This window comes from Podarcis tiliguerta (genome assembly GCF_965153285.1).
Source record: "Podarcis tiliguerta genome assembly, chromosome: Z".
NCBI lineage: Eukaryota > Metazoa > Chordata > Lepidosauria > Squamata > Lacertidae > Podarcis > Podarcis tiliguerta.
Window position 1 is genome coordinate 2,219,061 of NC_139553.1, and position 71,411 is coordinate 2,290,471.

A 71,411-nucleotide genomic window follows, 5' to 3' on the forward strand; every position below is an offset into this window, starting at 1 on the left:
GTTTAGTCGGAATTTACTATCATTTGAACCCATTGGTCCAAGCCCTCCCCACAGGAGCAGGAGAAAAATAGCTTGCTCCACCCTCCATGTGACAGCCCTTCGATATTTGAAGATGGTCTCACATCATCTCTCAGGCTCCTTTTCTCCAGGCTGAACACACCCAACTTTCTCCACTGTTCCTCACAAGGCTTGTTTATCCAGCAGCAGCAAGTGCCGGCAATCTTGCTTTGAATAGTGCAGAGATCCCTCCCCGCCTGTTTGCCATTGAGGGATGGAAGGTTCTGTCAATTACAGCTCTCTCTGTTTCTCATTTTCCAGTCTTAAACTCAGTGGCTCTCTGCGTTTGTTAAATAAAACAAATCCTCAGAAAAATTCAGCATTTTTGTGTGAATTTCTCCTGGTTACCACATTTTTGTCCACAGTCTAGGCAAATGTGAGTTTATCCCCCACAAGCAATTTCTTCTAATGGAATTTCTTTCTGCATGTTACCTTCACTGGTGTATTCATTTTTATGTACAATTTCCCTCCGTGTGTTCATCTCCCCACCTAAAGTTGTTTGGTTGGAAAATTGCATCACAAAATTCAGATGAGTGAGAATTCCAAAGGACAACCGGGTTTTGGATCTCACGTTGTTTTAAAGGTAAAGGGACCCCTGACCATTAGGTCCAGTCGTGACCAACTCTGGGGTTGTGGCACTCATCTCGCTTTACTGACCAAGGGAGCCAGCGTACAGCTTCCGGGTCATGTGGCCAGCATGACTAAGCCACTTCTGGCGAACCAGACTAGCACATGAAAACACCGTTTACCTTCCTGCCGGAGCGGTACCTATTTATCTACTTGCACTTTGATGTGCTTTCAAACTGCTAGGTTAGCAGGAGCAGGGACCGAGCAACGGGAGCTCACCCCGTCGCGGGGATTCGAACCGCTGACCTTCTGATCGGCAAGTCCTAGGCTCTGTGGTTTAACCCACAGCGCCACCCACGTCCCTCATGTCGTTTTAGGAAAGTGCAAATTTGGTAAGTTTGGTTTAAAGTGTAAACCACATCAGATTTCTCTCACCAACCCCCACCCCCCCACCCCCCACATTGCTGGGAATGTCATCTCTTTGGACCACCTTATACAAGGCTAACTTGTGGCTGGAGGGGAGGGGACACAAAACTTTTGTTCTGCTTTTTTACCCTGAGTCTGACAGAAGTCAGGTCGTATACACACAGCAGCAGTTTTATGCTGGCCATGGCTCCATCTGGGAATGGGGGGGGGGGCAGATTACTTGTTCTGCATGCAGAAGGTTCAAGGTTAAATCCCCAGTCCACTTAAAAGGATTACGTCACAGATGTGATGAGGAAGACCCCTCTCTGCCCTTGGAGAGCTGCTGCCAGCCAGAGGAGGCATTGCTGGCTTAGCTGGGTAAGTAGACTGAACCCCAATATGAGGCAGCATATAGAATCATTGAATCGTAGAATTGGAAGGGACCCCAGGGGTCATCTAGTCCAACCCATTGCAATGCAGGAAACACAGCTAAACCACCCATGACAGGTGGCCATCCGCCCACTGCTTTAAAACCTCCAATGAAGGCAAGTCCACAGCTTCCAAGAGAGTCCATTCCCTGTCGTACAACCCTTACTGTCAGAAAAATCTTTTTGATGTTTAGTTGGAATGTCCTTTCTTTTAACTTGAAGCCATGGGTTCGAGTCCTACCCTCCACCAGCAGGAGAAAACAAGCTAGTTCCACCCTCCATGTGACAACCCTTTAGATATTGGAAGATGGCTGTCATCTCTCCTCTCAGTCTCGTCTTTTCCAGTCTACACATACCCAGCTCCTTCAACAGCTCCTCATAAGGCTTGGCTTCCAGACTCTTGATCACCCTAGTTGCCCTCCTCTGCACACCTTCCAGCTTGTCAACATCTTTCCTAAATTGTGGCACCCAGAGAAGAGAAGAGATAACTTCTACTGAGCCACTGAACCCCACCGCTCCTGAAGGGTAACCGGTTTGTCTCACCTGATTTAGAGAGCGGTGAAAATGCTTGGGGAACCTTTACCTCCTTCACAGAACTACAGTTCAAATGAGCCCCTTGTTTGGGAGATTGAGCAGACCAGGAATGAAGGGAGTTCACTGCTATTGCACACACAAACACGAGGGGGGAGGCTGTGATCTTACAGGGAATCCTGTGTCTGCTAATTTGCCTCTAATGCCCAGGTCAGAAGATTCGGGACAGATAAAATAAAGTCCTTCAAGCAGTGCAGATTTGAAACGGTGGAACTTGCTTCAAAGGACAAGGGCTCCAAAACACTGGTGTGCTAAAAAAACCCCGTGATCTCAAGATACTGTGCTTGCCAGGTGCCGGATAAATTAGAGCAGGGCTGCCCTCTTCTGGTCTGATTATGGAGTGATCTGAAAAATTCCCAATGTTCACTACAGTATTAGATGGATATTAGCTAGCCAGGTTGTGTGTTTGTGTGTAGTCCTTTAATGAACCCAGGAGCCTCAAGTCCAACTCCCCACAATTTTAGCCAAATCATGTCTGTCTCTGTCCTTCTGAAAACGTTAGCTGAAGGGGTTGTATCACAAAGCGGGGTGGGGGGTGGGGGACCTGTCCCCTGCAAGAATGTGAACCAAATCTTTGAAGGGTGGGGGGTATATTTAGTATCCCTTTTGAGCCCACCTTGTATGCTGGCCCATTCAGCGGAGGCAAGGAATCAAATATTTGCAAGCTGCATAAAAAAGTAACTCACTCCAGACAGAGGCACTTGTCAAGTAAAGAGGAATTGGGTTCTGATCCTGCTTAGAGGAAATCAGTGGACTTAAGGGTGCCCAGATATTGGCATGGAAGTGGACTTTTGGTCTGTGTGAATGCTGGAGATTCCATAAAAAGATAAGAACCTGTGCACAGCATGAAGAAATACTTTATCTATCTTTAGTCTCCCACTGTTCGCTGCATTGGATGTTCACAAGTCCCTGTGTTATGAGAGGAGAAAAACATTTCTCTATCTACTATCTCCACGCTGTGATCCACATGAATTCTGGAGATGCCATTGTCTAGATTCCATAAAGTATGTGGCACAGGTTCATGTCAAAGTGCGAGTGTGGATTTGCACAGGCCACAGCTGGCTCAAACAGACCTCCCGTGCAGCCTGCTACAGATGTCCAAGCTAACAACAACATCCCCTTCCTTGCTGCTAAATTTTGCTGATTTGACCTCCCTGCATCCCACTAAACCGCTGTTTGGTGCATTGAAGACAAGCAGAATTTCAGTGGGAAGGAAGTTTCAGTGGGAGAGTCATCTTTGTGGGCTGGGAAACAGCTTTTGCATAGCAAGTTTCCCCCCAGCAGGGAAAGGTTTGGAATGCCAGGACTGTGTGGTCCCCAGCAGCATCACTACATTCAAAGCCTGTGTCTGTGTGCAACCAATCCATAACCCTGGCATGCCCATCCATCTCTGAATATTGATTGATTGATTGATTGATTGATTGATTGAATTTATATACTGCCCTATACCCAGAGGTCTCAGTGCAGTTCACAGAACAAAATCAAAATATAAAACCACAATATATATAATCAAAATATGGCCCTTGAGGAAAACAGAGGCAGCCCAAACAGGTGATCATAGCACTGTAGCATGCCCCCCCTATACAACCCAGGCATAGGCTTGGCGGGGGGGGGCGGTTTCACAGCACCTGCACCCCTGCAGACCTTGCTTCTCCATTAGGTTTTCAGAGGGACCCCAAGTCACAGCTTTGGGGTTCAGCACAGAGCAAGACATACCTCTGTCTCCCCAGGTTCCAGTATCAGCCAAAACATTTCTCACCTCCCTCAGGGGCCTATTGTTCTCCCGTAAGGTGGGAAAATTATCATGATGGGAACCTCTTTCGGCATGTAGAGGACTGTACTTAACTGGCCAGCCTTAACAAAGGAACTTATCTGATCTTCTACTAGATTCTAAGCTTCCTTGATATAGAATCACAGGCCTGGAAGTGAGCCACCAGCATCATCCAGGCTGAATTCCCAATTCTATAACACCTGGGACAGCTCAGTTGATTGAGCATGAGACTCTTAATCTTAGGTTTATAGGTTTGAGCCCCACACTCAGCAAAAGATTCCTGCATTGCAGAGGGTTGGACTAGATGGCCCTCGTGGTCCCTTCCAGCTCAACAATTCTATGATTCTCTCTCTCTCTTTCTGTACAATGGTTAGCCAAAAGAACCCCAGGAACCTAGAACACAGTAGTGCCCATGAAGGGCTCTTGCTTTGCCAAATTGCATGCACACACATAAAACTGTAACACAAGAACTCATGGCAAAAATATCTTTCAGCTTCCTGTTTTTTCTGTGTAATTGTGCAAACGTGATCTTGATCACAACAGTTCACAGCCATGTTTTTCCCAGAGCAGACTCATTTAAATTAATGGGTCTAAGTTACCTATGCCCATTTAAAGTTGCATGGGATCAATTCCAACCTGTTACCTCCGAAGATGTGGACAGGCTGCTTGGATGAATGAAACCAACCACCTGTCTCCTTGATCCTTGCCCATCCTGGCTTATGAAAGCTAGCCGGGAAGGGCTGGGCGATGGGCTCTGCGGGGTGGTGAATGCTTCTCTCTGTGAGGGAGCCTTCCCAGACCTGCTGAAAGAGGCGGTCATTAAACAGCTTCTTAAAAAAACATCTCTAGATCCGGCCAATATGGTCAACTATCGCCCACTCTCAAATCTTCCATTCTTGGGCAAGGTGACTGAGCGAGTGGTTGCTGAACAACTCCAGGCACGCCTGGAAGAAGCGGACCATTTGGATCCCTTCCAGTCGGGATTCAGGCCTCATCATGGGACTGAAACTGCCTTGATCTCACTGGTTGATGATCTCTGGGAGGCTAGGGACAAAGGTGAGAGCTGTTTCCTAGTTCTGCTGGATCTCTCAGCGGCTTTTGAAACCATCAACCATAACATCCTTCTGGACCGTCTTGAGGGGCTGGGAGCTGGGGGCACTGTCATACAGTGGTTCCGCTCCTTCCTCCTGGGCCTTGTTCAGAAAGTGGTGTTGGGGGATGAGTGTTCAGACCCCTGGGCTCTCACTTGTGGGGTGCTTCAGGGTTCTGTCCTCTCCCCCATGCTTTTCAACATCTACATGCAGCCGCTGGGAGAGATCATCAGGGGGTTTGGGCTGGGTGTTCATCAGTATGTGGATGATACCCAGCTCTACCTCTCTTTCAAATCAGAACCACTGAAGGCGGTGAAGGTCCTGTGTGAGTGTCTGGAGGTGGCTGGAGGATGGATGGCAGCTAACAGATTGAGGTTGAATCCTGACAAGACAGAAGTACAGTGGTACCTCAGGTTGCGAACGGGATCTGTTCCAGAGCCCTGTTCTCAACCTGAACAGAACACAACCCGCGTCTGCGCACGTACGTGTCATGATTCGCCGCTTCTGCACATGCGCATGATGTCATTTTGCACGTCTGCGCATGTGTGAGCAGTGAAACCCGGAAGTAATCCTAATCCAGAATGTGGCAGCTAGACTGGTGACTGGGAGTGGCTGCTGAGACCACATAACACTGGTCTTGAAATATCAACATTGGCTCCCAGTACGTTTCCGAGCACAATTCAAAGTGTTGGTGGTGACCTAAGGCCCTAAATGGCCTCGGTCCAGTATACCTGAAGGAGTGTCTCCACCCCCATCATTCTGCCCAGACACTGAGGTCCAGCGCCAAGGGCCTTCTGCCGGTTCCCTCACTGCGAGAAGCCAAGTTACAGGGAACCAGGCAGAGGGCCTTCTAAGTAGTGGCACCCACCCTGTGCAACACCCTTCCATCAGATGTCAAAGAGAAGAACAACTACCAGACTTTTAGAAGACATCTGAAGGCAGCCCTATTTAGGGAAACTTTTAATGTTTAACATACCACTATATTTTAATATTTTGTTGGGAGCCGCCCAGAGTGGCAGGGGAAACCCAGCCAGATGGGCGCGATATAAATAATAAAATTATTATTATTATTATTATTATTATTATTATTATTATTATTATTATTTTCAATGGGTCTGCCTGGTATAGAGCTAGCACTGGATACAACCCCGCTCTGAAATAACAAAAGAAGAGATTGGGAGCCTGTGGCCCTGCATATGCTTGGCCCCCAAATCCTGTCAGGGAGTTCTTAGAATCACAGAAGTGATCCATCAAAAATATCCATACACTGTATTGTGCTGTCCAGCACAGGCTCAGCATCTTAAAGAATGTGAAATATTCCAAAGAGACCTAGAAGCAGAGAGATCTTCCTACTACAGCCCACTTTCCAGCCTCCATTGGCCTTAGGCTGTTTCCTCTCAGGAGGGCTTCATTTTCAACCTCACTCCGTGGAGTTTGGGAGACAAAGACTCAAAGGCTACTCCCTTCAAAATGGAGATTGGCAACCCAATACCTTCATCCCATGATCTAAGGTTACAACACTCACGTGTTAGCTACTAGAGATCAACAACGGGTTAATTATCAGCTCAGCAAGAACTCAGAGTGCTCTCCTTGGCTTTAATATAGCCCATGGAAAATCCGTGTTAAAACTTCTGCAATATACCTTTAGCCATTTTCCATTTTAAACCTTCATTAATACACATAGATTTTCATTTCTGTGTCAATTAAACGGATTATACCTAGACTCCCTTGTGCCCTTGGCAAGATGTTGGCTGCCCAGAACAACAGAAGAGCAGGCGTTCTTCTAGCCACTGCAAGCCAGAATGGAGAGAGGTGACTTTTGCACATACCCAAGGCCTGCGCCCTTGGTGGGGGCGAACCTATCCAACCAGTAGGTATGCCCCAGCTTAAAAGTCAGCAAGGTGGCAATGTTAAATTAATTATGGCCACCAGAGGGCACAATAGGCCTGTACTGCGCAGGCATGTTGAGCTTCCATCAGAAATCCTAGTGTTTGCAGGGTAGAGATTGTGGGCAAGAGTTAATCCGGAGGCCCTGAAGAAGGCAGAGGCATTCATCCGCCAGCAGCCTGGTGCCCCTCCAGTTCTGGACTACAGAGCCAGCATGGTGTAATGGTTAAACTGCCAAGTGCAGAATGAGGAAGGTGGGAGCCGTACTCCAACCACATCTAAGCTGCACTCTCACACATTTTAACTCACTCTACGTGGGGCTGCCCTTGAGACTGACCCAGAAACTCCAGCAGGTGCAGAATGCCGCGGTGAGGCTCCTTACGGGGTCCTCTCTGCAGGATCACATTCACCCAGTGCTATACCAACTGCGCTGGCTCCCGGTGGAGTACAGGGTCAGGTTTAAGGTGCTGGTTTTAACCTTTAAAGCCCTATGCGGCATAGGACCCTCGTATTATGGGACCGCCTCTCTTGGTATTCCCCACGGAGGACCTTACGGTCCGCAAATAATATCTTGGAGGTCCTGGGCCACAGGGAGGTTAGGCTGGCCTCAACCAGAGCCAGGGCCTTTTCAGCTGTGGCCCCGATCTGGTGGAACGCTCTGTCACAAGAGACTAGGGCCCTGCGGAACTTGATATCTATCCGCAGGGCCTGCAAGACAGAGCTGTTCCACCAGGCCTTTGGCCAAGGCGCAGTCTGACCCCCCCCCTCTCCTTCTGAAATCCTCATAGAACTCTAGCCCAATGGTTGCCATTAATTTGATTGTGAATTGATTCTAGAATGTATTTTAATTAATTGTGATTTTATGCAAACTGTGTTATTTTTACTATTGTTAGCTGCTCTGAGCCCGGCTTCAGCTGGGGAGGGTGGGATATAAATAATAATAATAATAATAATAATAATAATAATAATAATAATAATAATTTTCTAGATGCTAGAGAGAGAAAATGTACCAAATCAAGGAAGACTTGCTTTTTTGAAGTGTACTTATCTTTGACTTGCACCATTTTCGAAAAGAAGACTTCTTAAACCACCCCAGCACTGCTGAACCTGTTGCATGAGGCTGGCTTAATGGATTTTCAGTATCCCTCCTAGAATATTATTCATGAAATCATTTTTAAAACGTGTTTTGAGCTGATGTTCAGCCTCTGGAACAGGTTTTTGGGAACCAGACCCGAGACTCTTCTGTCCGTACAATCATGTAGCCTCCAAAGCAGATTGAGCTCTGTTGTGGTGTAGTGGTTAGGGCATGCTGGAATAGGGTCTGGGGGACCCGGGTTCAAATCTTGCCTTGGCCATGTAGCCCACTAGGTTGACCTTGAGGGCCAGTCACTGCCCTTCATCACAGGGTTGTCGTGAAGATTAATTGAGGGGGGAGGACCATGTCTGCCACCTTGAGCTCCCTGGAGGGAAAAGGTAGAGCATATATGTAATAAATAAATAAAATAATAGGGGAGATGACGAAACACTCCAACTGGATTTTATGATGGGGGGGGGGCACATTGGACGAATGACAGAACATGGATTTTGTTTTGTTTTTTGAGAAATTAATGCATCAGGAACCAAAGTGACCCCCCCCTTCTACCCCCACGAGAGAGAAAACTTAAATATGTCAATTGCCTTGTTGAGATGAAGAACGTGTGAAATAGGTAGAAAACAGGCAAAAACCACCTCTCCCCCCCACCCTCACTGCACCGGAAAGAACACGCTGACAAACTGTAAGGAGACAGAAATCTGTAATTATACTCATGGTCCCAACAACATTGAACGCTTTACACAATAAATTCAAACTTTCTCTCTCTCTCGAAGTCTTCAACAACAATTTACAGGATAACACTTGGAATTAAAACGAACCTCGACTCCTCTGCTCTCAAGTAGTCTTTAAATTATGACACAATTTCTGTCCCCCCACCCACAGAAAAGCCCCTGACTCAAACCTCTGGCCCAGCATTTTGCCCCTGGCAAGAAAACTCTGGCAGAACATTCAAGCTGGCGGCTCCGGCACTCTGCACATGCTTCTGCAACCTCCCCTGTGCGGGTTGTTCCAGAGATTTTTATTTCAAGTGAAGCTTGGCTGTTTGAATGAAGCGAGGATTCCAGTGTGAACTGGGAAATGTAAGCAGTAAAGAACAAACGTTTTGTGCGGAGGAGACTATAAGATACATCCTACATTAGTCTTTCTTAACCTGGTAGCCTCCAGATGTCCTGGACCACAGCTCCCAGGTTGCAAAAGAGAGTCCTGCATTTTGCAGAAATCCTGATTATTTCAAACAGGTGGTTTGTTTGCTTTTAACCACTGGGTTTCCATCTTCTGTGCTAACTTGGAAATAGCTTTGAGAGAATGTGGTTTTTGGCTCAGAGGCTCCTATAGATGATAAAAGAAAGCAAGATATGGGCACCTTCCTCTCCTCCCACCTGGTTGAGGTGCGTGTGTGTCAGCTGTTTAGTTTCCCACTATGCAACACTGTGATAAAAGAAATCAGCACCATCAGTGAAACTTCAGCCTGCCTTGCAGCAGATTCTCACTCAGCGCATTGCACATGGCCAGAAATATCCAGGTATGGAACACACACGTGGTCCCATCGATTGTTAAGGGCACACACAAACACATGACAAGTCAGCGGTTCAAATCCCTGCGACAGGGTGAGCTCCCATTGCTAGGTCCCAGCTCCTGCCAACCTAGCAGTTCGAAAGCATGTCAAAGTGCAAGTAGATAAATAGGTGCCGCTCTGGTGGGAAGGTAAACAGCGTTTCCGTGCGCTGCTCTGGTTCGCCAGAAGCGGCTTAGTCCTGCTGGCCACATGACCCAGAAGCTGTACGCCTGCTCCCTCGGCCACTAAAGCGAGATGAGCGCCAAAACCCCGCAGTCAGCCACGACTGGACCTAATGGTCAGGAGTCCCTTTACCTTTACCTGCAGGAGACAGGATTCTCACTCTGTCACCCTGCTGAATACTCAACTGGCTAAACGTGGCTGTGCCTTTTTTGAAAGCAGCCTGATCAGCACATGCGTTGACAAGCAAGTGTTAAATTCTCTGTGCTGCCAAGATTTCTGCATGTGTGAAAAAAATGTAGACAAGAGCATTCCCACCCTCCAACCAGGGTGGTCAGGGACTCTAATTGCCCTTTGAACTTGCCCCTTGAAGACTTGTTTAGTGGTAGCTGATGGGCAACGGCCACAATTTCCAGTGGTGCCCTGCTCTGGTGCCCACCCTGGGCTACTTGGCCTCTGCGGGGCTGTTCTACCTGTGCAGAGGGTTGCTAGGCAACCCAGACATGGATGGCCATTGTGTCTCTCTTTCTCTCTCCCCCCTGAATTGCTACCAACAATACATCCCTTCACCCCAAATCAACCTTCTAAGCACATTCCTAACCTGCCTTGTTTATCTGTGCATTGGCCCCCAAAGGAGGTGCACTACATACCCCTCCCCTCTGGGTCCCCCCCCCCCAGGTAAGGGACACACCTTTTGGATGGCATCCTGGGATAAAAGCCCACAAGGCGCTCCATCCACACCCCCATTCCCTTTCCTTTCCAGATCCCTTTTGAAATACGGCTCCTCTGCTTGTGTGAACCAACCTGCAAGGCCCTCGTGCCAGGTGTGAGAATCACAAACTGGGGGTGCCTTTGTTCACTAGTGGGTGGCAGCTCTGAGGGTCCTGAAAGTTTGGAGGTGGCGATAAAATGCCCCTGATATGGTGAAAGCCACCTCCCCATTACCACCTGAGCTTGCTTGGCTGACGTGCTTCACCCTGGCTCCCGTGACACGTGCTCACCTGGGGCGGCCTTCAGTGGCTGATCCACTGGCATCATGACACCCCCCTGAGCATTCAGGCCTCCCGACTCTTCCTGAGCCCACCTCTTGCAATTGGCTTGCTGAACAGTTCTCCTGACTGCATTCCCACCTGGCCCCAAATTTAACTCTCCCTCCTCTCAAATGCATCCTTTCAGCAACCTACTCCTGGTCCTCCTCCACGCTTCCTCTCTCTGTCACCAGACATTACAGTTTCCATCCTCTCTTGCATGGCTGATGAGTTTTGTTTACCTGAAACAAAAACAACCCATTTTCACCCTTCTGAGCATCCACTGAGGGGAGGAGACAGCTGTGCCCCCTCCTCTGGATGACCCACAACCCCCAATTTCCAGCTTTCGCTTCAAAAGAAAGACTAGGTTTGCAGCATTCACAGAACCTGATGGATGAGGTAAAATGTACAGGCATTTCTCTATTTTTTCTCTTTTGGAGAAACCAGCCTGGTCCCCAATTCCAGTGTTTTACTTTGCACAGATGGCCTGGGGGGGGGGGGGAATCTCCTTCGACGCCCCTGTGAGCGTGCAATATGATGAGTGGCAACAGTGAGGCCCTCTGGGGATGGGTCTACTCGGAGTAAAACTTCGCTGTCCACCACTCAAGCATGCCCTGGAATTGGCTTTCTGCACTCTCTCACTCTTGTGCCTCCAACTTAGCACAAAACTGTTTGGATTTCACCAATTTTAATAATAATTTATTATTTATACCCCACCCATCTGGCTGGGTTTCCCCAGCCACTCTGGGCGGCTCCCAACCAAATTAATAATAATAATAATAATAATAATAATAATAATAATAATAATAATAATAAAGTGATAAAACATTAGACATTAAAAGCTTCCCTAAACAGGGCTGCCTTCAGGTGTCTTCTAAAAGTCAGATAGCTGTTTATCTCCTTGACATCTGATGGGAGGGCGTTCCGCAGGGTGGGTGCCACTACCGAGAAGGAATAGGAAAACAGAAATGATAATAACTACCTCAGGGTCTAGGAAACACCAATATGCTTAATTTCTCCAGCCCCTGAATAAAATAAAACCGAAAGGAGCATCTGTGCCACTAAACTCCTGCTGAAGGAAGGGATAGTCTGCAGGAGGGAGAAATGGGGGGGGGGGATCTGAAGGGTGGCTCTCCTTCATTCAGGTGCAAACTTCCTGCACCTTCAGCATCCCACCCCCCGGAGGTTAGAGGTAAGGTCTTTGGAAGGCACCACCACAGCCCCTCTCTGGCCTAACAGCCGACGCCTGGTCTGGAAATGGCAGCCAATATGCCCTCGCACTGGTTCCCACAGGGGCGTCCAAGATGGGGCTTCTTGACCTTTTCGACCAGGAAGGGGGCTGGGCTTCTAATATCAAGTGACTTCAAAATACTGGACTAATCTCACCTGTGTGCATCCCTCTCCTTCCAGGGGAGACTACTTCTGGAAGTGACCATTGGAATAACCACCACCCACTCTGCTCTGGTGCTAACCTTGCCTCACAACGCCACCCACGACCTCCCTCTCCCTACCTCTTTTGCCCCCTCCCCAAAACTGCAAGCAGCTATTCTTGGCTGGGGGGACAATCTGTGGCACACAGTCTAGATTTCAGCCAGTTGTGCTGAGCTCTTTCCCAGGGGCACAGAGACTGAGGACCTTGCGCCTGGTTGTTTACTGGTGCTTGTACCCTGGGTGACATGAGGTCCTTAGATGTTCCTCCATGCCTGGTCAGCCAGTTTGTCAAGGCTTCTGGTCATTTCCTGGTGTCTGTTGAGGACCTCTGCTTGTGTGGAAGACAAAGGCAGGAGACCCTCCCAGCTCGCTTCTTTTGGAGACCACACGGCTTCTGGCTCAAAGTCTCCCACTTTTGCTCTTACGGAACTGCCAGCCTCCACTGGTGGCCATTTCAGAGACTCTCCTCTGGCGCCGCAGCACCCTACAAGCCACCTCTAACCCCCACAATCTGTGCCTGGCAACCAGTGCAAACTAATAGCCTGCTCCCCAAGTGCATGGTTTATGCACGAGCAACGCAGGCCCCTGATGTGTCCAACTCGTCCTCCGAAAGACTGATGCGTAAACAGGTTTCATTGCCAGCCGAGGAGAGGAAAGGACGCCGGAGAGACAAGCTGCCATCCAGATCCCTAGAGGGGCCTTTCTCAGGTCGTCCCAAGGCCCCTTTTGCGGGGGGTGCCTGTCCACCCTCCCCAGCCCGCTCCTGGCTTAGGGCCACCTGGTTTTCGGCACGGCCGCAAGTGTGACCTCTTCCCAGCGTCCTGGGCTCAGACTCCAAGCTGGCCAGGGAGAAGATGGTGATGCTGGTGAGTGTGGAGGTGCCGTGGCCGGGCCCAGAGGTGGTGGTGCTGGTGGCTGCTGCTGTGGTGTCCGTCTCTGCTTCTAGGCTGGGCGAGGTGGTTTTGCTTGACCTCCTCCTCAGGGTTGGAGGGGGTGGGTTCAGCTTGGGGATGAGGGGCTGCAACCTGTCAAACGGAGAAGGGATGGGTGGCTTTGGGTGGCTTTCAAAGGCTTCTCGTGACTTTGCACACTGCCCTGATGTTCGGCAGAGAAACAATTCTACAAATAAATAACTCTATGTTGTGAACGACCCTGTGATCTTTGGATAAAGGGCATTGTACAAACCTAATAAGGAATAAAATAGAATAAAAATAATATATACCGTATTTTTCCATGTATAAGATGCCCCCATGTATAAGACGCCCCCTTTTGGGGGGGCCTCCAAATTAAGAAAACACCCACTCAACACTACCTGTGTATAAGACGAGCCCCAATTTTAAACCCTAGTCTTATACATGGAAAAATACGGTATATTTTATTTGTATTCCCCTATTCATTAAAAAAATATAGATATATCAGAGCAGTTCACAACAACTATAGATAAAATCATTCAATAAAATCCATGTAAGAATGCTAATATCAGAAATCAGCCAACTACTGTGGAAGGATGTATTCTTAATTAGCCCGACAGGCCAGGCAAAATGGAAAAATTTTCAGCAGGCATTTAAAAGTTGAAACAGAAAGCGCTTGCTGAATCTCTAGTGGCAGAGTGTTCCACAGGGCTGGGCTGATGGACACCAAAGGCCCTCCCACAGCGGACCATGTTTTGCATTCTCCATTATTAAACTGCCATTCAGTTTGATCACTTACTGCGTGCAATTAACTTGCACAACTTTAACCTTGCATGGTTGAAAGCCTGCCAGTCAAAACTGCACAAATTAACTGCACGCAAGGCAGAGAGCTTTAAAACTCTTTTTGCATTCTTTCCCCTGGTGAGGAAAGAGATTTTAAGCAAGATCTCACAAGAGCACCCAGAGCCTGAGCAGGACTTGACCGGTAAGCAAGGCAGAGAGCATAATTGTGCAAGAGAGCATAATTGTGCAAGATGTGATCGTCCTGTGTTGAGAAAGGGGTTTTTCCTGGCTGGGATGTGTCCTCAAATCAGGATGGTGCCTCTCACCTGCCTGGACAGGTAGAGAGATGGGGCAGGTGGGAGCATAGGAATCTCTGGCTGTGGTGAAGCTGCATTTGTAGGGTTCTGTGTGAAGGGGTCAGCCACATCCATGGCTCCACCCATTTCAGCCTCTGGCCATGTGGCCCCTTGAAAGCTGCTCAGGAGGAAACGTGGCCCTTGGGCTGAGAAAAGTCCCCCCCCCCCAGCCATCTGGAGCAAAACAGCTGACCACATACAGGTGAAACTCGAAAAATTAGAATATCATGGAAAAGTTCCTTGATTTCCGGAATTCAACTTAAAAGGTGAAACTAATATATCAGATAGACTCATGACATGCAAAGCGAAATATGTCAAGCCTTGATTTGTCATCATTGTGATGATCATGGCGTACAGCTGATGAAAACCCCAAATTAACCATCTCAGAAAATTAGAATGTTCAAGGAAATCAGCAAAACAAGGATTGCAAATCAAGCAAGACTGGACCTCTGAGAAGTAGAAGCAGATCTCGCTTTGAATGTCACGAGTCGATCTCATATATTAGTTTCACCTTTTAAGTTGAATTACTGAAAGAAATGAACTTTTCCACGATATTCTAATTTTTCGAGTTTCACTTGTAGATGACCTTGGAGATACCTCCAGTTCTGATTCTATGAGAGCAGACCAATGGGTGTGACAGTGTCAGTGGCGCTGGCACAACAGCTGCGAAGCTGCAAAAATCTGCATGTATGGCAGCCCACCCCCCTTTCCCACCACACGGTGCCAAGAACCAAGCTGTGCAATTTGCCTCGCATGGGCCCAGACGTGGGTTGATTATGAGCAACTCTCCGCCAAGACTCCCCTACCTCTCCTCCTGTGCCGGAGTGCCCAGGTTGCTGCTCTTCTGCCGGCCGGTTCTTCCCAGCACCGCACAGTCTGCGGCCTCAGACCCCTCCACGCTGCGGAGGCCGTCCGGCCCCTCCAGGACTGCCAGGTGCTCCTCGCTCTCTGCCCAGTGGCTCAGCTGGCTTCCCTTCTCCAGGTTGGACAGATTCAGGTAAGACTCGCAAGCACTGCCCATCTGTGCCACAGGGCTGCCCAGGACGCTGGCCGGTGTCGAGGTGGATGGCAGGTTGATTTCAAGGCTGTAGTGGTTCTTCAAGTTGAGGGAGAGCGACTGAGCTAGCGTCAGATTCTGCAGGGAACGGTCAACTAAAAGCAAGGGGGGGCGGGAATGATAGATAGGTAACAACACAAGGATGGAGCATCCGTGCCTGTTGTCTGATACCAAAGGCTTCCCACAGAGGTTCCTGGGAAGCCCCCAAGATGTGGGTGCAGGCCAACAGCCCTCCCTGGCCCTGTTTTATGCCCCCAGTATCGGGTATTCGAAGGGACGCGGGTGGCGCTGTGGGTTAAACCACAGAGCCTAGGACTTGCCGATCAGAAGGTTGGCGGTTTGAATCCCTGCAACAGGGTGAGCTCCCGTTGCTCGGTCCCTGCTCCTGCCAACCTAGCAGTTCAAAAGCACACTAGTGCAAGTAGATAAATAGGTACCACTCCCACGGGGAGGTAAACAGCCTTTCCGTGTGCTGCTCTGGTTCGCCAGAAGCGGCTTAGTCATGCTGGCCACATGACCCGGAAGCTGTACGCCGGCTCCCTTGGCCTATAGAGTGAAATGAGCACCGACAACTGGACCTAATGGTCAGGGGTCCCTTTACCTTTATCTGGTATTCAGTGTCAGACTGCCTCTGCGCCTGGAGGCTCCATCTATTCATCAGGATAAAGGTAAAGGGTAAGGGGACCCCTGACCATTAGGTCCAGTCGTGACCGACTCTGGGGTTGTGGCACTCATCTCGCTTTACTGGCCAAGGGAGCCGGCGTGCAGCTCACCCCGTACTGGGGATTCGAACCACCGACCTTCTGACCAGCAAATCCTGGGCTCTGGGGTTTAACCCACAGTGCCACCCATGTCCCATCTATCAGGATATAAAGCCATTTATTTGATAGACCACTGAGCACATCTGCTGCTCTAATTCTGCACTGCATTGCAGTAGTGCTGTGGCAAATTCAGAAGCTCAGGGTCCCTTCATGGCAGTTGCAGCCATGCCCTGCACAGCCACCCTCTTTCTCAGACTGTACAACTTTCTAAGGTTATACAACCATTTTATAGTAATTATAGAATGGCAATAATTGGGTATCTTCTGGTGTTGCGTGCAAACTTACTTTACAAACCGTTTTAATTTTACTGAGCCTAACCTACCTGGCAGGGTTGTTAGGAGGATAATGCAGAGAGAGGGAGGATCAGCTGCATCACTGGGCACCAGGAGAGGCCCTTGAGTGACCCTCCATGGAGACACGCCCCCTCCAGACTACTCCGGTCACTCACCTGGATGCCGCAGGTGCACCTTTATCTCTAGTTCCTTGAGCTGCCTCACTAGCAAGGAGACGTGCTGGAGGAGGTCGCGGTTGGTCATCAGGAGCTGCCGGACACGGACCTGAGCTTCAACGCGGGCTGTGGTTTCGGCTGACAGCTGGTCTTTCAGTAGCTGCACCTGCCGGGAGGTGGGGTGGGGATACGATGAGGGGGTCTCATGAGCTGAGGGGGCTGAATGAAGCCACCAGGGGCCCTGCTTGATCAGGCCAATGCACCCTTTGAGCACGACTCTCTGCTTCTAATGGTGGTCAGCTAGAGGTACCACTGGGCAACCCATATGCAGGCAGACGGCAGCCATTCTCTGCCGCTTTTGCCTCCAGTTCAGAGAAACACTGAACACAGAGTTTCCAACTAGGCATTGTGACAGCTATCAATAAAGTTCTCCTCCACAGTGGATTTGTCAGAGGCGCGTTGGTTTTGGTTTCCTTTCCTTTTGAGCCATCTATCATATTTATCCCCTTTAGTACATTATAAACATATGCATATATGCATACTCTCACACACACGAGCACTCACATGCTGTTGCAAGCAGAGTTTGCTTTCAAGCTTCCAAAACCCATTCTTCTGCACTGCTTTTATTCTACTGAGAGTTTAATTACTTTTTAACTATTTGCATTTTGCATGGTTTTAGCTTTTTACCTGAATTGCTTTAATTTGTGTGAGTCACCTGGCGAAAAGCCAGGATGTAAAACAGTAACAACATCCTATATGGGGCAATTAAGGGAAGTTAGTGGCTCTCTCTCTCTCTCTCATTCTCTCTCACACACACAGATACACACCCCACTGTAAAGCAGAAGAGGATTGAGAATGGGCTGGGTGGTGATGCTGAAAACTGCGTCAAAGAAAGTGCAGTCAGGTGGTTGCCAGACAGGTAGGGGCATAGTTACCTGAGCTGCAGCCACCTGCGTCTGCTGCTGCTGCTGGAGGAGCTGGTGCTGGAGGAGCTGGAGGCAGTGCTGGGAGGCCAGCGGGGTCACTGAGGCGGAGGAGCTGGGGCTTCCAGGGCTGCCCAGCGGCTGTGCGGTGGAAGGGCGGAGCGACCCGGTCTCATTTTCCTGGAATCCAGCATGCGGCGAAAAGGAGGGGACAATCAGGAACCCCCTCCACACCTTCCCTTCCACAACACATATTCGTGCCACACAATGAGAACCGCTGGCTGCCCAAGCGATTTGCAGCTCCTCCACATATTTCTTGCAGAATGTCATGACGCGAAGCCTTTTAAAAAATACTTTTTTCTCTCTCCCTGGAGTAGTTCTGCTGATTATTGTGAACGGTTGTCAAAAGATTAGATAAAAAGTGCTGAACAAAAGGAAGAGGAGTGTACTCAAGTGTAGGATGAGCTCCTGACAACCAGCACTCCTGTTTCGGTAGTAGTCATTACCCGAGACAACAAATTAGCCCTGATTTTTGTGAATTTATGCAATTATCGTTTGCACAAAACGGATTGTTTATTTATGTAGCTTGCATACAGCCCTTCTTCCAAGGATCTCAGGACAGCTGGCAGCAAAAAAATCACAAGATAAAAATATGAAATACATAAAAAGAATAAGAACGAAACAGACCAATAACCCCACCCCCATTTAAAAGGACATGGAATGTTAATCAGCCCAAGGCCTGGTTGAAGAGGGAAGAAGAGTTTGGATTTGATATCCCGCTATATCACTACCCAAAGGAGTCTCAAAGCGGCTAACATTCTCCTTTCCCTTCCTCCCCCACAACAAACACTCTGTGTGGTGAGTGGGGCTGAGAGACTTCAGAGAAGTGTGACTGGCCCAAGGTCACCCAGCAGCTGCATGTGGAAGAGCGGGGAAGCGAACCCGGTTCCCCAGATTACAAGTCCACCGCTCTGAACCACTACACCACACTGGCTCTCAAGGGACATTTCACCTGATGCCTAAAGGTCTATAATGAAGGCACCAGGTGAGCCTCCCTAGGGAGAGCATTCCACACATGGGGAACCCCTTGCTGACAATAAGAACATAATGTGCTTATTGTTACAGTTTGAACTTCTATGAACATATGAAAAAAACCAAAACCCCACCTTGTATAGATTTTAAAAATAAAATCCCATCTCTTCTCTAGGTTTGGCCCCTAGCCCCAAATGTTTGTAGAGGTGGAGGGCAGGAGTGGTGCCCCCACGTCTGGCTTCTGCCTCACTGAGAAAGTGTGGGCTAGGGGCTAATTGCCTTGACTTCACAGACACCTTAAATCAGTGCTCCCCAAACATTTTGGGACCACCTCTCCCTTGGTTCCATAAACTCATCCCTAGTACACCCAGTGCTGTAGCTAAGACAGGGAACGGCTAACCAGGTTTTTGCCCCAGGTGAAGCCCCCAGATGGGTGCCACCAACGCTCCCAGCCTGGGTATGTGTGTACGCAAATGTGCATTGGTGTGTGTATACCAAATGGGGTCTTTGACCTGGGTGAAATAAAGCCTAGTTTCACCCCTGCCAGGACCCCCTACATTACCCTGCAAATAGCCTTATTCAGAGTAGCAGTTTGCACAGCCCACTAAAGACGACAGCAACACTATAAAACTCATAACAGTATCAATTGCACATTTATCCAAAATCCAGCTGAACCTGTTTACAGTGGTACTTCTAGTTGCGGACACAATCCGTTCCGGGGTGCCGTTCGCACCCCAAAAAGTCCGCAACTAGAGCGGCACTTCTGTGCAAGCGCGGAGTGAGATAGAGTGCTCCTGCACATGTGCAAAGCACGCAAAATGCTTCTGTGCATGCGCGAAGAGCGCAGAACACTTCTGTGCATGCGCAGTTTCTTCAGTGGTCTAATCTCAACGTCTCTTAAGCTTAAACCAAGAAAGAGTATTCTTTATAAGACTGAATATCAATATTAGACCACTGAAGAAGCCCGGAAAACTATCTTGGGAGTGTGCTACCTGCAAGCCCCAGTTAAAGGGCCCCATCGGCCTTTTGATTACTTGGACTGCCAGGATGAAACAGGTGCAACACCCTGCTTGTATATTGTATATTGCACCCTGTCTCTACAACTCTCCAAGCATCTCTCGGTATTGTGAATATCACCGAACTTACCTTTTGTTGGTATCTTCATGAACTTATCTAAAAGACTGAGTTAAGCATTTAAAAAAATCTATTGAAACCAGACATTATAGGCTGGGTAGTTCACAAGTTTTTGTGGCTTTGTTTAATGTTTTGTATTTTTCTCAGAAGGTTGATAAAGTACTGTATTTTTCGCTCTATAAGACGACCTAGTTTTTAGAGGAGGAAAACAAGAAAGCAACGCAAAGGCTCCTGAGCGAAGAGGGAGGAGCGCTCCCGCTGCGCTCAAGAGGCTTTGTGTGGCTATCCCTGAAGCCAGGAGAGCAAGAGGGATCTTCTTGCTTCAGCGATAGCTGCGCAGCCTGCATTCACTCCATAAGACGCACACACAGTTCCCCTTACTTTTTAGGAGGGGAGAAGTGCGTCTTATAGAGCAAAAAATACGGTATGTATAATTATTCTGTGTATATTAATCGCCAACGTGTTGCATGAGTTGCACAACTTCCATCAGCAGCACAGGTTGCATTTTTCTAGCATAAAGTGGAGCATGGCCAGCTTGCTCCAGCCACTCTTTCTCAGCCTAATCTACCTTGAGGGTGGCTGAGATGGCAGAACACAGTTGCAAAGTGGAGGTACCTGTTCATGCTCTTCTGGGCCTCCGCGGAGGAGAAAAAAACATTGCATTGGGCTCTTACCTGGCTGCTCCTGTCCTTCAGGATCATCCCAGATTGTGGGACCCCTAGGTTGGGTGCGGCCAAGCGCAGCTCACAGGCTCCAAAGTCGGGTGCGAATGCTCCCTCAGGGCCGTTTTCTTCGTCAGCCATTGCTGCCCCAGCCAGCTGGAAACCTTGGAAGTGACACAACAGAGAGCAGAGGGGGTCACTCTCCCAAGGGCGAGGGAGCCCATCTTGCGGGGGGGCTGCCTTGCAACCTGGGAGAGCGTTGCCTTGAAGGTGGCCCCCGATTTCAACCTCATGCAGGTACTCCCTCATCAACTCAGCCAAGAGAAGACAGCGTGGTGTTTCCCGCTTCCAGGAACATTTAGACAGGTGTTGACCTTACTGGGGCTTCTGTGTTGCGAAGAGAATGTCAGCAATGTCTAGGCAACATAATGACCATGTACATACGCGATAGGCAATCTTTACAGAATTCCTTCAAACCATAAGAAGTACAAAATGAAATCTTTAGTCTCAAAGTCTCTGAAAATCTTTAAATGAAGCGAGGTACCAAACTCTGTAGGATGAAAGACAAGCTGTGAAGCTTTGTGCATTCAGCAAATATGATGTCCAACACTGAACAGTGATTCCGGATATTGACTGCTGTTTTGTAGAATGTAGTCAATATATGTAAATGAAAATAGCAAATGCTGCCGAACAGTGCTCATGTAATAATGTAGTCAATAATGTGACTACATTATTACATGAGCACTGTTCCACAGCATTTGATATTTTCATTTACATATATTCATTCGAAATAAGATGGGCTTATGAAGCAATTCTATATCCTCCCACCACGCTGACGAAGAATTCTACGAAACAGTAGTCAATATCCGGAATCACTGTTCGGTGTTGGACATCATATTTGCTGAATACACAAAGCTTCACAGCCTGTCTTTCATCGTACAGAGTCTGGTACTTCGCTTCATTTAAAGATTTTCAGAGACTTTGAGACTAAAGATTTCATTTTGTACTTCTTGTGGTTTGAAGGAATTCTATAAAGATTGTCTATCACGTATGTACATAGTCATCGTGTTGCCTAGATGTTGCTGGTGCTTACTGGGGCTTCAGCACCAAATGAAGGTTTTTTTGTCAATTCAGACAAAACTACCCACAGGCCTGAGCCATGTCCAGCAGAAACTTGATAAAACAACAGAACTGTACTATATCAGAATCTATATCATTCCCCCCGGCCCACATTTGTTTTTATTTTCATTTCCTAATGCATGGAAAGCAATAACAACGGTAATAAAGAGTGAGAGAAATGATCCCAAGGAAGAAAGTGGGGAGGGGGAGGAAAGAAAGGACGGGAATGAGGAGGGAGTTGGTAGCATTCCGAAAACAGCACTGCATATTATCCAATAATGTTTTTCCAGAGAACTCCACTGAGAAGAGTGCAGCTGCCAATGAGGTCCCTTTTATTTTTAGTACATTTGATAAACGGATGCCAAGCATAATTTACAAGTAGATAAATAGGTACCGCTCCAGCGAGAAGGTAAATGGCGTTTCCATGCGCTGCTCTGGTTCGCCAGAAGCGGCTTAGTCCTGCTGGCCACATGACCCGGAAGCTGTACGCCGGCTCCCTCGGCCGATAAAGTGAGATGAGCGCCGCAACCCCAGAGTCGGTCACGACTGGACCTAATGGCCAGGGGTACCATTACCTTTACCTTTTTAAGGTTCAGGTATATTTTGTTATCTTTTCCCATTAATGCAATGGTCCAGGTCTTGAAGTACCAATACTCTTGCAAGTTTCCTGGAGCTGACATCTTCCGTATCATTTATTGTATGTTCTTGTTCTACGTGCGGTTATTTATAAATAACAAGAAGAAGAAGCTCCTCTTGTACATAGCTTTGGATTTTTTTAAAAACACGAATTGATTAATGTGTTAGATGGTCAGGATGGACGTGAGAGACCTGGGTCCAAATCTCTCTTCCCCCCACCCATCCCCAATGGCCATGAAGTTCACTCAGTGTGACCTTGGGGGCCAATGACTGACTCTCAGCCTAAACTACCTTGCAGGGGTGTTCTGAGGATTTGAATGAGGAGTGGGGAGAACAATGTACTTTGCCACCTTCAGCTCCTTGAGAAAAAGGTGGGACATCAATGCAAGAAAGAAGGCGCTTTAAGGATTTGCAACTAAATACCGGAAGAACTCTCTGACAGTAATAACCATTTGACAGTGAAAAGGTCTCCCTCTGGAGGAGCTGGACTCTAATTCCCTGAAGGTTTTGAAGCAGAGGCTAGATGGCCATCGGTCATGGGTGTATTAGCTGAGATTCCTGCAGGGTGGGGGGCGGTTTTGGACTGGATGATCCTTAATGATAATAATAATAACAATAAATTTTATTTATACCCCGCCCTCCCCAGCCAAGACTGGGCTCAGGGTGGCTAACACCAGGTATAAAAACAACTGATTAAAATACAACTTAAAAACAAGACTAAAATGCAGCCTCCTTTCAGTAGAAACTCAAATCAAAAACTTTTTGGGGATGAAAATGTCAAATCTTCATCAAGGCCAGCTATCCAGACTGGTCCTATGTGGGCCAGAAAAAAGCCACGCAAATCCCCAAATAGGAGTTCCATCACAGAAGGAAAAGGAAAGAGGGGGAGGGGATCAAGTGGATTCCAAAGGCCAGGCTCTGCCTTACAGGCCCTGCGGAAAGAAATCAGATCCTGCAGGGCCCTGGTCTCAGGAGACAGAGCGTTCCACCAGGCGGGGGCCAGTGTTGAAAAGGCCCTGGCTCTGGTTGAGACTAATCTGACTTCCTTAGGGCCCAGGACCTCGAGGGTGTTGCTGTTAATGGACCTTAAAGTCGTCTGTGGGGCATACCAGGTGAGGCAGTCCCGTAGGTACGAGGGTCCTAGGCCGTGAAAGGCTTTAAGGTCAAAACCAGCACCTTGAACCTGACCCTGTGCTCCACCGGGAGCCAGTGCAACCTTTCCAATACTATAGTTCCATGATTCTATGCTCCCTAACATGTAACCATACATAAAATGTATGAAATTAGAAAGAAGTAATAGTTATTTAAATGAACAAGCAAACACCAAACTGCACGCTCTCATCTTCTTTTGGGTGCCCCCTGAAGCTTCAAAAAACAGTCAGTGTTTATCCTCCTCCTTCTGAGGAGAAAGGCCACCACCAGGCAGGTATTTTAAATATTAAGAAACCAAGCCCCAACCCTTTTGAAATGCCCACGCAGATCTGACCCAGACCCCTCACCTTCCACCTGGGGGTCATCCGCGGAGTTGTTGCTGGCTCCATCGGCCTGGCCATCAGCGTTCTGCAGGGCATGTTGGAGGCTCAGCTTGTGGCAGACTTCAAAGGCTTGGCCCACTGTCCGAACCACCCGCATGGCCTGCGTCTGTGGGGAGAGAGAAGGCCCCCCTTAGCATGAGGAGAGACAGGGGGAGTTAAAGGCAGCAGCAGTGGTGGGGAAGGAGGAGGTCCCGTGGCAAAGGGCCCCCTGCCCAAGCCAGCCCACCTTCTTCTTGGATTTGAAGACGTTGCACCGGAAAGAGTTGTTCGCGCCGTCCCTGGCGATGTAGCTGAATATCTTCAGGTCCTGGGAATCATGAGAGACGTAGAAGATCCTGAGGAGAGGAGAGGAGGTCCGCAAAGTGAACCAGGAGGAATAATAATAATAATAAATTTTATTTATACCCCGCCCTCCCCAGCCAAAGCTGGGCTCAAGGCGGCTAACAACAATCAAAACAATCCAACATTCTAAAAACCTTTCACTATAAAAATTAATCAAAATCAAATTGATGGCAACCATTAAGCAAGATTCTGTGCAGATAGCCAGAGGAAGGGGTCAGGCTGTGCCCTGACCAAAGGCCTGGTGGAACAGCTCTGTCTTACAGGCCCTGCGGAAAGATGTCAGGTCCCGCAGGGCCCTAGTCTCCAAAGTCCTGGGCACAGGGGAATGGTAACAGCATAGCTTGGGAGTTGCCTTAAGGTAAAGGTAAAGGGACCCCTGACCATTAGGTCCAGTCATGGCCGACTCTGGGGTTGTGGCGCTCATCTCGCTTTAATGGCCGAGGGAGCCGGTGTACAGCTTCCGGGCCATGTGGCCAGCAGGACTAAGCCGCTTCTGGCGAACCAGAGCAGCGCACAGAAACACCGTTTACCTTCCTGCTGGAGCGGTACCTATTTATCTACTTGCACTTTGAGGTGCTTTCGAACTACTAGGTTGGCAGGAGCAGGGACCGAGCAACGGGAGCTCACCCCGTCACGGGGATTTGAACCGCCGACCTTCTGATCGGCAGTCCTAGGCTCTGTGGTTTAACCCACAGCGCCACCTGCGTCCCAAGGGAGTTGCCTTGCACTGTGCCAAACCCTTCCCTTGTTTCCCAGGAATGCTGGGCAGATTGTCCTTCAGATTTGCTCCAATGAGGTGGAAGCAATTACCAGCTTAGGAGATTGAGCCACCTGGACCAAATTAGCAGCTTTGCCAATCTGGTAGTGCAGAGGGCAGCTGTCAGAGACTGCCTGGGTGGGTCAGCAGGGGAACCCCAGGAATTTGCACTAGCACAGACAGAGAGGCCAGCTGGCACTGCAGAGACCAGCTGGAATGGAGGCCGGGTTGGCACTCCCTATTGAGGACAGCAGGACCCATATGTGCCCAATGGTCAGGGGGGCAACTGAAGGGAGCTGAGCCACTAGTGGTCATCTTTAGCCCACCAAAGGGCCAGGGGTCAATCTGCTCCATGTCATCTCTGGGCAATGTGGAATAATAGGGCAGCATATATGTTGTGTTTTTATTTATCATAGTTATTAAGGCACATGGCCACTTACTGCCACCAGTATATATGAAAGTCTGGTTCCTTTAAGAATACACTGAACCTTCATTCTCAAAAACAATGGAACTCACAGGTGGACAACACCATTTATTTTTATAAATCTTATTTGTTTGCAAAGGGAATATTTGAATGACTTGATGCTATATGACACCTTTGGAGCCGCGCTAGATCTTTGGGTGCATGCAGGGAGAATCCGCAGCAACCTACCTGTAAACCGGGTCGTGCATGACCACCATCTTGCCCTCATCCCAGGCCCACTCCTTTCTCTGCAGACAGGAACAAAGAATTAGTATAGCCCTCTCCTCCTCCATGAATTTGCCTAGCGCCCTTTTAATGCAATCTAAGTCGGTGGCCATCTCTGCCTCCTGTGGACGTGAGTTCCACAGTTTAACTATGTACTTTATTTCGCCTGTCCTGAATCTCCCAGCACTCAGCATCACTGGAGGACCCCATTAGTTTCTAGAATTAGTAGAGAGGGAAATGAAAGGTCCATCTACTTCTTCAACCTCATGCATGATTTTATTTATTTATTTATTTGAAAAGTTTTTATTATTAAAATAATTCAGCATTAATACACATTGCGAATATACAAGCATACAAACATACATTTCATACAATCCTTAAAAATGTTCAAACATACCTACACTCAGTCCCACAGATATTTCCTTTTCCCATCACCATCCACCACCCCTCACCCCACCTTTGGGTTAGACTTCCAATCTACTCAGTTGCAATTTCTTTCCACTTCTATTACTTTCTTTCACACACCTTTAACCTAATTTCATGCTTCTTTTTCTGTTACACATTGTTACCCATCTTATTTAGTATTTCAGTATTTAAAACGGAACTTGTTTATTCTAATCGGAATTCTGATTTTTCGATATGGTTTTGCAAGTATCCTTTAAACACCTTCCAGTCCCTGTCTATCTTCTCTTTTGAGATCCTTCCAATTTCTCCCATTGTTTTGGATATATTGTAATACTCCAATAATTTGGCAAGCCACTCTGTTTTTGTCGGTATAATACCACTTTTCCAATTTTTCGCAATCAATGATTTCCAACCAAGAAGTTTCAAATGTTGCTAAGGGAGATTGCCCTCCATCCCCTTGATCATTTTTTGCAGGATGAGGGGGTGGGGGCCCTTTCTCTGCCCCCTCCCAGCTCTCCAGCACGACTCCTCTAGGCCCCACTCCTCACCTTCTGCTTCTTGCGCAATATCACTTTCACTCCATCCACCGAGATGATGATGTTGACCTTCTTCTTTTTGATGTTCTTGGCCTTAAATTCATACTGCGGGAAGGAAGAGGGCGGAGAGATGCATTAGGGTGGCCAGTTGCCGTCCAGCTTGGCCCCAAGGCTTTGCAGTGGGTGGGGGGAAAGGTCACGGCAGCAGCCCTGTCACATGGCTAGTGGATAAAAATACCTATCCAATTTCCACCTCATGCTGGTCAATTTGTAAATGCAACCGTTTGCACCCAAAGCCTCCTGCTGCATTGCCCACCCTGATTTTTGTTAATTGCAGACTGCAAAGTCCCTCCGCCCCCCCTTCCTCTCTCTCTCTCAACCGTATGTGCTGGGCTTTTTTTATCTCAGCTCAGGAGGGAGAGAGGCAACTTAGGCCTGCAGTGGAAATGTTCAAAGACCACTTGCGGGGGGCTGTCAGACTGAAACGGCCCCTGATGTGGGCTGCACCACTTAAATATTCATTAAAGCGGGTTTTGAACGAAGCAGCAGAACGGAGCAGTTTCTGTGTGTGTGTTGTAGCAAACAAAACAGCCCTCCCCAAACCCCAAATAAAATCAATTGGAGAGAAAGTCAGACGAACGATGATGATAATAATAATTTATTATTTATACCCTGCCCATCTGTCTGGGTTTCTCCAGCCACTCTGGGTAGCTGGGTAGCTACAAAATATTAAAAATACAATAAAAACCAGACATTAAAAACAGGGCTGCCTTCAGATGTCTTCTAAAAGTCAGATAGCTGCTTATTTTCTTGACATCTGATGGGAGGCTGTTCCACAGGGTGGCGCCACCACCAAGAAGGCCCTCTGATTTCATCCTTTGATTTGAAGGGCTCAGTCTTGGAATGCAGGGTGTGCTTACTCAATGGGGTGCAGATGTGTGAACTCTGCACATCCTCAGAGGCGCCTGCATTTGCTTCATGCACTCAGAGGCACGGGTCCCAAGGTCAGTCTCAGCTGTGCTTTAAGCCTTCCTTGTTTGACCTTCCATCAGTAGCCTTTCTCCACCCTGCCCTGAACTTTGCTCTCCACCTACTCAGTCAGAAGGATGGATTAGCCTAGCCTAGCCTCCCCCCACCCACAACCTTGGGTCCAGGATTGAAGGCAGCAAGCAGGCAAGAACAGCCCCCGCCCCAGGCAACCACTTGGTCCCCGTTAAGCTGTGACCTCTTGATCAAGCCATGAATTATTACACAGAGCAAGCTGTTTAGAAAGCTAAATTTAACCACAAAGTGTGAACACACAGAGAGAGGGAGGAAGGGGGAGGGAGGGAGGGAGGGAGGAAGGAAGGAAGGAAGGAAGGAAGGAAGGAAGGAAGGAAGGAAAGAAAGAAAGAAAGAAAGAAAGGAAAGAAGGAAGGAAGGAAGGAAGGAAGGAAGGAAGGAAGGAAGGAAGGCCAGCTGTGTTCTTGTTTACACAAAAAAGAGGGACAGGGTATGATCCCTGCTGTAAGGACAGAAGCAGCTCCACCAAAGCTCTTCCTTCAGAAGCACTGCCACCGCAACCTCTGCCTGGGGCAAAGAACATGGCTTCTCTCTCCCCTAACACATACCGGATATGCACCTGTGGAACCAAAATCTGCCCTTTGCCCAAGGGCAGAGCCAGGTGCTGCCTGTTCATTCGAACACACCTGTTCCCCCAGCCAGGAGGCCTTCTAGCGGTTTCAGACTACAACTCCCATCAGCCCTGGGCACAGGCTGTCCTAAGAGATCTGTTTCCACTTTTGAACTGCTGGGACTTCAGAGGCCCAGGCGTGGGCTGCTACAGCCCCATACCCCAGTAGGGCAGTGCAGCTGCGTGGAGAGCCCTTTCTGCTTCCTCAGGATGGCGGAGGCTGCCCCCTCGGGCTCTTGGAGCTGAGAACCTCTGCAAGGCGTGAGAAGGGGAGCCATGCCAGGGATGGGTGCCCGCTGGCTGCTGCCCTCTTCTGCCCTCACGCAGAGCCGCTCACTGCTTTGAAATCGGGACTGGAAGCCAAAGAATATTTGCACCCCAGGGCGAGTGATGGGGTTGGCTCCTCCTGAGACCTGTGCTTTGGCTCCTCTGTGCAGGTTCTGCACACATCCGTCTGTTCGGGGGAAGAGGCCAAAAGCTGCTGGATCTGATATCAGAGGGGCTCAATCGCTACTGTTATTATTAATTCTTAAAAGCAGGTTTGCTTCTTGGGAGAAAAGCAATGTCAAACCTGGACAGCATCTTAAAAAGCAGAGACATCTCCTTGCCGACAAAGGTCCGTATGGTTAAAGCTATGGTTTTCCCAGTAGCGATGTATGGAAGTGAGAGCTGGACCATAAAGAAGGCTGATCGCCGAAGAATGGATGCTTTTGAATTCTGGTGCTGGAGGAGACTCTTGAGAGTCCCATGGACCGCAAGAAGGTCAAACCTGCCTAATCTGAAGGAAATCAGCCCTGAGTGCTCACTGGAAATACAGATCATGAAGCTGAGGCTCCAAGACTTTGGCCACCTCATGAGAAGAGAAGATTCCCTGGAAAAGACCCTGATGTTGGGAAAGATGGAGGGCGCAAGAAGAAGGGGATGACAGAGGACGAGGTGGTGGGACAGTGTTCTCGAAGTTACCAGCATGAGTTTGACCAAACTGCGGGAGGCAGTGGAAGACAGGAGTGCCTGGCGTGCTCTGGTCCATGGGGTCACGAAGAGTCGGACACGACTAAATGAATAAACAACAACAACAAACCACTTGGAAGTTTGAGCATGACTGACATCTGCAGCTCCTTCAGAGGTTAGGACCGGAACTAGTACAGTGTTACCTTGGGTTACAGACGCTTCAGGTTACAGACTCCGCTAACCCAGGAATAGTACCTCGGGTTAAGAACTTTACCTCAGGATGAGGAGGTGCGGCGGCAGCAGGTGGCCCCATTAGCTAAAGTGGTACCTCAGGTTAAGAGCAGACCTCCAGAATGAATTAAGTTCTTAACCCGAGGTACCACTGTAGATTCAAACGACAATAAGAGAGATGCCAGCTGAACATTAGAAAACTTTCTGACAGTAAGAGCTGCGTGACAGTGGGGTGCGTTAAGTCAAAAGGTGGTGGGCCTTCCTTTGGGTGGGCATCTGTCAGGGGTACTTCAGTCGAGATTCCTGCACTGAAGGGGGTTGGACTAGATGACCCCTGGAGATCCCTTCCAACTCCACCATTCTATGATTCCACGGCTGCCAGAATAGGAATAATTGATGATGATGTGTGTGTGTGAGAGAGAGAGAGAGAGAGAGAGAAAAGGGCTCCCAACATTTTGGAGCCTTAACTCCATATCAGGATAAAATAATAATAATAATAATAATAATAATAATAATAATAATAATAATTTTTATTTATACCCCGCCCTCCCCAGCCAAGGCCGGGCTCAGAGCGGCTTACAAGCAATAATAAAAACAAGATGAATGATTACAACTTAAAAACAAAAGTAAAATACAACATTAAAATAATGGAACATTAAAATATTAAAATGTAGCCTCATTGCAAGAGAAGTAAAAGAAAAAAGAAAGAGAGGGAGGGAGGGAATCAAATTGGCTCCAAGCCAAAGGCCAGGCGGAACAACTCTGTCTTACAGGCCCTGCGGAAAGAAATCAGATCCTGCAGGGCCCTGGTCTCATGAGGCAGAGCGTTCCACAAGGCCGGAGCCAATACTGAAAAGGCCCTGGCTCTGGTTGAAGCCAATCTAACTTCCTTAGGGCCTGGGACCACTAGGGTATTGTTGTTTATGGACCTTGAGGCTCTCCGTGGGGCATACCGGAAGAGGCGATCCCGTAGGTACGAGGGTCCTAGGCCGCGAAGGGCTTTAAAGGGTCAAAAGCAGCACCTTAAATCTGACCCTGTACTCCACCGGGAGCCAGTGCAGTTTGAAAAAGCATAAATGGTGCATGACCATCAAAAATATTAGCACCATGTAAAGGACACAGAAACCAGTCCAACTTACTTTTTCTTTAGCATACAAAACACTGTTGGCCCTGCCAGATTCTGCCTCCATTTGCACTGCCCTTCTGGTTCACATTTCCTTATGGGCCTGCATTCCAATGCACAACTCCCCTCCCACAAAGAAGGCAGAATCATGGAGTTGGGAGGGACCCCCAGAGGTCATCTAGCCCAACCCCGTGCGATGCAGGAGTGTTAAGAGACTCCTAACAGCAACCTCCATGCAGCACTCCCCCTGATCCTGCCTCTGTTTAGAAAGCCAGTAATAGAACAACCCTTCTCCCTCCACCTAGGTTTCATCTCAGAGGACCAAAGCAGCCACCGGAATACCTCAACTCCACCCCCCCCCACCCTGAGACAACCACCGCCAAGCACCTGCCCAGGTGGAGATGCCCACTGGGCACCCGCCTCCTCCAGAATGAAAATCTTGACTGGCAAAACATGTTTACTGCAGCTGCACAAAAAGCATTTTGGGCACCGTTAATCCTGTGCAGGTAAGATATGATCAGAGTCCTGAACTTTTATTGGTGTGGGGATGGAGAACATTCATGCAGTCATTTGCTGCATTTCCATCTCACCCCCCCCCCCCATGAGGTAGAGCTTACGCAGAGAGTCAGTGATCGGAGCAAGGTCACCCAGTGAACTTTATGGCCAAGAACGATTTGAACCCATGTCTCCCGGCTCTTAGTCCAACAATTAACCACTACACCACCACAGACTTCCCTGTTATGAGCCCCTGAGAGATCTGACGAAAATTTCTCATTTTTCCAACAGCAACTAGCCAGATGCCTCTGAGAAGGCCAGGAAGAGGGCTCAGGATCTCAGCTGTCCCCAACCGGCAGCATTCAGAGGTAGACTTTGTGTTAACATGGAAGCTTCATTTAGGTGCCCTGACCACTAGCCCCCAAATAGCCACCACTTCTCCATGAATTTATATAATCCTTTTCAATAGCCTCCTAAGCCACTGCCCCTCACCATATTTTGTGTCAGTGAATTCCAAAAGTTAGCTCTGTGAAGAAATCATTTTTTAAAAAACCTTTTAATCTCTCCCCCCCCCCCTTTGTTCTTGTTTTTATTATGTATTTGGTGTTTTTATCTTGTATTTTTATGCCGTGAACTGCCCTGAGATCTACGGGTGAAGGGTGCTATACAAATTTAATAAATAAATGCATGCATGCATAAAATATTATCTGCTCTGAATTTACCTGGGACTCAGATATACAGCTGCAAATATAACATTTTGAATGTGTTGCAAAGTGCAATATACAATTGTGACACCAGATGACGACTGTGAGCTATGGCAGATTCAATGCATTTTTCAAAGCAGTTTTTTAAAAAGCATTTTCACGATTTTAACATGTGTAGATTCCACCCTGCTGATCTTTCGTTGTTGTTGTTAAAGTTTTTATTTAGGAAAAAAACTTTACTAAGTGGTTTAAATATTTTGCAACGAAGCAAAACAAAGAATCAGGTGGTGACTTGCTATTATAGATTCAGAGTACCGGTACATGGCTGGATACGACATTTGAACCCAAATGAGTTTTATCTGAAGTGAGACAAGAAAACAGGATGGCTCTTCTTGCAGGAACGAGGCCTCGCAGTAGTGGATAGCAATATGTACCAAATCAGTACCAAAATGAAACATGATTCAGTGGGAGCCATCCAGCCATGCGCTTGCATCTTAATACATGCCAGAAAACACCCTCAACATGGCAGCGGAGTCCACTGGCACATGAAACATGTGCATTTGGTGAAAAGTGCATTTCATTTAGTGATCTCCCCGCCAATCCCACCCTGAGCTAAAATAGGATGCCAGAAGGTGAAAACCTCCCCTGTGCACATTTCTTAGGGCTGCGCATGATTTCACACGCATCAGTCATCTCCCACTTGCAGAATGAAATGTGCTTGCAGAAGAGCGTGATGGATGGAGCCTCATCAGAATTATTTGGCGGGGGGAGGGGGGAGTTTAATGAGCACAGGCCTCCCTTTGGCAGTCAAGAGGCGTTTCTGCGGAGGCACTGCAGACACAAGGAGAATCCCTAATGCGCCCGTCTTGTGTGGGCAGAGAAGGCGCCAAGCGCATCCTGGATACTAAATAATGCATATCCACCCCTCCACACACCCCCCGACCTCCCTCTCCTCTTCATTGCAAAGGAGCTATTTCGGGCTGCATGGATTTCCAAGCCAGAGAGAGGTGGGGAAGAGATTCATTCACTTAGCACGGGAAAAGAACAAAAATCCCTTGAGCCAGTCTTCACAGAAAGGACTCCCCGAAGAGAAGCAGAGATGGAAGGCAGGACATTTGGAGGAGGAAAACGGAGCGTGGGGTCAGGGGCTGGCATGCATGGCCCCACCATGCAGCAAGCTGAAGCAGCCTGCTTTAAGGTAGTAGGGCTTGGAGGGTGGGGGGGGGGGGACAGATGTCTGGACAGCACAGCTAGGCTTTTCCCAGGGGGTGGTCCCCACAAGGGTTGGAGTGCTGGTTTGGAAGAATCTTTGGCTGTTCACCCTCTCTTGGAAGCCAGGCCAGCCTCCCGAAATGAGCTTCTTTGCGAACGGAGGTTGATGTTGCTCTTGAGAAAAAAGCCTCCGTTTTCCGGCTCCCACGCTCACCTCCTGGCGCCAGGATGCCTTGTTTGAATCGCGCTCTGTGCTGGCACAAGCCGGGGCACAGATGGCATAATGACACAGACCGTTCCTGAAGCAGCCAGCGCACCCCACGCCCCTCGTGCAGGAACGCACAGCCTGCCCCCATCCCAGGACTTGGCCACCTCCCCGGGGGGTGCATTTCGTGACTCGCCACGCCTGTGTTCATCTGTCAGTACAGCACTGGCTGTCTCCAGCTCAGAAGGGGAGCACGGGCAACATCAGAACAGGGGCAGTTTTAAAAAACCAAACCAGCATGCCAAGGAGTCAAAATCATAGTGCTGGAAGGGATCCCAAGGGTCATCCAGTCCAACCCCCTGAAATGCATGAATCTCAGCTAAAGCATCCCTGACTGGTGGCCATCCGACCTCTGCTTAGAAACCTCCAAGGAAGGAAAGCCCACAACCTCCCAAAGGAGACTGTTCCACTGTCAGAAAGTTCTTCCTGATGTTTAGTCGGAATCTCATTTTTTGTAACTTTAAGCCATGGGTTCGAGTCCTACCCTCCACAGCAGGAGAAAACAAGCCTGCTCCATCTTCCATGGGTCAGACCTCGAGATATTTGAAGCTGGTTATCATATCTTCTCTCAGTCTCTTCTTTTCTAGGCTAAACGTTCCCAGCTCCCTCAGCCCTTCCTCCTAAGGCTTACTTTTCAGGCCCTTGATCATCTTGGTTACCCTCCTCTGCACACCTTTCAGCTTGTCAATGGTATAATAGTATGAATTAGCAAAGGCCAGCTGGTATTATTTTCAGCAGCCTGCTGAGGTTCCCACCATTTCCTTCCAGGCAGCAGATAAAGGGCAGGTAGGAAATAAAATAAAAATTGAGACGGTTTGGAGACAGCAGCCTTTTAATGGAAAGTTATAGGTTGCTGGGCAGATACAAAGGAACATCATGCTCAGCCACACATGGCACTCTTCCGGGAGATCTCCTCCAAAAACACCCACACAGGAGCGGTGACATTCGAAAGTGCCCCAAGAGAGGAGGATCTGTGTATTCTGCTTGGGTGCTGTCAATGTTGCCCCGCAGGGCAAGACAAGGCAGATTTTGGCTAAACATCAGCAGAGACTTCGTTACGATAGGAGGTGTTCACCACTGCAACAACCTGCTTCCTTTGCCGGAGGTACTTAGGCAGAGGCCAGGCAGCCTTCTGCCAGGGATGCTTACGTTCCTGCATTGCCTGCCCTGCCCTAAGCAGGGGCTGGAGAAGATGGTCTCTAAGGTTCTTGCCAACAAAGGACCGTATAGTTAAAGCCATGGTTTTCCCAGTAGTGATGTATAGAAGTGAGAGCTGGACCATAAAGAAGGCTGATCGTCGAAGAATTGATGCTTTTGAATTATGATGCTGGAGGAGACTCTTGAGAGTCCCATGGACTGCAAGAAGATCAAACGCATCCATTCTTAAGGAATTCAGCCCTGAGTGCTCACTGAAAGGACAGATCCTGAAGCTGAGGCTCCAATACTTTGGCCACCTCATGAGAAGAGAAGACTCCCTGGAAAAGACCCTGATGTTGGGAAAGATGGAGGGCACAAGAAGAAGGGGACGACAGAGGATGAGATGGTTAGACAGCGTTCTCGAAGCTACAAACATGAGTCTGACCATACTGCGGGAGGCAGTGGAAGACAGGAGTGCCTGGCGTGCTTTGGTCCATGGGGTCACGAGGAGTCGGACACGACTAAATGACTAAACAACAACAAAACAACAACAAGGTTCTTCCTGACTCTATGATTCCATCACTGCGTTGACCAGACACTGCACAAAGCCAATCTTCATGCGCTTTACTGCATCCACAGTCCTTTTTTGCACTGTGTGCACAATGGTTAACACCTGCCACCCAAGAATCTTGGTGTGATCCTGTGCATAATTATATCGGATCCACAATGCTTTGTCAAAACACTGTATTGTTGCCGGTACCTGCTAAGGCCATTTTCATTTAGGCAACCCTACCCAGACATGTAGGGACCCGGGTGGTGCTGTGGTCTAAACCACAGAGCCTAGGACTTTCCAATCAGAAGGTCGGCAGTTCGAATCCCAGCGACGGGGTGAGCTCCTGTTGCTCAGTCCCTGCTCCTGCCAACCTAGCAGTTCGAAAGCATGTCAAAGTGCAAGTAGATAAATAGGTACCGCTCTGGCGGGAAGGTAAATGGCGTTTCCGTGCGCTGCTCTGATTTTCCAGAAGCGTCTTAGTCATGCTGGCCACATGACCCGGAAGCTGTATGCCGGCTCCCTCGGCCAGTAAAGTGAGATGAGCACCACAACCCCAGAGTCGGCCACGACTGGACCTAACGGTCAGGGGTCCCTTTACCTTTACCCAGACATATAGAACGCTGGTGTATGTTTTAATCTGTTTTTAATTTATTGCCGAAACTACTTTTTTTGAACGTTTTAAATAAGCGTTGGCTGTTTTTACTGATAATTGCTTTATTCTTTTTTGGGTGGTGGTGTTTTTTTACAACCAAGTGGCGTATAAATTTTATGAAATAAGTAAAATCAATAAGCATGGCTCTTGTGCTTGGGTCCTGCGTACAGGATTCCAAGAGGCATCTGTTCAACAAAATGCTGCAGTAGGTGGGCCACTGGCTTGATCCAGAAGGGCTCATATTATATCCTTTACTCTATAAAATCAAAATTTAAAATTAAAGATATGGCTTACCTGTGCCCCATCCCCTCCCCTCCCCACGGACAGCCATGTCCCCAAAGCAGCCGTGTCCCCAAACGAGGTCTATCAATCATGTTTAGTTTAGCTCCTTGACCCCTCCTTGGCTAACCCAAATCAGCATTCACACAAGCTTGCAGAGACTGCGCCAGCAGCAGGCATGCCCCCCCCCCACCCACACGGCTCTTGGGAATCCAGTTCCAGCAATTCTGAGCATGGCATTAAAAGGTCACCATTGCTTAGAGATTACATGTTTTGCAGGCTGATCCATCAGCCCATCTGCTATCAATCATCCCTGGAACGTGATCTCATAACTGCGGCATTTTCTTCTTAGCTAACAGAGTGACCATCACTCTGACAGGAGGAGATGGCCAAGGCGATGGCGGCCACCATATATTGGAGCGACCCCAAGGGGATGCATCACGATTTTAGCTTTCTATTCTATTCTACTATTGCTAATAAAAAAGGCCATTTTTTTTGCCCTTGCAGAGATAAGGATGGAAACGGAGGGGGGCTAAGCAAAGCTTGCGGCAGGCCAGGGGTGAGGGCTCCTCATTCTGCAAGATGAAATGTAGAATTATGTCAAATGCATGCAAATCTTCATGATTTGCATAATCATGAACTGAGCTCAGGTTATCTTGGCACATAATAATTATTATTTTTAAAGAGCCCTGCCTATGCAAAGCCCTCTCTCCACTGCAAAGTAGTATACCCAGATAGTCCAAAGATAACTTGCACATAGTCCTCATTCTTCCGTATGTGTCTTCCTTACAGTCCTGCCCGGTGGGTCGCTGACAGAGTGCAGATAGAGAGAGGGGGTTTTCTCCCTCTCCCACTGTTCTGGAACTCAGGGCAGTCTCTCAAAGCCAATGGGATGCAGTGCCTACGGAACTCACTGCTGCAGAGTGAGGCATCCCTCCACATTTAGAGGAAATAGGCTACTGACTTCCAGGCACTGAGAAAGAGCCTATGCCTTCAGACTCTGTTGCTGTCAGGTCCTAATTTTTTTTTGGGGGGGGGGGGGTTTCCTATGGTGGCATTTGGTGAGTACAGAATATTGTGCTATAGGTTTAATCTCAATCTCCTTGCTTGAAATTTGAATCCACTGGTTTGGGTGCTACCTCCCAGAGCAGGAGAAAAGAAGTTGGCTCCATCACCCGTGTGTTAAACCACTTTGGGAACTGTAGTTCTAGGAGGGGAATAGGGGCGGGTCTCCTAACACCTCTCAGCACCTTGCAGAAACTACAGAAAACAGCCACTTCTTGAAAGATAACCTCTAAAGTAGAAGCAAGCTCTTCTTATGCTCTTCGTTGGCATCGATCTGTCTCAAGAGACAATGGAGTGTGCTGCTGAAGCACCAAAGAGGCTCTTAAACATTTTGAAACCTGACGCCTTATTTTTTTTGGGGGGGGGGGTGTTGCTCCTGGCTTGCAGGGCTGCTGCTGCAATACTGCAAAAAGGTGCCCAATGCAATCAGCACGTGAAGCTGCCTGTGAATGAGGCCTGCAGCTGTATTATTGCAATGCAACTCCCAGGCCCGCCTTACCCATAGAGGCTAGTGGCGCGGGGCGCCAGGGCGCCATGTTCTGGAGGGCGCCAGGCGAGAGTCTGGGAAACACCAAACGAGTTGCCCGCCTCCTCCAGCCCAAAAAAAGGCTGAAACTCTGGGAAAGGGTGGGTGTGTGTGCCAGAAAGGGATCTTTGCACCACAGCGCCAGATATGCTTAAGACGGCCCTGGCATCTCCTGACCATTCCCCCAAAGGGACAGAATCCCAGCAGGGTTTTTTAGGGGAGAACAAAATAGGAATTCTCCACCGACTTCGCATGATAAAGGTAAAGGTACCCCTGCCCGTACGGGCCAGTCTTGACAGACTCTAGGGTTGTGCGCCCATCTCACTCAAAGAGGCCGGGGGCCAGCGCTGTCCGGAGACACTTCCGGGTCACGTGGCCAGCGTGACAACGCTGCTCTGGCGAGCCAGAGCCGCACACGGAAACGCTGTTTACCTTCCCGCTAGTAAGCGGTCCCTATTTATCTACTTGTACCTGGGGGTGCTTTTGAACTGCTAGGTTGGCAGGCGCTGGGACCGAACAACGGGAGCGCACCCCGCCGCGGGGATTTGCATGATGGCATTGTGCAAATCCACATTTAAAGAGGATGTCACTGGGAGAGCCTTGTGTGGTTTCCAACAGAAAGCCTGTGGCAAAACCAGTCCCCCCCAGGGTGGGGGGGGGTAGGAGGTGCACACATGCACAGCTGGCATGCTCTTGCATGCACCTTTCGACTGAACTGGCTCTGACTTACCCGTAGAATAATGACCCTTCTGGGGAAAAGTCACGCCTGCCTCTCTATTAACAATTACGGCGTAGGAGAGGAGAACAGATTAATTTTGAGGCAGCAGAGCAAGGAGGCCAAAGGACAGTATCTCTGCTCTTTTTGTCCTTGCTCAAGAGCAAGAGCTTGTGCCACAAGCCCTGCAAGCTAAAGCAGACTTGGAGGCAAACAGTAGGAGAGTAATTTACCTTAATTTTCTAATCATTGAGTGGGGGAGATTTTCAGGGCACTGAATCCACCCCCTTGGTTATGCTAAACCTTACTCAGCTTCTCTTCAACTGGCGTCAGATTTTTTTGCACAATAATAATAATAATTTATTATTTATACCCTGCCCATCTGGCTGGGTCTCCCCAGCCACCCTGGGTGGCTTCCAACAAAGTATTAAAATACAGTGGTCTGTTAAACATTAAAAGCTTCCCTATAAAATGCTTATTCTCAGCCATGAGGGCTAAGAACTTGCTTTGTGTGTGCTCCATAGCCAGTTTCCCGTGGCTGAAATCTGCAGTTCATAGCTGCCCCTGGAGGATCAGTTTGGCCCACTGCCTGTACTCAATCCATGACTTTCATTGCTTTCAACCTCCTCTTTAGAACTGCGAATTGTCAGGATATCACTACAGGGCTGGCAACCAGCACCAGGAGTCCCACCAGCCCAGGAATGTCACCCAGAAGACAACAGAGGAGGGGTGGTGTCAGCCGCAATGGTAGCCAAGATTGCTGGGCTTAGCAGAGCGGGACCTTTGTTTGCTACAGAAGCACACCCTTCTCCAAAGGAGTTACTGAGCAGGGACGTATTCAGGGTTACAGCACTGAGTTGCTAGGACCCCAAAAAGTGTCAAATCACAGAGCTGTGGAACTGGAAGGGACCCAGAGGTCATCTAGTCCAACCCTCTGCGATGCAGGAATCACGAGCTCAAGCATCCATGACAGATGGCCATCCAACCTCTGCTTAAAAACCTCCAAGGAAGGAGAGTCCACCATCTCCCAAGGGAGACCGTTCCACTGTTACACAGCCCCTACGTGTCAGAAGGTTTTTCTTGATGTTGAGTCACAATCTCCTTGTAATTTGAAGCTATTGGTTCGAGTCCTACCCTCCACAGCAGGAGAAAACAAGCTTGCTCCATCTTCCATGTGACAGCCTTCCATGTTCCAGGTTCAGGCAGTCTTTCTTTTGCATGGGGTTACATTCTGGACCGGGACACAGGTGGCGCTGTGGGTTAAACCACAGAGCCTAGGACTTGCCGATCAGAAGGTTGGCGGTTTGGCTCGGTCCCTGCTCCTGCCCACCTAGCAGTTCAAAAGCATGTCAAAGTGCAAGTAGATAAATAGGTACCGCTCTGGTGGGAAGGTAAACGGCGTTTCCTTGCGCTGGTCTGGTTTGCCAGAAGTGGCTTAGTCATGCTGGCCACATGACCCAGAAGCTGTATGCCGGCTCCCTCGGCCAGTAAAGCGAGATGAGTGCCGCAACCCCAGAGTCAGTCACGACTGGACCTAATGGTCAGGGGTCCCTTTACCTTTACATTCTGGGCCCCAGGGGGGCCCATGTTAAGTGTTCCGTTCCACGCTGCCCCGCCCTTCTAGTGCCATTTGGGTGACATTTTCAGGTCACTTCCAGGTTTGGCGCTGCATGTGTGTGTGTGTGCAATCGCGTATCAATCAGACATGTCTAAATTGGTAGTTGCCTTTATTTGAAGCTGGCTACCACATCGCTTCTCAGGCTCCTCTTTTCCAGGCTAAACAGACCCAACTCCCTCAACCACTCCGCATAAGGCCTGGTTTCCAGACCCTTGATCATCCTGGTTGTTCTCCTCTACACACCTTCCAGCCTGTCAACAACCTTCTTAAATTGTGGCGCCCAGAACCAGACACAGGACTCCAGTTGTGGCCTGACCAAGGCAGAATACAGCAGTGCTATTACCGTATTTTTCACTCCATAAGACGCATTTTTTTCTTCCTAAAAAGTAAAGGGAAATGTCTGTGCGTCTTGTGGAGTGAATGCGTGGTCCCTGGAGCCGAATTGCCCAGGGGCGAAAAGCAGATCATGCTCTCTTTTTTTTGAAAGAGGGAAGTGGGTGTTGAAACAAAGCCGCTGATCGGCAAGCAATCGGGGAGGGAGATAAGGGACGCTAGCAATAAAGGAGGCTGCCTGAAAGGGGGGAGGTAAAAGCCCATGGATCCTCAGGATGTTTGCATTAGGTCACCCCGAATTCACCATTAGATCACATAGCATGTCCATGGCTACAGCCTGCACCAAAAAACCAACACACATCCACTGTTTCGTGGGGCCTCAATGGCGCAAAAACGTGGTTGCAAAGCACGGATCCACAAGGATCCTCAGGATTTTTGCATTGGGCTAGCCCAAACTCACCGTCAAATCACACATCATGTCTGTGGCCACAGCATGAACCACAAAAATCATACATCCACTGTTTCGTTCAGAATTTTTTTCCCCTTGTTTTCCTCCTCTAAAAACTAGGTGCATCTTATGGAGCGAAAAATACGGCACTTTGCTTGGTCTAGACAGTCCTGTCTTTTCATTTTCACCTCTCCCTGTCCTCAACGGTCCTGAACAAGGAAACTTTGCTGAGGTTTTGTACTGTCCCCATTTAACTTTGACTCAATCAATTCTTAAATGTTTCCATCAGCTAAAAGGCAGAGGCTTGATCCGTCAACCTCCCAACTTCAATTAGCCCACACTGAGAGGCAGGGAGGCGTAGTGAAGCGGTTGCGGGGCATAGACCTCCAGGTGGCTAGGGCTGACGGGTGCTGGGATCCTGACAACATCTGGAGTGCCACAGATGTTCCTCACCACCGGTGCAGCAGTTACATGCCAGGCTGAAAGAACTGGAGGCCTCTCTCTCAGACAAGCCTACCTCGGAGGGTTGTTTGCAAAGGATAAAACAGGCAGGGAAATGGCAGCCCTATGGGTGGCCTTAAAAACCTTCTTCTGAGGCAGTTCTTCAGGAACTTCCCACCCCCAAACGCACATGCCAAGGGGTAGGGCCTTTTCGCTGGTGGCACCCCCAAATAAGTGTCTTCAATTGTAGCGTTCAGGCGCCAGGTTAAACCCTCTCCTTTAAAGCAAGGCTCCTGATCGATGGATTGCTGGTAGGAATACGGCTGCAAAGTTGGCTCCCCTGCCTTCTGACTTTCCACCCTGTTTGGTTTATTTACTTATTCTGAAAATGTGATTTATGGTTTCAGCGCCAGCTTGCCTCTCTGCTTCCCTTGTATTAACCTGGGTTCTCAGTGGGTCAATAGATTTATATTTTGCATGTTTGTCTCACCTTTTCCTCCAGGGTGGCATACCTGGCTCTCCCTCTTCCCATGTTAGCCTCTCACAACAACCCTGCGAGGTAGGTCATGCTGAGAGGCAATAGCCTGATAGATGAGATGAGGATTTGAACCCTGGCCTCCCAGGTCCTAGCAAGGCACTCTGAGCTTGCTTTGGCCTTGCTCTGACACTGCACCTCCAGAGGCAAAGCCTGAACGAATTATCTTGCCATGGAGAGAAAGGAAGCGTGCAACCTGTTCCATTTAACGCTGTGAGTGGCATAAGAAGAGTTGTATCTCAATGCTAGATCCTCCACTTTGCATGCAGAAGGTTGCAAGTTCAATCCCCAGTAGCAGAGCACCAGCGTGGTGTAGTGGTTGCAGCATCAGATAAGCATCCGGGAGAGTCCAGGGTTCGAATTCCCACTCAGCCACAAAGCTCTCGTGGGCTGGCCTTGGGCCACTCAGCCTAACCTACCTTGAGGGTTGCTGTTGTGGGGATTCAGTGAGGAGTGGGAGAAGAACCATGTACTCCACTTTGAGCTCCTGGGAGATAAAGGTTAGATATTTATTATTATCATCATCATAATCACCACCATTAATTAAATTTGTATAAAGCCCTTCATACGAAGATCACAGGGTTGTTTACAACATAAGCATATACAGTGGTACCTCGGGTTACATATGCTTCGCGTTACACACTCCGCTAACCCAGAAATAGTGCTTCAGGTTAAGAACTTTGCTTCAGGATAAGAACAGAAATCGTGCTCCGGTGGCGCGGCTGCATCAGGAGGCCCCATTAGCTAAAGTGGTGCTTCAGGTTAAGAACAGTTTCAGGTTAAGAACGGACCTCCGGAACAAATTAAGTACTTAACCCGAGGTACCACTGTAGAATGAGAATGCAAAATACATAACAAAACAAAACAAAACAAATACCCCCCCCCCAAATAAAACTAATCTCTAGGTAGGGCTTGGGAATGTCCCTGGCCTAGGGCCCTGGAAGGCAGAGGCTGCCAGTCAGTGCAGACCAGACCCGGGGGGAGGGGGGTTAACCCTTGGCCCTCCAGATGTTACTGGACTACAACTTCCATCAGCCCCAGGAAGTGCGGCCAACAACCAGGGAGGATCGGAGTTGTAGTCCAGCCACACCTGGATGTCTGCAGCTTCCTTCACACCAATTATGGGCAACATTGGGCTAGATGGACCAGCAGCTGGTCTCAGGGTGAGGCCCTTTCCTAAACCATCCCCAAGCTCTGAAAGCAAGCATAGGCTACAAAGAACCAGAATGTAATGGGGGGGCCAGGGTACGCCTGCCAAGGAGCGCACCAATCGCCACCCCACTTAATATTCAAGCGGCAAGAATAATGACATCCGCTGTCACTGTCAAAGCTGGAAGAATCGGCTGGGGAGGAGGGGGGATTAGCTACAGCTCAGTCAGTCGCAGAAAAAGTCTGTGGCTTCAGGAGGCTACTAATAATCCCGGAGAAAGGCTGGCAATTTTTAACGCAGAAAAACCCCCACACATTTAAATGCAGGCTTAGCTTAGCCTTAATGTCAAGCCAGCCCAGCAAGCATCAAATTTACATCCACCCAATTTACATTCTGCTCCGAGGGCTGAGCTTTCTCTCTGTTTGTTAAAGAACACCTCTTGCCAATAAGCCAGCCTGAGGGGGGCCATGGCTGTGTCTCTGGGTAGATCCAGGAGCTACCAAAATAACAGAGGGCTCCCACCACTCATTTTGGGTTCCCCACCCACCCTGAGCAGCGGGTAGGAGGCAAGGGGGACACCTGTGCTATGGAAAACTTTACCAGCATGGCTTCAAAGTAAAGCCCTGAAACACTGAAGCCAAATCTCACATCCAGCACCTTTGTGAGAAAGGGATGCCTTAAAAGAGTCAGTGTGCAAATATTTTGCCTTTGTTTGTTGTTAACTGCCCCATATATGCCCACTCGCCTGCTTGGATCTGTGGAACTGGCCACATCATACCCGTTCCGGCATCTGTGGGAACTCGATCTCGTAGGGTGGCAGCACCTGTAATTTTGGAACTCTCTACCTGATGTCAGCAGCCTTTACTATACTCCTTTTGTGCCTGCTAAAAGCATCTTTGTTTAGACATGCCAACCCAGAAGTTTAGAAAGTTGGTGTGAGCGTTAATCTGCTTTTAGTCCACCATTATTTTAACTTCCCAAAGGTCGTAAATTATTGTTGTTAATTTTTCTCAGTGATATTTTCTTTGTTTTATCCCATTTGCAAATGGTTTTTAAAATGTCAGTTTCATATTTGGCTGACGAAGGTTCCTAAAATGCTCAGCTCTCACTGGAGACCCTGGAGACTGCAATTTAGCACAGGATTCGCAAAACTTTCTCTAGAGTTTCCCACCCTCCTTGCAAGCACCCCCACCCCCTTCAGAAAACTACAGCTCCCATCCCTCCAGGTGTCTTGATCAGGAGCCTGGTGCTGAACCTAAGAGGACGCTGCAGGGTCAGGCCCATGGCCCATCTAGGCCAGCCTCCAGGTGCCTGGATGAAATCTGCAAACAGAACCCAAGCATGAGAGCCTTCTCCCTTTCTGTGGTTTCAGAAGCATAGCCAGGCTTGTGCAGAGCTTGTCTGAGGCCCAGGGCAAGAGTTCCCAAGTCAGCTGGGAGGCATGGGGCAATCCTGGCATGACAGTGTATGTCTGGCATGTTCCTGGCAGGGAGCTCTGGCCAGCTTAGTCCTCTGAGACTCAGGGCAAGTCCACTCAAGCTCCTTTCCTGCTTCTGCCTGGGCCTGAACATTGCTGTCTCCAACTGTGGACATCATGGCTGGGAGCCATGGACAGCCCTCTCCTCCATGAATGTGCCTCCTGTGGGCGGGAGTTCCACAGGTTAACTACAAATTGTGCAAAGAAGCACTCCCTTTTATGTTGGAAGCTGAATCTTCCATCATTATTTCCCTTCTCTTCCCTCCCACTCCCCTTTTATGAAGATCACCCGCTCTGAGACCCCACGGCTAATTCTCCCCTGGCCTCCTCGCTGGCCCAAGCAGGACCAATTCAGCCAGGTAGCCCTGGGGATTATCTAATTGATTTTTTATTTTTGTTGTTATTCATGTTTTTATACTGTATTTTATGCTGCTTTTATAATTAAGTGTTTAAAATTTGTTGTTAGCCGCCCTGAGCACGGTTGTTGAAGGGCTGGGTATAAATAAAAATTTATTATTATTATTATTTATTATCATTTAGCTTCACTGGGTGCCAAGTTCTGACGGATGGAGAGAGGCAGTTGCCATTTCCTCTTTCCTTCTCCACGCCACACACAATTTTACAGACCTTTGGCATGCTTGGAGCTGCTTTGGGATTTGTCACGTAGACCTGGCTTTGCCTGGGAGCACATAGGTCTTGTTCCCCTTTCCTCCGCCGACGCCGCTGCTTGGCCTCCCCACCCCCAGCCCCTTTCTAACTGCCAATTAGCTGTCACAAGCAAGGCGCCCACGCTGAGACCCAGCTGGGAGATGCGAACACAGGGAATGCCTTCCTCCTTATTAAATCTCGGAAGCCTTTTTATAAAAGGGGAGGGGGGAGGGAGGGGAGGGCGGAATAGCTGGCCCAGAACACAAGGAGGATGCTTCATAAAGCCACTCAGCACAGCTGATTAGGGGATTAGCGGATGCCAGCCTACAGAGCCCGCAGGACGACACGGAGGGGGGCAGCCTATGGGAGAGCCCCCTGCAAGGCACCTGAGCGCAGGCAGCTGTTGGAAAACAGGACTGGAGGGCTTTTGGCTGGCACAGCAGGGTGGAAGCAGGGAAAGCAACAGGATTTTGGTGTGAATTGCAATGGTGGTGGTGGGCGAGGGTTTGTGTCCGCACTTGTGTTTTTCCTAGGACCCGCCGCAAAAGACCCTGGGTGGGTGGTTATGGGCAGAGGGGCCTGTTATCTGCCAGATCCACACATCCACCCAGGCCTCAGTACTGTCTCCACTGACTGGTAGCAGCCAGCCAGGGGGCCCTCCCAGCTTTGCAACCCTTAGGGAAGGGGACGCCCAAGGTTGATCCTAGTGCCCTTTGTATGCCAAGCCAAGTGCCCATCCCCTGAGCTGCCAGGGGCACTTCCTGCTGCAGTGGACAGAGGGGTGAGATGGTCTTGGGCCACCTCAGAGCAGCGCTGGCCCACCCACCATGCTCTGCCAAGGCTTTCCCAAACAGCCTCCCAAGTTGGAGACTGGGTGTAGGGCTTCATGGGTGGAAGCAGGTGCAAGAACACAGGCCCTGGGGAGCAGCTGGACACTGGTTGCGGGGGGGGGGGGACTGCAGTCCTCCAGGTGCTGATGCAATACAACTCAGAGCAGCTCATGTGGCAAGTGGACAGAGGTGGGGGGAGCTGAGGGTCCCAGTAAAACCCAGGGACCCACCCCCACCTGTCTGCTTTGAAAACAGGAATTTGTGGCAATGGGGGGGCGCTGCATATGACAGCTTCTGCTGCGCACCTCTTCTGTGTCCCCCAAGAAAACCTGGCCCACTTCCTGTTTTTGTAGAACTGGCCCAGAAGCACCTGGGTCTGCACACCCAGAAATTCCACAAAAACAATAGAAAAGTCAGTATTTCTAATTTTGTTACTCATCAAGCAAAACTAAATTATGTTAACTTTTTAATATGCAGTGGTACCTCTGGCTGCGAACGGGAAGCCGTTCCGGAGGCCCGTTCGCAACATGAAAAGAGCGCAACTCGCAGCAGCGTGCCTGTGCACGCCCTGGTTGCAATCCACCGCTTCTGTGCATGCGCGTGACATCATTTTGCACGTCTGCACATGCGCAAATGGTGAAACCCGGAAGTAACCCTTTCTGGTACTTCCGGGTCGCCGCAGGACGTAACCTGAAAGAACATAACATGAGGAATGACTGTACAATATGTTTTGAATTCCCAAGTCATGCCACAACTTTTTTTAGCAGCTCCCATTTTTGGAAGCTGAAAAATTCAACACACGTTGCCATTCCAGCTCCAGAGCACCTTAGCTATAGACGGTGGTGGACACGACTCTGCTGGAGGTTTTGAAACAGAGGTTGAAGGGCCACCTTCCAGGGATTCTTGCGCTGTGATCCTGCCCTGCAGGGGGCTGGAATAGAGGACCCTTGGAGATGCCTTTCAGCTCTACAGTTCTACGAGTCTATGAAAAGACACTTTGGCCTCGTTCTCCTTCTCAGAACTGACAAGAAAGAGTCAGTCTTGCCTCAAGTCAGGCAAAGTAGCGGGGGCGGGCGGGCGGGGGGGGGGCAGGAGAGAAGAAAGAGAGAGAAATGCAAACTGACTGCAGAGCCAGAAGTGGACAGAGGCACCACCTGGTCTAGCAATGCCAGGTGTGCCCCCCACAGACTCTCCAGAAGACAGCTCCTAAGCTGCAGTCATTCATTCCCAGAAGGCCATCTTAGCCACTTGAGAGAATCTGGGCTTCTGTTCCAGGAGGAAATGCAGCTCATCCGTGGGCTCAGCCATTTGTGGGGGTGGCGGGGGCGTGTGTGAAGTGGAGTCCAGCCAGCCTTCTGGTTGAATGCCTCCTGGGGAAAGGAAGGCAAGGGCAGAGTGCTTTTTTCTTTTGGAGGTGGCGGAGAACAAGGCACGGGGGGAAGAGAACGTTTTTCTGATTGCATCACTGAGCGGCTCAAAGTAAGCAGAAGATATCTGCAGGTTGGGGAGGGGAAGGAAGGAAGGAAGGAAGGAAGGAAGGAAGGAAGGAAGGAAGACACACGCAATGACTCACCCGGATCCTTCTCATCGCGGCCACTATCTCCACGCGGCTGTTGGGTCTTGGCACGTCCAGACTGCCAATGTACTGAAGGGAGAGAGCAAAGCCAGGAGTGATTCGTTAAAGACTTTTGGAACAATTTGCCCCTGTTCCAAAGCTTGGTGCTGTGCACATCTGGCCCATTCTCATCGGTATCTGCAAGGGCTCTGTGCAGTCACACACTTATTTCTTACTACTACTACAGTGGTACCTCGGTTTAAGCACTTAATTCATTCTGGAGGTCCGTTCTTAACGTGAAACTGTTCTTAACCTGAAGCACCACTTTAGCTAATGGGGCCTCCTGCTGCCGCTGCACCGCTGCTGCACGATTTCTGTTCTCATCCTGAGGTAAAGTTCTTAACCCGAGGTTCTATTACGAGGGTTAGCGGAGTCTGAAACTTGAAGCACCTGTAACCTGAAGCGTCTGTAACCCGAGGTACCACTGTATTATTATTATTATAGCCCATCTTTTTCAGAGACTGGGACTCATGGCAGCTTACGCGAATCAAAGCAGCACAAATAAAATACAAAGGCTTTGTTGGCATCCATCTGTCTCGAGAGACAATGGAGTGCACCTTCAGGAGTGAAGTCCAACCACTGTGTTAGCAGCAGCAAAGTGAGCTCCCCGGGGCACAATCCTGGCCAGTGCGTCTGGAGGTCCTGGGCTGACCAAGACCCCTCTTTCCAAAAGAGAGCAATATGTTTGACACCTGCTAGGTTGCAGGAGTTGGATGGAAGGTGGCGTACAAGGTGCCATCCAACAGCCTTAGGGACTCCACTCTGGATGTGTGTAAGATTTGCTCCTGAGTTTTTTCTTTTCTTGAAGTTATCCTACAAGGTTTGGGACCAGAGCTTTCCTTCTCCCAGGTGGGCTACCTTCCCAGGGGGACTGGCCTCACCTGCCCCTCACTTCCCTCTACAGCATGTGCAGATACCACCTTATTGACTGTTGGACCCACTCATAATAATAATAATAATAATAATAATAATAATTTATTTATATCCCGCCCTCCCCAGCCGAAGCCTTGCTCAGAGCGGCTAACAACAGTAAAAGTAACACAATTTACATAAAATCACAATCAGTTAATTAAAATACATTCTAAAATCAATTCAGAATCAAATTAATGGCAGCCATTGGGCTAGAGTTCTATGAGGATTACCATAGGAGGGAGTCTGTGCCTTGGCCAAAGGCCTGGTGGAGCCAGGGCCCTGGTCTCTTGTGACAGAGCGTTCCACCAGATCAGGGCCACAGCCAAAAAGGCCCTGGCTCTGGTTGAGGCCAGCCTAACCTCCCTGTGGCCCGGGATCTCCAAGATGTTTTTTGTTTGGAGACCGTAAGGTCCTCCGTGGGACATACCAGGAGAGGTGGTCCCATAGGTACGAGGTCTTGTCTTGTCTGCTCAATCCTTTGGAGCCTATCTTCGCACGCTGAGGGGTTGTGACCCATTGGCTACCCTCACCAGATGCAGCCAACCACTTGAAGCCGTTCTCAGGACTGTGGCTGCTATCACATGCTGGCAGCTTCTAGGAACCACAGGTGAGAGCTGAGAGCAGGGTGGGGACCAAATGGGGATGAACTACCTGAGAAGGAGCACAACATGGCCCCCACCAGAGGTACTACCCCTCCCCTAACACCCCAGACACAGGCTAAAAACATAAAGACAATAACTAAATTCTATACAGTCGTACCTTGGAAGTCAAACAGCCTAGTTCCCGAACGCTTTGGCTCCCGAATGTCTCAATCCTGGAAGTGACTGTTCCGGTTTGTGAACTATTTTTGGAAGCCGAGTGTCCGACAGGGCTTCTGATTGGCTGCAGAGCTTCCTGCAGCCAATCAGAAGCCGCGCTTTAGTTTTGGAAGTCAAACGGACTTCCAGAACTGGTTCCGTTCGACTTCCAAGGTACGACTCTAATAGAATTAAAGGAATATTAAAAACCAATGTATTAAAATACAGTTTAAAAAAGAAGCACAGCATAATTTCAGGGCCTTTTCCTTTTTTAAAAAGTCAGTTCTCAAAGGCATGTGAGAATTAAACAGCATTCAGCTGCTGCCTAAAAGGCAAGGAGAGAGCCAGGCTTGCCTCTCTAGGGAGGGAGTACCAGAGTCTGGGAGTAGCCACCACCGAGCAGACCCTCTCCTGTGTCCTCACCAAGGCTGTGAGACTGTGAAAAGGGTTTCCCCTGAGGATCTCAGAATCTGGACAGGTTCACATGGGAAGATACGGTCCTCCAGAAAGCCTGGGGCCTAAGCCTACCCAAATATGCACAGATTGGCATTAAAGTTTGCAAGCACTCTGGCTGGGACAGAGCTCTGTGTTTGCACTGCAACAGCTGGATTGCAACCCTCTGGTCTGTTGAGTAACCCTACGGGTGTTCCATATCAGCTGATGTGTGCCTATCCTGGGGATGTCATAACACCCTTGACCCTGCGGTGGAAAGGAGTTGCAAAAACAAAGTTCTTGGCCTCCATTTCCTCACCCTCCATTTCCTGGCATTATGCTACTCCTCGCAAGATAAGCCAAGCCGACAGAATCCCACCTCTTGCCAAACTCAGCCAGCCTGGAATTGGTACCCGCCGGAGGAAATAACTGCTGATTTGCAAATTGTTCATTTTAATGAGGCTCTGTCACGGCAGGGCAAGGTGAAGACACTGAGAACCAGGCTGGGCCTGTACAAAAATTAGCACGCCAGTGACAGGATTTCTATTGCCCATCTCTCTCTCTCTCTCTCTCTCTCTCTCTCTCACACACACACACACACTCCATCGGACTTGGACCCGAGTGATACCCATCAAGCTTGCATCTGAGGGTGCCAACTCCAACATTGCTCAACTGGAGATTAGTTGCTCAACCTTCTTTAAGCCATAAGGGTGGTGGAAAGGAGCTTGGATGGGGGGGGGGCTTAGAGGTGAAATGGGGATTCTAATCCTGCTTAATGGTCTTGTACCTGAGCGCCAGAAGGGAAGCCATTTATTTATTTATTTCATAAAATTCATATAGCACTCGACTGCAGAAGATTGCCCAGCCGGCCGCTTCAATCTGTGGAACCGGAACTATTATTACGGGTGCCACATAATACCCACTCCAAATTTGTACGGAATTGATCTTTTAGTGCAGTGTTGCCCATACTCTGGAACTCCCTGCCTCTTGACACCAGGAAGGCACAACTTGCTGGTTGTGGTACCTGCTTAAGCCTACCCAGCTATGTGGAACATTGGCAAGTCTTTTAATCTGGTTTTTAGTTTCATCACTGTTATGTACTAAGCTTGGATCCCTAGAACAATAGGCAGGTAGGATCCCAGAATGCAACAACGGATTGGCTTGCAGGAGAAGACCAATCAGGCTCCAGGAGGAAGTTAATCAGCCTATTAGGCTGGTAGGATCTAAGAATGCAACAACTGATTGGCCTGCAGGAGAAGACCAATCAGGCTCCAGGAGGGAAGCAGAATCAGCCAATCAGGCGGGACTCATTGTGTAAATAATGTATATAAAAGCCTGAGGTTTGGGGGGGCAATTCAGTCACTGTTTTACAAGCTGCAAAAAAAGAGCATGAAATCACTGCAGGACTCCAAGTATTTTTCAACCACTTATTTAAATTAAGATCTGAATGTTTCAAATAGCTGTTTCACATGTTTTTACTGATAATTCCGTTGTTTCACTCTTTCTATAAACCGTTCTGAGGTAACCATTGGTTTGTTTGATTTTTACAATCAATTCCAAATAATTTTTTTTTGGGGGGGACTTCAAAGCCATTTGGGGTCAATGTATCATCAAGCCCACCTGGGGGCTGATGAGAGCTGGAGTCCAAGACATCTAGTGGGCACCAGCTTGGCAAAGGCTGCCATGGGCACAGCAGCAAACAGTGGAAGGAGCACATAGGAACACTCAGATTTCAAGAAAGTGCCAAGAAGGGGGAGGCTGGCATTAGTGTTATAAATTCAGATATATAAGCTAGGTGCCAAATGGCACCTTAAATCCAGGTTGCACTCGCCACAACAGAATGTCTATTGGCCAAGGGATTAGACTAGAGGATCCCCTGGGTTGCTTCCCACACAAGAATTCTACGACTCTATGATCTCAAAAAAACGAAGATCATGGCCACTGGTCCCATCACCTCCTGGTAAATAGAAGGGGAAGAAACGGAGGCAGTGAGAGATTTTACTTTCTTGGGCTCCATGATCACTGCAGATGGTGACAGCAGTCATGAAATTAAGAGACGCCTGCTTCTTGGGAGGAAAGCAATGGCAAACCTAGACAGCATTTTAAAAAGCAGAGACATCACCTTGCCAACAAAGGTCCGTATAGTAAAAGCTATGGTTTTCCCAGTGGTGATGTATGGAAGTGAGAGCTGGACCATAAAGAAGGCTGATCGCCGAAGAATTGACGCTTTTGAATTCTGGTGCTGGAGGAAACTCTTGAGAGTCCCATGGACTGCAAGAAGATCAAATGCATCCATTCTTAAGGAAATCAGCCCTGAGTGCTCACTGGAAGGACAGATCGTGAAGCTGAGGCTCCAATACTTTGGCCACCTCATGAGAAGAGAAGACTCCCTGGAAAGGACCCTGATGTTGGGAAAGATGGAGGGCACAAGGAGAAGGGGACAGCAGAGGACGAGATGGTTGGACGGTGTTTTCGAAGCTACCAGCATGAGTTTGACCAAACTGCGGGAGGCAGTGGAAGAGAGGAGTGCCTGGCGTGCTCTGGTCCATGCGGTCACGAAGAGTCGGGCACAACTAAACAACAACAACATGATCTTAGCTACTGTATCGCTTGACTGTATCTTGCTCTTGCAACAATTCACTTGTCCCAGTATGCAAGGAGGAGAAACACACACAGTGGAAATGGAATTAACTATGGACCAAGGTAGGTCTTTAAACTGCGGCCGCCAACCTGGTGCCCAGAAATCTCCTCATGATTGCAACTGGTCCTATGCCAGGAGCAAAACACATAATCTCAGGGCACCAGTTTTTGCTTTACTGGCCACCTGCAGGCCAGGTACAGAAGCAATACAGTGCCCTCTGTGGTGTAGTGGTTAAGAGCGGTGGACTCGTAATCTGGTGAACCGGGTTCGCTTCCCCGCTCCTCCACCTGCAGCTGCTGGGTGACCTTGGGCCAGTCACACTTCTCTGAAGTCTCTCAGCCCCACTCACCTCACAGAGTCTTTGTTGTGGGGGAGGAAGGGAAAGGAGATTGTTAGCTGCTTTGAGACTCCTTAGGGTAGTGACTCTTGAGAGTCCCACGGACTGCGAGAAGATCAAACCTATCCATTCTTAAGGAAATCAGCCCTGAGTGCTCACTGGAAGGACAGATCCTGAAGCTGAGGTTCCAAGACTTTGGCCACCTCATGAGAAGAGAAGACTCCCTGGAAAAGACCCTGATGCTGGGAAAGATGGAGGGCACAAGGAGAAGGGGACGACAGAGGACGAGATGGTTGGACGGTGTTTTCGAAGCTACCAGCATGAGTTTGACCAAACTGCGGGAGGCAGTGGAAGAAAGGAATGCCTGGCGTGCTCTGGTCCATGCGGTCATGAAGAGGCGGACACGACTAAACAACAACAACATGATCTTAGCTACTGTATTGCTTGACTGTATCTTGCTCTTGCAACAATTCACTTGTCCCAGTATGCAAGGAGGAGAAACACACACAGAGGAAATGGAATTAACTATGGACCAAGGTAGGTCTTTAAACTGCGGCCGCCAATACAGTGTCCTCTGTCGTGTAGTGGTTCAGAGCAGTGGACTCGTAATCTGGTGAACCGGGTTCAATTCCCTGCTCCTCCACATGCAGCTGCTGGGTGACTTTGGGCTGTTCACACTTCTCTGAAGTCTCTCAGCCCCACTCACCTCACAGAGTGTTTGTTGTGGGGGAGGAAGGGAAAGGAGAATGTTAGCTGCTTTGAGACTCCTTAGGGTAGTGATAAAGCGGGATATCAAATCCAAACTCTTATTCTTCCTCTTCTTCTCTGGATGTTGGCGGACTCCAACTCCCACCATTCCTAGCCAGCCATTACCACACTGGCTGGTGCTGAAGGGAGCTGGAGCTGAAACAGTTGCTGCAGCTTATCCAGAAGATCAAGAAGGGAACCTCTGCCAAACCTGTTCTCCTGTTTATGCTGCAGGAGGGAACGTTATTTACAGGTGAAACTCAAAAATTTAGAATATCGTGGAAACGTTCCTTTATTTCAGTAATTCAACTTAAAAGGTGAAACTAATATATGAGATAGACTCATGACATGCAAAGCGAGATCTGCTTCTACTTCTCAGAGGTCCAATCTTGCTCAATTTGTAATCCTTGTTTTGCTGATTTCCTTGAATATTCTAATTTTCTGAGATTGTTAATTTGGAGTTTTCATAAGCTATACGCCATGATCATCGCAATGATAACAAATCAGGGCTTGACATATCTTGCTTTGCATGTCACGAGTCAATCTCATATACAGTGGTACCTTGGGTTACAGACGCTTCAGGTTACAGACGCTTCAGGTTACAGATGCTTCAGGTTACAGACTCCGCTAACCCAGAAATAGTACCTTGGGTTAAGAACTTTGATTCAGGATGAGAACAGAAATTGCGCCGCCGCCGCGAGAAGCCCCGTTAGCTAAAGTGGTATCTCAGGTTAAGAACAGTTTCAGGTTAAGAACGGACCTCCAGAATGAATTAAGTACGTAATTTGAGGTACCACTGTATTAGTTTCACCTTTCAAGCTGAATTAGTGAAATAAATGAACTTTCCCACGATATTCTAATTTTTTGAGTTTCACCTGTGCTGTTGTTGTTGTTTGCATTTATAGCCCTCCTTTTTTCCAAGGAGCTCAAGGTAGCGTACATGGCTTCCCACTTCCTCATTTTAACCTCACAACAGCCTTGCGAGGTAGGCAGGATCAGGACCCCCAGATGCTTCCAGGCCCTGTTCCCCTTTCCAGCTCTGTTGGGGCTCAGGGGTCTTTGTGGCACGCTGCAATCCGTCTTATTTCACGGAGACCAGACTCCTAGACACCTTTGGCACTTTAGGGTCTGCAGTCCAAAGCAGAGCTGTGCCACCCGCATCCCCATGAAACTGTGAAACATATTTCCTTCATAAAAATGATGAACAGCCAGTGCTCTCTGCCTGATGTGTAAGAATGTCAAACCACAAAGCAAAACAAACACAGGGCTCTGTCCCCTAGAAGACTGCAATCTGTAGTAATGAGGGTCTGCTTCTTTTTCTTCTTCATTAATTAATTAATTTATGACTATTATTATTATTATTATTATTATTATTATATATTTATTAAATTTTCATACCACCCTTCATCTGAAGATCACAGGGACGTTTGCAGCATAAATTACAAAATAAAAACACAAAATACATAACATAATACAGTGGCACCTCAGGTTACATACGCTTCAGGTTACATACGCTTCAGGTTACAGACTCTGCTAACCCAGAAATAGTGCTTCAGGTTAAGAACTTTGCTTCAGGATGAGAACAGAAATCGGGCTCCGGCGGCAAAGCAGCAGCAAGAGGCCCCATTAGCTAAAGTGGTGCTTCAGGTTAAGAACAGTTTCAGAATGGACCTCTGGAACAAATTAAGTACTTAACCTCAGGTACCACTGTAATAACAACAAAAGCCAATAACCCTGAATAATAAGGGGGAAATTGATGTACTGAAATCACTGTTCCCCCCCCCCCTCAGGTGCTGATCATTCTCACGATTGTCCATCAGAATATCACCTACTCAAACAATGAGAGGGACCAATGTTTTCCCAAGACTATATAATCTCCCTCTCCTATGAAGAACGGATGACCTTGGCTTTCTTTACCCTATTCTTGTGCTTCACCACAAATTCTGTTTGGGGAATCTTTATTAAATACAAAGGCACTCTGATAGTTAATTCCAGGCTTGATGAAGCTTGCAAAATATAAGGAAATCTGAAGATAAACATCTGCATTCCTTTAAAAGCATGAGACCATTGTTAATAACAGACTGATAAACCACACATTGTTATTAATAATAATATTATTACTACTACCATTTTAAAAGCCCGTCCACCCTCTGAAATCAACAAGACGTTCCTTTGCACCTTTCCCATTTTTCCAGATATTTTCTAAAAGTGCTAATGTGCTTCTGGGCTCAAACTCCTTCAGAAAACACCACTCTCTGCGTTACATATTCGGCATGGCTTTGCTCAGAAACCAGCTTGGCTCAATCCCACAGGGCTTAAAACTATCTAGCAACTGGGTTCTAGGACTGCAATCTTAGGATTTATTGTGGTTTTGGGAACAAAGACAGAGAGGGTTTGGCAAGGAAAGATTCCCAGCCAGGGAGGGGAGCTGGCTATTTTAAAAAGGGGGAAAGCGGTGGCACAGCTTGAGAAGGGGGAGGGGCAGATGACAGTGTCCGGCATCTAAAGCATCTCTCTCCCCCAGCCCCCACTCCCGCCCCCCAAAACACCCATTATTGTCTGCGAAGGTCAGTCTTCACACAGCTCCTCCCACCATCCTGCCTGCCACCCAGAGCGCCTTTAATGGAAGGATGGTCCCATAAGAGAGGTCAAGATCGTATGACCCTCTTGGAGCTCACCCCTGCCACAACTGGCAAGCATTTACAAATTACTTTTGCACAAGGTAAGCACATCCTGATTTTGGTTCTCTTTGCACCACCCACACTGGAAGGCGGACTAAATACAGGTCAAACGGTCAAATCAAATTCCACGTGTCCCTTCAGAGTGACACAGAACTATTTGCCCGGCAGAACTGAGGTTTTCTTGCCCATCTGCTGAGCACAGTTGTAGCAATAAACAGCTGGCAAAAAATACCACTGCCATTCTGCCATGTGAAGGGTTCTGTATAGCTTGGAAGCTTGCATTATTTTCAGACGCAAATGGGATTTTGATACCAAGCTGGTATCAGCAACGGGCTGCCCAGGCAGGCAAGAACATGATTAGAGGCTCCAAGGAATATTAGACTTTGTTTTCAGTCCTCTATAAAGCTGGGACCTAAATGCTGGCATCACTTAAATGCCACTTCAAATGCAAATATTCACATTACAGTTCTTAAATTTTGCCATGGAAACCTTCATTCTCTAGGTCTAAAAAGAATCCGTTCCCCTTATGCTCTGCTTGATGAAGAATTCTGTGTCAGCAACACAGCCTGCATATTCTTCCCCCAGATTTCAGGACCCACAGAGCTATTCATAGGACACATGTGGCAGCACACAACCAAGCCTCAGTTCAGACACGGAGAAGAAGGGGCAGAGCCTCAACAGCACGAGCACCAGATTTGCAAGCAAAAGTTCCCAGACTCATTCCTTGGAATCTCCAAGTAGAGACTAGGAAGAACTGTAGCTCAGCTGGTTTGAGCGTGGTGCTGATAATGCAAAGGTTGCAGGTTTGATCCCTGTATGGGGCAGCTGCCTATTCCTGCATTGCAGGGGGTTGGACTAGATGATCCTCAGGGTCCCTTCCAACTCTACAGTTCTATGACTCTAGATACTGGGCTGGATGGACCAAGGGTCTGACTGAGTATCAAGGCAACTTCTGAAGACTGGATCCTGGAGTGAGGAAGTTTTCACCACCACCTCAGAGCAGGTTCCTAATGATTCCTGCAGGGAAAATGCCCAACAGATTTAAACTCTGAAAACCAGAGAAGATTAATTTTGAATATGAAACCATACTGAGCAGGATAAGCCAGTTTATATGGAACAGGATCATACAACCGTTATGACCTCTTGAATCTGCGCCCCTTGACTCCCTGAATAAACTTCCTTGGCTCCATCTGATTAGGACGTAATTAAAAAGAAATTGGTTGGCCCGACTCTCTTGACTTTGTTTTTCCCCTCTGTAAATGACATCGCAGATCTTTTGGGATAAACGCATTTTGACTGCAGGGTGTGGGAACAGCCAGTTCCAAACACTACAAGAATAAAAGCCGGAGTCCTTTTAAATTTGGCTGGAAAGATCTGCAGGTCAGCTGTACTTGCTGATGCTCTTAGGCGGATTCATGGAGAAGGAGAGGGATAGCCATCTCAGCTCTGCAGCAACGCTTTTGAATCCCAGTTTCTGGGACCCACAGGACGGGAAAGGGCTGTTCTTGCCTCTAATCTTGCTTGTGGGTTTCCCACAGGAGCATATGGTTGGTCACTATGAGAACAGGATTCTGGACTACCAAATGTAACTCTCTGGGCATAGTCTGGGACCTAGAAACCACTGTCAAATCTATACCTATGATCCCCCGCTCCTGATGCCCCACCAGCCCAAGCAGCCTTTTCTGGCAACCTACCTTAAAAGTAAAGGGACCCCTGACCATTAGGTCCAGTCGTGGCCGACTCTGGGGTTGCGGCGCTCATCTCGCTTTATTGGCCGAGGGAGCCGGCATACAGCTTCCGGGTCATGTGGCCAGCATGACAAAGCCGCTTCTGGCAAACCAGAGCAGCACACGGAAATGCCGTTTACCTTCCCGCCAGAGCGGTACCTATTTATCTACTTGCACTTTGACGTGCTTTCGAACTGCTAGGTTGGCAGGAGCAGGGATCGAGCAACGGGAACTCATCCCGTCGCGGGGATTCAAACCACCGACCTTCTGATCGGCAAGTCCTAGGCTCTGTGGTTTAACCCATAGCGCAACCTACCTTAGCACAGTGGTAGAGCACCTGTCTTACGTACAGAAGGTCCACTACATCTCCAGGTTAGGGTGGGAATGTCTCTCATCGACAAAACCGTAAAAGCCACTACTGTTGCCTGTCAGTGTGGATACCGCTGAGCCAGATAGGCGGTGGTTGGCCCGATTCTGTATAAGGCACACCCCCATGCTATTGTCAGGCAGCTGGGAGGCAGGTAGCCCTGTAAATCTATTATTGTAATTATATTTATTTATATCCCGCTTTTCCCCCAGGCTGGGACTGAAAGTGGCCTACACAAATTAAAACAAAGCAGCCAAAATACAAAAGAGAGTGCTAAGAATGTATAGAAGGGAGCCGCCGCGAACTCTTTTAAAACAGCTTATAAGAATATAAGACAAGACTGCTGGATCAGGCCACTCTTCTCTCAGTGGCCACCCAGATGCAAGCAGGATCTGAGCCCAAAAGCATCACTTGCCTTCCTGTGGCCTCCAGCAACTGGTAAGCATTCAGAAGTTAGTAATAAGAACGCCTACTGCTGCCAAGTTACCCAAATATCTCCCAGGAGATCCTAATCTACCTTCTTGCTACCTGTGTGCTAAGGAGCCCCCCCCCCCCCAGGAATGCAACAAGCGAGGAATCACTCACACTCCTTCCCCTGGGACTGCTGCTCTCCAGTCTGGCTTAGGAACAGGGGCTGCAGCGGTGCAACCTTCCTGCAATGGGGCCAAGCATCCATCTCAATCAGCACCGCAATTTAAGCAACGGGCAGTTGCACGTTTTGAGGGATTTCCACAAGCAGAGAATAAAGGGCGTACTCTCTCCCCCGCTCTTTGCAGCTGCTGCTCCCGGTAACCAGCACACAGAAGCAGACTGCAGCTACACACAGAGGTTCTATTTAGCTATAAGGCAACAGAGAGATCTGCCGGATCAGACCAAAGGTCCTTCTGGTCCAGCACTCTGTCCGCAAAAGCAGCCAGCTGGATGACCCCAGGGAAGGTTGTTAACCTGCAAGCCATGTTCCCAGAGGGCACACTGCCCCTACACATGGAGGCTCCATTGTAGGGGCTATGACTATGGCCACCTAGGTGGGAACCTAGCCCCCTTCCCTAAGTGCTAGGAGTAGGGAGTCTGAGCTTGGGGAGGGGGCGCACATTTTCAGGTTGGTTTGAGCCCCAGCACTTGTCTGACATGTGCCTGCCACTGCACAAGGCCTGCAGGCTGCCTTGGAGGCTGAAACATGGTCAGAGGCTCAGTGGACTTGGATGCCCAGGTGTGGACAGTGCGCCTAGGGGCAGGCGCTCCCCCCCCCACCTCACAGGCACATGAAATTGCTGCATTCTCCACTACCAAATAAAAGGAGAAGGGAAGAGTTATCGCCTCTCTCTTCTTACAGGACTTCTGTACCTGTAACAACTTCTACGAGAGGTAGAAATCTTAAGGAATTATTCCCACTCCCTGGGAATGATGGGGTGAAAGCTGCACCTGTGAGATTCCTGCCTTCTTAGGTGTTGGATCAAAGGCTACAACCTGAAGCACTCTTGCTACTGGGAGCAAAGGCGGTAGACGTCTGTAAGCATGCAAGGGGTTCGCTGCCCAACGCGAGCCAAAAGCTCTGCACATGTTCTGGGAACCCCTTTTCCTCAGCGCTCCGAGTTACGGCTTTGACCCGGGAAATCACGGGAGCTTCCTAGTCAAACACGCCGAAGGAGGAGGGGGAGGAGAGCTGCTTGCCGGGGAACCAAAGCGTGTCTTGAAAAGCGCTCTGCACATGCACGGGCAGACCTCTTTCTTTGGAGGTGACAATCCGCGCCCCACGGCTGCGGGTACTGGAGAGAACCTGGCTGGGCTGTCGCCGCCAGACGGGGTGGGGCGGTGGGACGGGACCTCCGGCCTGGAGGAAGCAGCGGTGGCAGCGCGGGATCCCGTGCGTAAAGGCGCGCAAAGGCGCCTGCCACAAACCCCCGGCTCACCTTGGCCTGGAAGTGGATCCCGTGCTGGAAGGCTTCCTCGTTGTGCAGCGGCACCCGCGAGTCTCCGGCATCGTCCACCAGGTTGTAGCGGTTCTTGAGCTTGACCGGCATCTTGCAGGAGCATCGCCCGGCCGCCCCGACGGCGAGTCCCTGCCGCGCGCGCGCGCCAGCAGCCGCCGCCGCAGCAAAGAGCAGGAGCCGGGAGCCGGGAGCGCAGCGCTTGGCTCGCCCAGGACGAGGGCGCCGAGGAGGAGGAGGAGGAGGAGGAAGCTCCTCCCGGCGCTTCCCTCTTCCCGAGTGATGCGGTACGTTGGGGCGGAGCTGAAGCGAGGCAGCGGCTGCGGGCACCGGGGAATGGAGGCGACGGGGGAGAAAGGGAGGAAGGAGGCGGGCGCTGCCGCGGAACCTCCCGGGGTGGGAAAGGGGACCTCCTGCAGGCGGCGAGGGCGGAGGCATGCCCAATCCTGCTTGGTTTATTTTGTGTGTTGGGGTGTGTGGTTTTTTTTGGGGGGGGGGGTTGCTTTGCTGCTCCATTGGGCAAAGAAGGAGGGGTGTAAGTTAATGTTGCTTGTTATTATTTTTATGGCTTATATATATTTTTATGGTTATATATATTCTTGCATGACACACAACCCTTTCCCCTTCCTTGTACTGTGGTACTGTGTTGCGTATGTCCTGGTAGGTAGATATTTGCTGTAAGTCGCTTGGAGACTAATCGGTTTAATAAAATTATTATTATTATTATTATTATTAAACTCCAACCCTCCAAAGTCCACTTTATTATTATTACTATAGTAACAGCTATAGCTCAGACATTGTGGAGATTTAAAAACAATGCCTGTGGCATAGCAGTTAGTTATTGACAGTGTTGCTTGTGCTGTTAAATGGCCAATTGTTGTTGTTATTATTTTATCTATTTATATCCCGCCTTTTCCCCTATCTGGACACAAGGCAGCTTACAGATAAAAACAAGAACCACTAAACACATAGGGAAAGTATTGTTAAACAACCATTGAACATTAAGAGAATTAAAACTACCTACCTATATAAAATTTATAAAAATCATACAATTAAAATAAAAACAGCACCAGCCCTTTCAGTAACAACAGCCAGTTCCCAAAAGCCTGCTGGAACAAGAAGGCCTTCGCCTGCTGATGTAAGGAATGCAAGGAGGGAGCCAATCTGGCTTCTCTAGACAGGTAGTTCCAAAGCTGCCACCACCAAAAAGGCCCTGTCTCACGTCCCCACCAAGCGTGCTGGTAAGAGTGGCAGGCCTGAGAGAAAGACCTCCTCGCAAGATCTCAAAACATGGGCAGGGTCGTATGGGGGGGGGGGGATACGAAGATGTTTATGTGTTGCTTATCTTAGAGTTACAGTGGTGCCTCGCAAGACGAAAAGAATCCGTTCCGCGAGTCTTTTCGTCTTGCAGTTTTTTCGTCTTGCGAAGCAAGCCCATTAGTGGATTAGCGCTATTAGCGCTATTGGCAGTTTAAGGGCTATTAACGCCTATTAAAGGCTTAAGGGATTAGCGGTTTAGCTGCTAAAAGGCTTTTAGCAGTTTAGCGCTTCAGAAAAAGGGGTTTTGGAGCGGGGAAAAAACTCAAAAATTTTCGTCAATTTTCGTCTTGCGAAGCAAGCCCATAGGGAAATTCGTCTTGCGAAGCGCCTCTGCAAACGGAAAACCCTTTCGTCTTGCGGGTTTTCCGTCTTGCGAGGCATTCGTCTTGCGGGGCACCACTGTATTTAGTTGTTGCATTTTTCCCACAGGGAACACAAAGTGGTGTACATGGTTTCCCCCGCACGCCCCAGCCACTCTGGGCAGCTTCCAACACAATATTAAAATACAGTAATGCATCAAACATTAAAAGCTTCCTTAAACAGGGCTGCCTTCAGGTGTCATCTAAAAATCTGGTAGTAGTTTTTCTCTTTGACATCTGGTGGGAGGGTGTTCCACAGGGCGGGTGCCACTACTGAGAAGGCCTTCTGCCTGGTTCCCTGTAGCTTTGCTTCTCGTGGTGAGGGAACCGCCAGAAGGCCCTCGGAGGAGGACCTCCGGGCTGAATGATGGGGGTGGAGATGCTCCTTCAGGGATACTGGACCGAGGCTTTTTAGGGCTTTAAAGGTCAGCACCAACACTTTGAATTGTGCTCGGAAACGTTTATAAATCATTCCCACTTTGGTGAACTGTAATCAGGGTGCGAGGGGAGGGGGGTAACACTAATCTCTTTGCCCTTCCTTGGTTTGTTCTTTCTTCCCTGTCTCCAAAATTGTAGGCACTTACGCCACATCCACACCACATATTTAAAGCACTATGATACCACTTTAAATTGTCATTGCTTCTCCCAAAGAATTCTGGGAGCTGTAGTTATTAAGGGTGGTGAGAGTTGTTAGGAGAGCCCTCTCAGGGAGCTACAGTTCTCAGAGTTGTGTAACAATCAAGGGGGCAGAATATCCTCACACCCTTAACAAACTAATCACCCAGAATTCTTTTGGGGGAAGCCATGACTGTTTAAAGGAGTACAGTGGTACCTCGGGTTACAGACGTTTCAGGTTACAGACGCTTCAGGTTACAGACTCCACTAACCCAGAAATAGTACCTCAGGATAAGAACTTTGTTTCAGGATGAGAACAGAAATTGCGGTGCTCGCTTCGGCAGCACATATACTAAAATTGGAACGATACAGAGAAGATTAGCATGGCCCCTGCGCAAGGATGACACGCAAATTCGTGAAGCGTTCCATATTTTTACATTTATATATATATTTTTGCAACGGTTACAACCGTAATAAAATTTATTTATTGATTTTCAAAAAAAAGAAAAAAAGAACAGATATTGCGCCAACACAGTGGCAGCAGGAGGCCCCATTAGCCAAAGTGGTACCTCAAGTTAAGAACAGTTTCAGGTTAAGAATGGAACTCCAGAACGAATTAAGTTCTTAACCTGAGGTACCACTGTATCACGGTGCTTTAAATATGTGGTCTAAATGGTAAGTTCCTTCAGCAAGGGAGATGTGTTTTCATTTCCCCCCTTTCTTTCTGGGCAGATAAAAGAAAATACTTCCTCATGCATAGCTAAACTGTCAAACTTGCTTTAAAAGAGGATTAGAGCAGCTTCTAAAGAGAATTAAACCAATTCACAGAGGAGGAGGTTTTGAATGGCTACTAGCCACGATGGCTCTTCCTGCCTTCATCGCTCCTTGAAGAAGGGTGGGGTATAAATGCAATAGAAAAACAAATGGTCATAATAATACCAGTTGCTGGAAGAAGCTTGCCAGTTTCCCACAGACATCTGTGTGGTCCCCGTGAAAACAGGATGCTGGACTAGACGGGCCACTGGCCTGATCCAGCAAAGCTGTTGTGATGTTCTAGGTTATTAGGAGAGTCAGTGTGGTGTAGTGGTTAAGAGCGGTGGACTCGTAATCTGGTGAACCGGGTTCGCTTCCCCGCTCCCCCACATGCAGCTGCTGGGTGACCTTGGGCTAGTCACACTTCTCTGAAGTCTCTCAGCCCCACTCACCTCACAGAGTGTTTGTTGTGGGGGAGGAAGAGAAAGGAGAATGTGAGCCGCTTTGAAACTCCTTCGGGTAGTGATAAAGTGGGATATCAAATCCAAACTCTTCCTCTTCTTCTATTCTGTAAAGTGCTGTGAAATGATTGCTGTGGCTCATTTTGTTGTTAAGCACCTAAAAGCTAACCTGTGGCACTCAGGAAGGTGGGGCACCACCAACCCCAGCATCCTGGGCCATTGGCCACGCTGGATGAGCCTGATGGGGGTTAGATAACAGCACCTGGGGGGCACCAGATGCTCCCCATCCCTAGCACAAAGTTTTCTAGGACATGAACCACAAAGGAAAAGGGTTTTTTTGTGTGGGGAGAGAGACGGACTACAAGAGAACAAGTGATAAAATTATATTGCTGTCTAATGCCCAGGTGGAATGGCCAGTGTGGAAGAGGGAGTTGGCCTAAATAAGAGCTGTTTGACTGTGGAACAGGCTCCTTGGAATCTGTTGGAAGTTGATGGGCTCTCCTTCCTTGGAGGTTTTCAAGCAGAGGTTGGATGGCTACCTGTTAGGGATGCTTTTGTTGAGATTCCTGCCTTGCAGGGGGTTGGACTAGATGACCCTCAGGGTCCCTTCCAACTCTCTATGATTCTAAGTAACTCCAGCTTGGCCAATGGATTGGGCAATGGTGTCTGACCTGTCCCCCTGCTACAGCCAAGTAAAGACAGGCTTTTGCCTTTGTAGGCTTACAATCTAGAGACAATTATACAAGGGAGGTAACTTTATTTGGGTTCAAAATTTAGCCGGGTTACTGCCTGGGGTTCTATGTAGCGCTTCTGTGACCCCTGTTTAAAAACAAACAAACAGTAGCACTGTGTCAGGAATGTGGCCCCCCAGAGTGCAGCAGAAGAATCCGCTTCAGAAACTGAACTAAGCGAGCAAAGGGCCCACTCTGCAGATGAGAGCTGGCTGTCAGAGTCTAGAAAGGGCAGCTCAGCCCCCTCCTTTCCAGGGAAGATGCAAGGAGAGGAAGAGTTGGAAAGCGGCCAGAGTGTTGCAAGGCAACCAGCAGATAAGCCAGAGTATGAGGCTGTGTCGTCTGGGAGTGGGGAGGAGGCAGGCCAGCTGTTCAGTCCCCGTGCTAGGAGACTGGTGAAGCTCAGAGAACAACGGAAGGGAAGGAGAAGAAAGGTGGGATTTTGGTGTTCTTCGGGAAGCCATGCTCTGGGTGTGGTTTTTCTTGTAAATAAACTTGCATAAAACTGATGGAGAGTCCTTGCTTCTTATCAGGCTGCTTGCCTGCCAGAGATCGTTATACACTTGTTGCTGATTTGTTTCCAGGCCGGATTAAAGGTGCTTATGTGAACACCAGACATTTGTCCACCTACCCTTCACTTTCGGGGGGGGGGGGCACACCTCAGGCACATTCCCCAGCAACCCCCAACCCCAGTCATCCACCTGCATCACATACCTGTGGTGGTGAGGTGAGGCTTTGTAGCTGGTGATAAACCGTTTGCCATCCAGCTTCCCACTCAAATGGTTCCCTGCTGCCTCTTTCACGGCTGGCCAGTTCCAGCGTCTATTTGCAAGAGGCCTTGGAAACAAATAAATGTCACCCGCAATTATGCATTCTTCCATCACCCTGTGCTGTGCAAGCAGCCTCTATGAGATGGGGGTGGCGGGGAATCTGCGCGGTGCAAGTAGGTTGTGCCTGAGGTTTCTGCAGCTAACGTAAACAGTGACTTTGTGGGAAACAGTTTTGGAAGTTGAGAGCAAGACATGTAATTACACGGAGAGCCCATGTTCACCGCAGGTGGATTTTCTTCCGACCAAAGTGATTTCTTTTAATCGCTGGCTAGTCTGGCTCTAGAATTCCTACTTACAGTTTAAGGAATGCTGCCATTTTCACCACTCAGAACCTTGGCCTCAATTTAATCCTTTAATTGCAGAGCAAAATCAGTGAAGGGGAGATAACTGCGTTGGCTCCTGGGTCAGTTTCAGAGCAGAGGTAAAGGGACTCCAGACCAGCTTAAAATATTTACATGGGATAGGAAAATCTGTGCGATCTCATCTGTATGTTAATAATCAACATGATAGTATTCATACCTGTTGAGAATATTAAGATCCTAATGACTAATATCAATAATATAAGCAATCACATAATCGTTGCCGTACGCTTTAAATGTTAAACTTTAACAAAACATAACACAATGTATATCTCACAACCTTGCTGTATTTGCACGAGATTTCACTTATGAAAACCTAAAAATGCAACTGTCCATACTGCACTGCCAAACTATCCAAATGCAGAAGCAAATGTTCATAAAGAGTTGGAAATTTTTGGAACTGCTCGGTTCATGACACAAGTTCGCAAGCCATTAATCAGAGTTGTGTGTGCGTTGAACATGTAGTATATATTTTGCTAAGAATTACATAAAATATATGTATGATAGTTGGGGCCCCTTCTGGACTGCCAGGCCCCAGTAATTTGTACTGGCTCCCCCCACCATAGATTCTGATGCCACCAACAGCTTTGCCGCAAACCACCTGTGGCTTCCTGCCCACTGGCTGAAGACCTACACTTCGAAGGAAATGGAAGTTTTAAACGCTTTAAAGTTGCCTTCATAATATAATTTGGTGTTTATGCATTTGTATAGAGTTGTGACCTGTCTTGGGGGGCATTTCCCCATCCCTCTTGGCTGAAAAGTGATCTATAAATTCATTAAATATCTATAATCTGCACAGTTTGAGGATTAATTTTTTGGCATAAATCTGTTATTCTTGGTGAAGTCAGGATACTTTCTTGAATTTGCTGTGAGCGTTTCTGTTATCTGGGATGTCTCCCTTAAAACGGGGCAGTCTTTGCAGATGCAAGATGCAACAATTATTGACGAATTAATGACGCATCTGAAGGGAAAAAATGGACTGGTATAAAAACCTACCTACTATACAATGTGGCATGTCTGTAAAATAGATATGCAATGTCCAATTCTGTGTCACTAGTAGGTAAAGGTAAAGGGACCCCTAACCGTTAGATCCAGTCATGGCCGACTCTGGGGTTGCGGCGCTCATCTCGCTGTATAGGCCGAGGGAGCCGGCGTTTGTCTGCAGACAGCTTCCGGGTCAAGTGGCTAAGCCGCTTCTGGCAAACCAGATCAGCACACTGAAATGCCGTTTACCTTCCCGCCGGAGCAGTACCTATTTATCTACTTGCACTTTGATGTGCTTTCAAACTGCTAGGTTGGCATGAGCGCTGCTATTAAAAGAAAAGTAATTATTTCTTTATTACAAAGGTCAGATTGCTCTTTTTAAAAAATAGTTAACAATCTCAAATTTGAGGTACATTTCACATGCTGGCCCATAATATACCATTTTTCTGTAAACACCATCAACCAGAAGCACTTTATATGTTCTCATGTCCACTACCTGTGGAATGTGATACCTACAAAGGTGTACAAAGTTTAATATCATATTTTGCCTTTAAATTTATTTATTTTTTAAATCCCACTCTTTTAGACTCTTTCCAGGATCTGGAAGTGGTTCTGTATTCCCCCCCCCCCCCCGCTGTGTTCATCTCTGTAAGAAATATCAATAAAATATGTTGTGATAATAATAATATTTCCAGAGCGGGGCACAAGCACTATAAATAAAACATATAACAACATGCAGCGAGTTATGTAAAGCAGATAAACTTTGAAACAGCAACAGCAGCAAAACTCATGGCTCTGGTGAGGCAAGAAGACCCACCTCCACCTTTAAAGGACTGGGCAGGAAAACACATTTTTAACTAGCTCAGCACCCCAGCACAATTCTTAGTAGAGATGGGGTCACATAGTCCAACTCCCTGAAATGCAGAAATCTCAACAAAAGTATCTGTGACAGACGACCACCCAACCTCAGTTAAAAAACTTCCAAGGAAGGAAAGTCTAATACAGGCACCCCCCAATCCAGCCCTCCAGCTGTTTTGGGACTACAACTCCCACCATCCCTGACTACTGGTCCTGTTAGCTAGGGATGATGGGAGTTGTAGTCCCAAAACAGCTGGAAGGCCGAGCTTGGGGATGCCTGGTCTACTACCTTCCAAGGGAGACTGTCCCACCTTTCCATAAATGGCTATCATTTGCCCCTTGGACCTAGTGCAGTGGTTTTGCAGGTCAACAAGCACCTTTAAAAACCACTTTGTTGGAAAGTGATTGTGGTTCTCTGTGGCAAGGAGCAGATGCAGCGGTGTATTACATTTGTGTGTTCCTGAGGGGTTGCTGGATGTGCTAGGTCTGTTGCAGCAAAAGAGTTTAGTGGCAGCTTAAAGACCAACAGATTGATTGTGGCAGCAGATTATCCAACAAAGTGGACTCTAGTTTATGAAAGCTGAAGCCGTGATGCATCTGTCTGGCTGTTAGTTGCCACAAGAGTCGGTCACAAGGCTGGAGTCACCAGTTTTAGGGTGCCTTAACAGAGGCATAGGGTTTTACCCAGCATTAGTCCTACTCAGAGTAGACCTGCTGAAATTAATTGTGACAAATCTAGGCCGGTTGATTTCAATGGGCCTACTCATGAGTAGAACTTAGTTGGAGTCAACCCATTGTGTTCATATCATGAGAGATAAGTTTCCCTGCTACGTCCTGCTCTGGGCAGCCTATCTTTTGAAGGACATTCACCAGCTAGAAAATACATCATGGAGAGGCTGGTCCAGCGATGAGGTGTGAACTGAGGTATGGTGACGCATGATGATGGATTGATTGTTAAGCCGCTCTGGGAACTGTAGTTCTGGGAGCTGCATTTTAGTCATTTTAGGCTTTGTTGTTTAGTCGACAAGTCGTGTCCGACTCTTCGTGACCCCATGTACCTGAAGACACCAGGCACTTCTGTCTTCCACTGCCTCCCGCAGTTTGGTCAAACTCATGCTGGTAGCTTCGAGAACACTGTCCCACCATCACGTCCTCTGTCGTCCCCTTCTCCTTGCACCCTCCATCTTTCCCAACATCAGGGTCTTTTCCAGGGAGTCTTCTCTTCTCATGAGGTGGCCAAATTCTTGGAGCCTCAGCTTCAGGATCTGTCCTTCCAGTGAGCACTCAGGGCTGATTTCCTTCAGAATGGAGAGGTTTGATCTTCTTGCAGTCCTTGGGACTCTCAAGAGTCTCCTCCAGCACCAGAATTCAAAAGCATCAATTCTTCGGTGATCAGCCTTCTTTATGGCATTTTAGGCTTAGTGGTCTTATAAGCAGCGTGCAGGGCACTCCAGGTTTGTGTGGGTCTTTGAGCAGTATAATTCACCCCTCTGTTGTTCTGCTGGCTCTGCTGCTCACTCTGCTCAGAAGACCCCCAACCCAGACCTCTGCCCCAAAGCCTAGCCCTGGCAGTACCATTCAGGGGAGGCAGGTCCCTGTCCACACAAACTCTGAAACAGTTAGTTCAGTCGCTTGTGGGTTAAAATAGCAAAGTCCAAGGAGAGACTATCAATGGGGTCTGATTATCCAATCTAGTTCCAGATTTGCCAGGATTGTGAGGGGGTTGTCTTGACAATTGTAGTTCCACTGTATGTATAATAAAGGAATGCCAAGCCGAAAAGAAGGTGCCTGGAGGTCGTAGTCCTTGTGGGAAAATCCTACTTTAATAATTGGAAAAGATGGTAATATGGAAAAACCAGTTAATAACAGGTGTATTGACCACATGCTGGCCACATGGCCCAGAAGCTGTACGCCGGCTCCCTTGGCCAATAAAGCGAGATGAGCGCCGCAACCCCAGAGTCGGCCAGTACTGGACCTAATGGTCAGGGGTCCCTTTACCTTTCCCTTTTACCCCATATAAAATCCTATCATTCCTACTTGAAGTTGAAAAGTGTCCCCTGATTCATTGAAAAAAATCTGGTAACCTTATCTTGGACTATGCAGTATACCTATTGTATGGAAACTGACAACAGGACAGTGAAAATGGATTCCACGTGCCCTAATGGCAGCCAAGAGACTGGTATTGATGAACAGGGAGAACAGAGATCCATTTCCCCTTAATCAATGTCTTGATGACATGACAACATTGGCAACATATGAACTGACAGCTTATTGATGCAGACTTTCTTTGGATAAATACAGTGATATTTGGGATTAGTTTACACAGAGTATATTAGATTATTGAGCATTATATATGTGGATTGGGATAATAAGAACACAGTGGTACCTTGGGTTACATACGCTTCAGGTTACAGATGCTTCAGGTTACAGACTCCGCTAACCCAGAAATAGTACCTCAGGTTAAGAACTTTGCTTCAGGATGAGAACAGAAATCATGCAGCGGCAGCGGGAGGCCCCATAGACTAAAGTGGTGCTTTGGGTTCAGAACAGTTTCAGGTTAAGAACGGACCTCCAGAGCGAATTAAATACTTAACCCGAGGTACCACTGTATACACATCTGTATATCATGGTAATGTATGGCAATGTAGCAATATTTCTCACCAACTCTATCATTTTATAAATGATTCCCCCCGCCCAATAAAATCTGCTGCTCCTGTGCATCCTGCTGCCCAAGGCAACTGCCCCACTTTGCCCCATGATCAAAATCTTTGTGCTGATCAAAAACATTCAGTATCATTAATAGGCATCAAGGTTTGGGCCACCAGCCTAAGTGTGAACTAGCTGAAGAAGTGTGACTGAAGAAGTGTGCGTGCGCAAGAAAGCTCATACCAATAACTAACTTAGTTGGTCTCTAAGGTGCTACTGGAAGGAATTTTTAAATTTAATTTTATTTATTTTGTTTTGTTTCGACTACGTCAGACTAACACGGCTACCTACCTGTACCTGTGAACTACCTGTATCAGGAGGACTCATGGTGTCTTTGCTGCCCACTTTACCATTTCAAGTTTTGCCAGCTCAGCATGGTCCTAGACAGAGGATGGGCTGCAGCACCTTTGCTTCTGGTTCAGAACACCCTTGTGAATTATTCAAAGGGGGGGGGGCAGGGAGGTTTATCTCTCTCCCCCCCCCCCCCTGCACTCTGGCAACAGCTGCAGTGCCACCTGCTGGCCATGCTGTGTCATTTCCTTTCTTTATTAGGAAGGCTACAGAGAGTAAAAATCCATTTGTGGATGTATGTACATGAAGCATTACATGACCACCCCACCCTTCCTCAAAGGAGTCCAAGGCAGAGTGCAGACCGACACCCCACCTTTAACCCTCCTAACAACCCTTGGAATAGGTTAGTCTCACAGGTAGTGATGCAATGAGCTTTATGGCCAAGTGAATAGTCCTGCAATGAGCTTTATGGCCAAGTGAACCAGGGTCTTCCTAGTTTGGCCATCTAGAAGAAGTAGAAGAAGAGTTTGGATTTGATATCCTGCTTTATGACTACCCGAAGGAGTCTCCAAGCGGCCAGCAATCTCCTTTCCCTTCCTCCCCCACAACAAACACTCTGTGAGGTGAGTGGGGCTGAGAGACTGTGACTGGCCCAAGGTCACCCAGCAGCTGCACGTGGAGGAGCGGAGATGCGAACCCGGTTCCCCAGATTACGAGACTACTGCTCCTAACCACTACACCACACTGGCTCTCTTAGGGCACCACTCTGGCTTTTCTCTTCCTTGCCTCATACTCCTACGCCCCAATGTGGTGCAGTGGTTAGAGTCAGACTAAGACCTGGAAGAGGGCAGCGTTCAAATCCCCGCTCACCATGACCCGCTCACTGGGCGTGGCCCAGGGCTGGTTGCTTCCTCTCTCAGCCTAACCTGCCTTTTAGGGTTGTTGTTGTGGGGGGATGTGTTAGATGGGGGCGGGGAAGAACCATGTCAGCCACCTTGAGCTCCTTGAAGGAAAAGGATATAAATGCAATTAATAACAATAATAAATTTATTTTACCATAAAACAGGATAAAAATATTTTAAACAAACAAACAAAGTACCCAAAATTCTTGTCCATCAGCTTGCACCAAGCTGTTCGGGCGCAGCTGCGAAAAGTGTCCACATGCTTAGCATGCCTGCAATATTTGAGATTTGATTGCATTTTGAAGCCTGAGGCTTTGAATAGCTGTAAAACAGGGCTTGCAGTTCAGCTGTCCGCTGGCTTTATATGAATATTCTGATGAAATGTCATGGGGTTGTCTTTGTGCCTTTCACAGGATAAAGGGTGCCGAAATGTTTTCCCCACCCCCCATTTTTTTAGAAAATAGAAGATGAAAGTTGTGGAGTAACTAAGAATTGCGAGCACACACACAGACACACAGAGTGACTTGGAACAGCTACTATCTCCTAGCCTAAACTACCCCATAGGGTTGTTGTGGGGATAAAAGGAGGAAGAACTCTCAGAGAAAGGGCATGGCTGTGTATATAGTACTGTTACAGTGCATACTTCTGCTCACTTTCTTGGTGTACAGTGAAAACAATGGAATTGACTTGGTGAGCATAGGATTGACCTGATAGAATGTTCTTTTGACTGCTGATAAACTACTGCACTGTTTTAAAACAATTTGTAGAC

General features: G+C 48.4%; 1 protein-coding gene across 2 annotated transcripts; it reads right to left on the reverse strand.

Moving 5' to 3' along the window:
* Positions 1-8,573: 8,573 nt before the first annotated feature.
* Positions 8,574-59,801, reverse strand: LOC310669268 (carboxyl-terminal PDZ ligand of neuronal nitric oxide synthase protein-like). 2 transcript variants are annotated; one of them, XM_083423080.1, is made up of 12 exons: positions 59,456-59,678; positions 46,863-46,934; positions 41,604-41,671; positions 26,242-26,334; positions 25,253-25,311; positions 23,728-23,836; positions 23,466-23,607; positions 20,224-20,375; positions 17,396-17,563; positions 16,461-16,626; positions 14,941-15,286; positions 8,574-13,109 (listed from the first exon to the last, which is right to left on the reverse strand). In XM_083423080.1, exons 5-12 carry the CDS (start codon positions 25,279-25,281, stop codon positions 12,647-12,649), a joined length of 1,575 nt encoding a protein of 524 aa, XP_083279206.1. In that variant the 5' UTR covers positions 25,282-25,311; positions 26,242-26,334; positions 41,604-41,671; positions 46,863-46,934; positions 59,456-59,678; the 3' UTR covers positions 8,574-12,646. The 2 variants fall into 2 exon arrangements, with proteins under 2 accessions (XP_083279206.1, XP_083279205.1); XM_083423079.1 differs by lacking the exon at positions 41,604-41,671 and having other exon boundaries at positions 59,456-59,801.
* Positions 59,802-71,411: the final 11,610 nt, after the last annotated feature.

Bases quoted from the DNA above. Each gene is read 5' to 3' on its own strand.
- LOC310669268 (XM_083423079.1), bottom strand. From the start codon at position 59,566: ATGCCGGTCAAGCTCAAGAACCGCTACAACCTGGTGGACGATGCCGGA. The intron at 26,335-46,862 runs GTGAGTCATTGC...TCCTTCCCGCAG, and splicing joins CCGCGATGAGAAGGATCCGG to TATGAATTTAAGGCCAAGAA. The intron at 17,564-20,223 runs GTAAGAGCCCAA...GCTGGATTCCAG, and splicing joins TGAAGGACAGGAGCAGCCAG to GAAAATGAGACCGGGTCGCT.